Source organism: Solanum lycopersicum, chromosome 9 (genome assembly GCF_036512215.1).
Source record: "Solanum lycopersicum chromosome 9, SLM_r2.1".
Classification (NCBI taxonomy): domain Eukaryota; kingdom Viridiplantae; phylum Streptophyta; class Magnoliopsida; order Solanales; family Solanaceae; genus Solanum; species Solanum lycopersicum.
The window spans coordinates 18,505,284-18,577,372 of record NC_090808.1 but is presented as its reverse complement, the minus strand read 5'-3'; the positions used below and the strand labels follow the sequence as shown (position 1 = coordinate 18,577,372).

Below are 72,089 nucleotides of genomic sequence, written 5' to 3'. Positions count from 1 at the left end.
TTTCTCAAATTTTATCTCCTTTTTGAGAAACTAGAACAATGGATGTGAAATTTTGGAATAAATATCTGATAAATCTCCTATATAACGTAGTATGACCTAGAAAACTTCTAACCATTTCATAGAGGGTGGTCGAAACTTTTTAATCAACTTGAACTTTCCTCTATTGACCTCAATACTTTTTTGAGAAATTTGATGATCCAAAACTATACCCTCTTTCACCATGAAGTGACACTTCTCCCAGCTTAGCACAAGATTGTATTTTTCACAATATTTTAGAATATCATCCATGTCTTTCAACTTATCATCAAACGAGTCACCAACCAAAGAAAAATCATCCATGAAAACCTCAATAGTATCATCCACCATATAAGAGAATACAGACATCATGATCGTTGAAAAGTCTTCAGTGCATTACACAACCTTAATGTAATCCTTTTGAAATCAAATGCCTGATAAGGAGAAGTTAAGGTGGTGTTCTCTTAATCTTCTAGAGCTATAAAGATATGATTTTATTCTGAATACCCATATAGAAAATTGTACCGGCCCTTTCCAGCAAGAAAATCTAATATTTTGTCCATGACTGGCATTATGAAGTGATATTTCTACCCTCAAACCATTGATAGGCCTTATGGGAACAAATTCATTCTTTGCGTTGGGAACCACGATGATTCCTTCCTTATTTTTCCCACATTGAACCGAACACACCCAATTACTATCAGTGATCGGATATACTACCCCATTATCTGAACACTTGATAATCTCCTTCTTCAAAACTTCTTACGTTAGAGGATTTAATCTTTACTAGTAACTAATACTTTGTTTACAATTAGGCATGAGTTGGATCTTGTGATAACATATACTTGGTAGAATACCAATAATGTAAATAATAGTCCATCATCTCACCCTTTTGAACCACTTAAAAACCAATATCAAAGCCTCTACTTGCCCTTCATCCAAATCAACAACAATAATGACCAATAAAAATTTCTAATTTTACCCAAGAACACATACTGCAAATGAGATGGGAGAGCCTTTTACTACAACTGTGGAGGCTCATTAATAGACGGTTTCTTATAGTCAGAGTTTGTAGATTCTTCAAATCTATATCCAGCTTCTTTAGTAGGTGACAAGTGTAATCCACTCCATCAATTGCAACAACTAACTCATCGTACTAGTCAATGCAATCTCCATTTATGATTATGATAGCTAGTGCTTCCGCACCTAATCTCTTAATAGATATCTATAGTTTCTTCACAATATTATAATTCACAACAGATACCGATTTAAGATCACTTTTATACTTCATTAATTTGCATAATATTAAACATCACCTCTTTATTTTTCAATCAGAATTTCATCTTCCCTCTTTCCATATCAACTGAAGTATTGCCAGTATCAAGGAATGGTCTCCCTAGGAGGATAGGCACTTCAAAGTCAACCTCATAGTCTGATATCACAAAATCAACCTAAAATATGAAGGCCTCAACCTTAACAAGATATTTTGTAGTACCTCAATTGGTTGTTTCACAATCTCAACATCCATAATTAGTCAGATTGTAGTCAGTTTGGAAGATCCCAAGCCTACCTTCTTGAACACAGACAATGAAATCAGATTTATGTTAGCACCCAAGACACATAGGGCCTTAGAAAAATGTAACATGCCAATGGAACATGGAACAGTAAAAGATCCAGGATCTTTGTTCTTTAGCACTAACCGACTAGTGGCAATGGCACTACAAAACTGCAACTTATCATCACCTTCAAAACTTACAACCCTCATTTTCGTCAAAAGATAAACTTAGCATTGCTGGGAATTAGTTATAGTTCTTAAATCAAAGGTTCAGTTATCAGTAACTTCTTCAACATACATATAAACTTGCAATACTTTCCTTTTTTTATCTTCTTGACCAACTTTTATAGGAAGAGAGGTGAAGGTCTTGGCATTAAAATGGTCTTTAGAGTGATTATACCCTCTTTATAATTTTGATCCTTTGTTTGTTCCACTACTTCAAATCCATCCTCCTCTTGTTCTTTTACCATTTCCACACAAGCTAGCATAAGACGGTCAATAGTCCATTTTCCAGCCCTAGTAGAAATTGTCATACAATATCCATCAGACTTTGTATAATATTGGTGGCAAGTGTTCCTTGTAAGCATGGATTTTCACTTGAGATAATAGTGTCATGTGCTTCTGCATCTATATAATCGATGCTGGATGTCAATCTCCCTTTTGCCCAATGTTTGAAAATCACGGCGCATGTCTTTTATATCGTCATTAGTTGAGTCTAAGCTTTTCATCATCTTATACATCATATCATAATATGATTCAAACATGATCCTCCATCATGATTCCCTTGAGTAAAACCTCTATAATAGCTCGATAATTTGAATTAGCGTATAAAAGAGTGAGGTTCAAACCATAAAAGAATTCATGGTTTGTGAAAAGAAGCATGAACTGTCACCCTGCTCGTGGTGTTGCAACTAGAAACTATGGATAACCATAGACGCTAGATGGTCCATGTATCATCAGAGGAACTGTAAGGTGATCTGTAGAAGAGGAAAACACTCCCCCCCCCCCACACACACACACAAGCTACTATGACGGACCACTATCACCTTAGAGATTAGTAAGACTTCACACGAGCCTTGAATTCATCCTAGAAAGGGGAACATTAAGTATTGGAGTGTTGTCTCAACATAAAATAATCATATGTTTTAGCGAAAATGAACTACATGGTCCATGACCTATTAAATTAAATGTATTCGAGTCCAATTTCCAACTTTACCAAGTTTGCCTAATTTGGAGCCCGGAATAGAAAGTTATGCTAGTTTTAGTGAAGCATTGTCAAATACGAGAAACTTCATGACCGGCTATACGGCTCATGAAAAATTTACATATTATGAAGCCCCACTACTAATTGACCTCATCAGGATTAAAGTTAGGGTCAATTTAGTTTTTCTCTAAATTATTTGGAACACAAACTGCATTGTTTTAAACCCTTTCAAGTCCTATATAATCTAATTAAGTCCTAATTACCAGTTTCAATTTAATCTCAAATTCCCTAAACTTGACCAAATTCTTCCTCTACAAAAAAGTCTTCTCTATATATAAAAGAAGAAAAACATGATGGGGTTCTTCAAATTCAAGTCTCATTTATTATCATTGTGTAGGGCTTAAATTAAGATATGTACGGAGTTCTTCAATGAGTTCAATTCACCCATGGATCCCCCAAATGTTGTTCAATCCACCAATTCAATTTCTCATGATTTGATTAGATTTTCACTCAATTCCTTATGGGTTTCATTTTTATGGATTCAATTGTTTTATTTTGATATTATTATGATTAGTTAGACTTAATAACATGTTTTTCAACTAATTTCATGTGAGCTCATTCATTGATCTATGAATTTTGACTATAGATCCTAATTTCACGAATTCATGAAGAATCTTGAATCTATAAATATGTTTTATGAAATTATGTATGTTTTAATGAAAGTAATGTTTATGACTCATGTAATCTATGAATGAAGGTATTTATATGTTTTATCAAGTTTGACCACATGACATGAATGATATCACAACCCACAAGTATACCCTAGAAGAAATGGTATCCTCAAGTCGCCACATAACGAATTAGACTTTAAGAAGTCTCACAAGAGCCTCTCGTATCAATCGTCGCATAATATACTCTAGAAAATAAGCAAGAATTTAAAACTTTATTCACACACAAAGAAATACTTTCATTAATACGCAAGCAAAAGACTTTCTTTAACAACAATTATCTTTACAACGTCTATTTAAATCATCTAATACTTGGAATGTACAAAACATGGGACTAATACCATACAAGACTTGAAATAAAGACTGGAGACATAAAAGGAACATCTGGGTTGTATCCTCGAATCAATAAGTATTCACCAATACTTCATCTTCAACCCTTAGAAACCTAACAATTTCCATGGCATATCAAGACTTTTAATTCCCTACACTTTAGTCAAAAAATGAAAAGAAGGGGTTAGCACATAGAATGCACTAAGTATGGAAGCCATGCAAAAACAAGAAAAAAGGGACATTTAAATTAGAAACATGCTTTCATGATATTTTGATAAAAACCTTCATAAAAGATTTTAAGAGACATAAAAAAGTCAATAATAACATATAGAACACTTCCAAGTAACATCAATCACATAACTATTTCACATAGAGTCCCTATTTAAGGTTATCCTAAGATCCACTTAAGTAAGATATGAAGCGGTCGCCCATACAACCCCTTCCCAAACCCCTAGATGATCCTTATGACCACATAAAGTATGTTATTCCAATACATCATATATCACATAGTTCATATTTAATACAACAAGTCTTTACATCATATAAACTCCCTACCTAAGGTTACTCTAAGACTCACCACAGTAAAACATGAAGACCGCCCGTACACTCTCTTCAAGCCTACCTAAGCAATACCCGAATCTACCCTACATAAGAGCTTTTCTATAAAAAGTCATACTTCATTAAGAAACCATATTTCCATTTAAACCACTTTGAGATAAAACCATACATTTAGAGGAATTCACATATTGTATTGGAGAAGACTTAGGGATCCTACATCCTAACATCTTCAAAGCCTATTTGTGCCACGTCTCAATAGTGTCCCATCCACTACCTAAACGTTGTACAACTTCTACAACACTAGAATGTATCCCACATGATAAGAACAGGCATTAACCAACATATATCATACTAGCTAGGCATGGAATCCAGAGTCTACCTTACTCCGATAGAGGGTGTTCAACTTGCAGAGTCACATGGTTAAGGAATATTAAGTGCTTATTTGAACTATAGTCTCATTCTCAAGTAGAGCTATTACCACACGCTAGTCATTCACTCGGTGCTAGTCATGTTCTCATAGAGTAAGTTCATTCACATAAGGGTATATGAACAGGTACCATCTTGTAGTCATTACCTAATCATGATACACCTACCAAAGATGGGTCCCCTAGGTCTACCACTAAATGGTCAATAAGGATAGCTCAATGCCTCTTTTAGATATGGTTTCATGTCATTCCGTCCAACCCATCCCTAAGTCCATCATTAACGCATGGAGGATATTGTTACGACTTTCAACTTCAAGAATATCATAACCTTCATTCTCCTTGAAGGTTCCACGTATTATTCATGCTTAGAAGGGCACCATCATAGGTCTACCGATCCTAGACTTTCATTCAATATTCATCCATACACATACAAGACAAAGGTGCGTAAGCCTACTAAGTCAAGATGTCCATGTTCACATATCTTTCATGCATCAAGAAGAGGGACTTAGGTCTACCAAATCAAGACAAAGCATTCATCATATCACATATTCAATATCATTTAAGTACAAATTAGGGAAACTAAGTATACCAGAAAAGATACCACATTATCTTACAAGGCTCTTCCTAGTCCTTTATCACCACATACCATCACTTAAAGAAGAATCACAATCATTTACACTCATATAAGGTCATATAGTCATCACATGAATACTTCACTTCATACCTTCAAATTATACAAGATGACACATATATCATATAATAACACCTTATGCATGATCACATTATTTCACGTAATCATCTTCATATTACACTTTCGTATAAGACTTGACATGATATTACTACAATATACATAATAATGCCTACAAGGTCATGTTCATCACATAATTAACAATAAACATCGCCACCATAAGTGGACAATACCAATCAATCGAAATTATATACAATTCTACAATATAGAGAGGTCAAGAAAACTTACTACCTTTCCATCATTATCATCAACATTCCTTAGCCATTTCAATCAATTCGATTGATAAAGGCTCTTACCCATAGACATAATCACAGTTCTAAACCAACAATCCAACAATATACAATATGCATATAATCAATTTAAGTCAGCCTATATACAATTCTAACATGATATTTAATAAATTAATAGTCCAAAGAAATCTACACATGAATTCACTATTATCAAGTCATGATCAATTCACTCATAATATCGCAAAATATAGAGATTTTATTAGGTCAAGGGTTCATGGAGATTTCCATTGGAAACATCAATTATACATCTATAATATCATATATTAATGTTTGAAAACGTTTCATGAAAGAACCCATGACTTAGAGTAGAAATTGGACTTTCTTTTTTATCTTTTTTGAAATCTTTAAAATCACTTCGAAATTGACTCTAAGGTGATAGAAAGACTTTTATGTATAACTCTCATACCTTATTAGAAGAATCCAAAGAGAATTGAAGGAAAAACTCCATTTAAAATCCATCATCAATCTCCATCTTCATCTTGAATTCTCATGGAGGTTTTTGGACAAAGTTTCGGAGGGAAAGGGTTTTGACTTAGGTGTTAGGGTCTAAATGAGGGTCAAACCTTTTTAATACTTATAAAATACCCAAAAATACACCTAAAAAAACCGTCCATACAATTTATAAGACTTGGGATGAATTTCATAAAACACCCCAAGCTTGACAGAAAAATTGCACGAAGTGAAGGTGCCCATCGACGCCCACTAATCGAGGAACCGTCAACAGGTCTACGCCCCGTCGATTGGGGTCCATTTTTTGGGTATGAAACTCCCAAAATATCAGGACGGAAGGATCCACTGACGCCCCAGGTCGACGATCCGTCATCCAAACGACATGTCGTGGTTTGGGGTCATTAATTCCACTACCAAGAAATCTGCCCCTTCGAAATAGGGTTCTCCTCTAAGGACCTTGTAGGTCCTAGATGGAGTCTTTCCTGGATGTTAAACCCAATAACATGCACTTCTAGGCCTTAGGAACATCCCCTATCAATTTCATCATCAAACAAGTTATAAAACATGCTAAGGCACACAAACACACAAGCACGTCCAAAGGCTAACTTTTGAACGTCTTAGACGTTCTTGGACGTTTGACCTCCAAACTCTTCCAAACTTTATACACTGCCTCTAACCACAAAAATACATTATTTTAAAGACCTTATAAAATGAGGACACACACATAAGCACATGCAAGCACATAAGGACTAGTTGTTGAATGTCTTGGTCATCCCTTGATGTTTGACTTCAAACTCAACCAGAATGACTTCAAACTCACATGCACACTTATTAAGCTATTTAACTGACCTTATATCACTAGTGAAGATATATATAAAACTATTCCATTTTATGTTCATTACATTCTCCGCCACTTTAGAAAATTCGTCCTCGAATGACGCTTAAATACTTCAAGGGATAACAACCAAAGCAACAGCACTCATGCAGGCACACAATATCATAATCAAATTCATATCTAGGAGGAACATCATTCCTCAACAAAAGCTCATACAACCTCATGAAATTCAACCCAATAGAACTACATCTATCAACTCCTTATGCATCAACTGACACCATGCTTATTTCAAAACCACATAACACCTAATGCAAGTTCTCATCAAAGAAAATTCATACAACACTTTCAATAAGGAAAATTTAAGCAAATTTCTCATAAAGTATCAACATGCAACTTCCTCAGCAACACAATGGCATGCTCAATAATTCAAACTTCATATAACAATTTAGTCATGCTCATCATTCTACCTTACTAACAAAAATACACAATCTACACTAAATGCATATGAACATGAGGAAATACAATGTATGAAACTCATTTTTGACAAAAGACTCCAACATAAACCAAGTTACTAGAAACTCGTATTTTTAGACTAGAATAAGCACATAAGGAAAAAATAAAGATATCTCACTCCCAAAAACCATGTTATTCATCATACTCCCCCACTTAGGAGAAACCCAATCTAAGGTCAACATAAGAATACTACAAGGATCTCCCCCAAGGAAACATCACCCTTACTAATATCATTCTCATCTTTTCTCTTTTAAACATCATCACCTACCTCTCTAAGGTCGGACCTAAACAATTTAAAATTATCTCAACTATCACTGCACCACCTTTCTAACACTATATTTCACCATTTCTTCCAACTATACTACCCTTCAAAAGGTAACTCACCAACTTAAGGTCATCATCAAAACCTTCCATATCCCATCTCACAAATCATACACCATCTTTTTCTCTCCCTCAACCCAGGCATCTGAAAGGTCACAATCTAAGGACCATCACATAAAAAACAAGGGAAAGACACCATAAACAAAGCTCTTAGTCATGACTAGAAGAATGAAGAAGTGAAACTTTCTTAGCACCCAATAGCCTCCTATTCATAATGTGGAGCACTTCATATCATGAACAAGACTCTACTAGATGTGGTTCATAAGATAATCTAAGACACGTCAAAAACCTAGCTCTGATACAAACTTTGGCATGACCCAAAGGTATACCCTAGAAGAAATGGACCATTAAGTCGCCATACGGCGAATGAGACTTCAAGAAATCTCACACAAGCCTATCTTATCAATCATCGCATAATATACTCTCGAAGATAAGAAAGAATTAAAATTTTCCTTCACCCGCAAAGAAATACTTCTATTAATGTGCAAGCGGAAGACTTTCTTTAAAAGCATGCATCTTTACAACGTCTCTTTAAACCATCTAATACTTGGAATGTATAACTTGGTCCTAAGCCCATACAAGACTTAAAATAAATACAATAGACATAAAAGGGAAATGTGGGTCTTGTCCTCAAATCAATGAGGACTCATCATTATTTCATCTTCAACGGTTAGAAATCTATCCATCTTCCATGGCATACCCAGACTTAAAAATCCCTACACTTTATTCAAAAGGGGAAAAGAAGTAGTTGGCACATTGAATGCATTAAGTGTGGAATCCATGCAAAAACAATGAAAAAAACATTAATAATAGAAACATGCTTTCATGATATTTTTATTTAAAAAAAACATTCATAAAAGAGTTTAAGAGAATTAACACAAGTCAATTATCACATATAGAACACTTCCAAGTAATATCAATCACGTAATTATATTCACATAGACCCCCTACTAGAGGTTATCCAATGACCCACCAAAGTAAGATATGAAGCGACCCACACAACCCCTTCACACACACCTAGATGATCCTCAAGACTACATATACTAATTTATTCCAATAGATCATATATCACATATTTCATATTCAATAAAACAAGTGTTTACATCATATAAACTCCATACCTAAGGCTACTCTATGACTCACCTAAGTAAAACATGAAGAGACTTCCCACACACCCTTTTCAAGCCTACCTAAGCAATCTTCAAAGCTACCCTAGATAAGAGCTTTTATATAAAGCATACTTCGTTAATAAACCATATTTCAATTCAAACCATTTTGAGATAAAACCATACATTTAGAGGACTTCACATATTGGTCTTGGATAAGACATAAGGAACTTATATCCTAACATCTTCAAAGCCTACTCCTGTCATGTCTAGATAGAGTCTCATTCCACTACCTAAATGTTGTAAAATCTCTCCAACACCAGAATGTATCCCACATGATTAGAATAAGCATTAACCGACATAGACTATACTAGATAGGCATGGAATCTGGAGTCTAGCCTACTCCGATAGAGGGTGTTCTACTTGCAAAGTGTAGAACTAGGACATATCCCATGTAGCCACATGGTTAAGCAATATCAAGGGATTGTTTTCACTTTAGTCTCAATATAAAGTTGAGCTACTACCACAAGCATATTCACTCGGTGCTACGAATGTTTTCATACGGTAAAATCATTCATATAATGCCATATGAAAAGGTACCATCTCTTAGTCATTACCTAATCATGATACACCTACCAAAGATGGGACTCTAGGGATGGCACTCAGTGGTCAATAAGGATAACTCAATGACTTTCTAAGTGGTTTCATGCCGTTTTGGCCAAACTATCCCTAAGTCAACCATTCACATAGGAAGGATGCTATTACGTATTTTAACTTCAAGGATATTATAACCTTCCTTCTCGTTGAAGGTTCCACGTATTAGTCATGCTTACAAGGGCGCCATCTTAGGTCTATCGATCCTAGAATTTCATTAATCATTAATCCATACATATACAAGACAGAGGTGTTTAAACCTACTATGTTAGGATGTCAGTATAACATATCTTTCAAGCATTAAGAAAAGGGACTTAGGTCTACCAAATCAAGACACAACATATCACATATTCAATATCATTCAAGTACCAAATAGGGACATTAAGCCTACCACACAAGACACCACATTATCATACAAGGCTCTTCCTAGTCCTTTATCACCACATACCGTCACTTAAAGAAGAATCACAATCATTTACACTGATATAAGGTCATATAGTCACATGAATACCTCACTTTATACCTTCACATTATACAAGATTACACATATATCATATAATAACATCACCTAACATATTCATACAAGCCATAACACCTTATACACGATCACATTATTTCACATATTCATCTTCATTTTACCTTCATATAAGACCTGACATGATATTACTACAATATACATAATAATGCCAACAAGGTCATTTTCATCACATAATCAACACATAGACACTTCCACATAAGTGGACCATACAAATCAATAGAAATTCTATACAATTCTACACAATATAATGAGATAAATCCCACTTAATACCTTTCCATCATTATCAACAACATTCCTTAGCCATTTCCAACAATTTGACTCACAAAGGCTCTTACACATAGCCATAATCATTGTAAGACCCCAAAAATGACTTAGGTAAATTAGATCCTAACATGTTTTTATTGATGTTATAAGGGCATAAATAGGTCTAATATATGATATTGAGGTATTATCTAGGATTTTAGGTGCATTAGAAGTCAAACGTCAAGGGACGACTAAGACGTTCGACGACTAAGTCACTTATGTTCCTCATACGTAGTTATATGTGTTTATGTGTTGATATTGAGGTTGTAAGGTCTTTAAATAAGTTATTATAACATATATAGGCAGTATGTCATTTTTCGTGGAGTTTAGAGGTCAAACGTCAAAAAACGTCCATGACGTTCGAAAGATGTTACTTGAAATGACCTTGCGTGTCTAAGCATTTTTTGTAAAGTTTTACGAGTTTTTTGGATGAAATTCATGTAATAACAACCAAGGGTCATGATTAAGGACCCAAACTAGAAGTCAAGACTGTCCTAGGCAACCCCAAACGATGGAGGCATCAATGGCTCGTGGGCCTATCGACGCCCCATCGATGTGTGTCGTCGGTAGGGACTTAGACTAGGAAGGGAGGAGAACCATTGTCAAATATCTTATCCAACTAAAGGTAGGACGGGACAGTCTATTTTTGGATAAACGGTCTGTCGACTGCCAACCGTAGTTGGACTTCCTCCTTGTATGCAGTTCACTGCCATTTTAGGGGTGAACTTCTAATTTCAGCCCACTTCCAAATAAGAGTATTGGTGGTTTATTAGGGGTATATTGGGTATTTTAAATGTTTATATAAGTTTTTAAAACTTAGAATGTTTCATTCTTCTAAATCGAAACCCCAAATCCCTTAGAATTCTCTTTAAAAATCCATTAGAGTCAAAATTCAAGGAAGATCTTGGTGTGGAGAACTGAATGAAGATTATTCATAAAAGTGAAGAATTATCTTCATTGAGGCATGAATTTTTATCCTTGAAACTCTTTTCATCAAGGATCCCCAATTCTCAAGATGTTTTCTAAGGTTTTCAAGTGAATTGTCCAATTTGATGATTCTATCATGGGTTCGTGCATTAATGAGTTCTAAACATTTAATAATGATTTAATTGATATTTGTATTGATTATTTTAACCTAAATTACCTATGAACCCATGAATTTGATGAATCCTAGATTTTGACTAAGTTGTGGGTTACTTGATATTGACCTAATGTTGATGAATTATGGTGTAGATTTCTATGGGCTTTCTAATGATGCAAGAATTTTGCTCAATTGATATCTAGGTTGTATAAGATTGATGATTCTTTATTGAATTTACCTAGTTCAAATTTATTTTCATAGTTTCTATATTGAATTATTGTTCATGGCAATTGGTAAGAGCCTTATGCTGTTGAATTGGATTATTTAGCACCAGATTGAGGTGTTGAGGATGATGTGGTGGTAATATTCCCTAGTTCCTTTATTTAGATGTTGTTTATACTTCAATTATGTTGTGATTGGTGTGGTCCACTTATGGTGGTGGTGTTATGTGCTTTACTTGCAATTGATGTGGCATTGTCGGCGTTAGTTTATGCAATATGATGATCATGGCCTTGTCAGCAAACTACTTGAATTTATATGGATATTTGTGTATTTGATTATGTTAAATATGATGACATATATATACATGTTAAGAAATGTGAAAGTATATGTGTTCTATTGATGTTATGTAGGTGATCATGTTAGACTATGACTTCCACTCTGTGTATAGTCTTAGCTTTAAGTCTTGGTTATTCCTACTAGACTATATGAGTCTATAATGATTATATTGATGCTTTTGTAGAAATGTATAGGGTTACATAAAGATGATAAGGGGTCATCATAAGTGCTTTAAAGAATTATATGCTTTATGTGATAAGGTGAAAGAATGTAGTGTCTTGTTTGGTAGACTTGTGTCCCTTACTTGATATATGAATGGATGTTATGAGATTATGGTATGTATTGACTATGTAGGCTTACTGAACCCTTGCCATGTATGGATTAAAGATATGTCAGACCTTAGAGGATGTTAAGAAGGTCGTGTATGTGGTCAAGGTTATGTTGTGAATGTTGAAGTCGAGAGCCATAATAGTATCCTTCATGTAAAGGAATTGTGGACTTGAGGTTATTTGGATGGAACGGCATCATATAATCCTTAGCAAAGTCATAATGATCTATCTTAGTCACCATTGAGCCCTAGTGGACATCTTTGGTAGGGTGAATGTAATTAAGTTATGAACTAGATAAGGAACCTCTTCATGTGATCCTTTAATGTCAATTACTCTTTGATAACTAAGGCTAGCACCAAGTGATTATGTTATGGCAAGTATCTCTACTTGAGAATGAGACTAGAGAACAATGTACCTCTACTTGAGAATGATACTAGAGTGCATAAAAGCCCTTCATATTCCTTAACCATATGCCTACATGGGATGTGTGCTAGTTCTACCCTAGGCAAGTAGAACACCCTCATCGGAGTAGGTTAGAACTCCGGATTACATGTCTAGCTATCATGGTCTATGTCGGTTATTGCCTATTCCCATAATATGGGATACCTACTATCATTAGAGAAGTTCTATGAGGTTTAGGTGGTGGCATGGGACGCTATCTAGACATTGCACAATAGGCTCTGAAGGTGTTAGTTAGAGTCCCTAGGTCTTGTCGAAGACCATTACTTGAGTGTCCTTTATGTGATGTAAGAGTCTTAATGAACTAATGACTTATGTTATGAAGTATGTAAATAGAATAAGTACTAATCTAGAGTATTTAAGGGTTGTCTAGTTAAGGTGTGAAAGGGGCAGGTCACTTTGTATCTTACCTAGATGAGTCTTGAGAATGAATCTAGTTAGGGAAGATGTTGATGGGCATGATCAAAACTTAGGAAGTCTTAAAGATTATTTAGGTTGTATTGAAGAGGTAAATCATGGACGTTATCTTCTTGATCTACTGAAGTAAGTCTTTTGATAGCCTTTTGATGAGGAAATGTCATATTATATATATGTTGGTATGTTTGATGTCTTGAAGTATGCATGTGACTTATTATAAGTATTCTTGAGGGTCATTTAGGTATGCTTAGGTAGGTTGTGTGGGCGATCTCTCTTGGTGTTGCTTAAGTGGGTCTTAGGATATCTTTTAGTGATGAGACTACATGCTAAGAGGTATTGAAATGACTTCACTGTACAATGAGATGACTTCACTGTAATAGTGGTTTGAGTTATTGGAAAGTGACTCATAAAAATGTGATATTTGGTTTAAATTTTTCCTTATGTGTTCTAAGTTGTTAAATGTTGTTATTATGATTATATTATGATTTTTAAATGAAAAGATGCATATTTCCAATAAATGTCCGTTTTCATGATTTTTATGCAGTATGCCATACTTAGAACATGTGTTTGTACTAACTCCATGCTTTTACTATCTTTATAGTTGTTGGTAGGTGAGGAGCTTATGGGAAGGAAGACTTGGACCGTAGCATCGTTCAAGAGAAGTTGAAGTATGCCCTCATTTTACTCGAGGGTATATATGTTTTTTATGTTTTCCATTTAAGTATTGTAATAGACTAAGTACTTCTATATTTATATTTTGTATGGGTCGTGACCCAAGTATTCTTGTGTCATAAGATGATGAGATTGAGATTTTGTATTTTCTATGAATTTATCTGGAAAATATTTTAAAGACTATGCTATATTTTGTGAAAAGTTTTAATTTCGCACTACTTTTCACTATGTTTATGCGATAAATGATATGTAAGGTCTTGTATAAGACCTCCGAGAGGTCAAGTATGCTGGTCGCAATCCGAGATTGCCCCTAACTTCTAGGGTGTGATTTCGGGATGTGACAGTCACAATTCTAAACCAACAATATCCCAAAGCAATCTACAATTGAATTCACTTGAATATGAATCTAATCAATTTAATGCAGCCTATATACAATTCTAACATGATCTTTGCATAAATTAATAGCCCAAAGCAATCTACACTTGAATTCACTATTATCAAGTCATGATCAATTCACCCATAATATATCCAAATATAGAGATTTGATAAGTTAAAGGGTTCATGGGTATTTTCATTGTAAAAATTAAATTATAAATAAATAAAATCATATCTTAATGTTTGAAAACGTTTCATACAAGAACCCATGACTTAGAGTAGAAATTTGACTTTTTCCTCTTTTTTGAAATCACTCTGTAATTGAATCTAAGGTTATATAAATCCTTAGATTAAATATCCCCTAACTTATTAGAAGAAAATAGAGAGAAATTAAGGATAAACTCCTTCTAAAATCCATCATTAAGATATATCTTCATCTTGATCTCTCATGGAGGTTTTTGGAGAGTGTTTAGGAGAAAAAGGGTTTTTACTTAAATTTTAGTACCTAAATGAGGGTCAGTCCTATTTAATACTCTTAAAATATCCAAATACGCCTAAATAAACCGTCCATACAATTTAAAAGACTTGGGGTGAATTTCCCAAAACACCCCAAGCTTGGCAAAAAAATTTTAGGCAGTGCAGGTGCCCGTGGACGGACCGTCAACAGGTTTACGCCCCGTCAATTGGGGTCCATTGTTTGGGTATGAAACTCACCAATGCTCAGTAATGCAGTATCCATATATTACCAAAGTCTATGAGCCGTCGTCCAAATGACAGACCGTCATTTGGGGTCATTGATTGCCACTGTCAGGCAATGTGCATCTTTGAGTTGGAGTCCTCCTCTAGGGCCCCTTGTGGGTCATAGGTGGAGTAATTCTTGGAAATTAAACCCAATAAAATTCACATTTAGGTATTAGGAATATCCCCTGTCAACTTCATCATCAAAAAAGTTAAGAAACATACTAAGGCACACACCAACTTGTCGAAAGACTAACTTTCGAACGTCCCGGACGTTCTTTGACGTTTCACTTTCACAATCTCACAAACATTATACACTGCTTCTGAAAACCATAATACGTCATTTTAAGACCTTATAAACTCAGTACACACACATAATCACATACAAGCACATAAGAATGTTTTGGTCGTCCCTGACGTTCGACTTCAAACATAAGCGAAATGACATCAAAACTCACCTACACACTTGTTATGATACTTAACATCCCTTAGATCACTAGTGAAGCTCTAGAAAATCCTAGTCCATCTTCGGGTCATTAAAAATGACATATAGATTTTCCCTCAATGATTTTCAGACTATTTTCCTAAATTAGGTCTTGATACATCAATTATTATAGATCACGATTTCAAAAGTATTTTCATTAGTAGAAGGGTATATCTAGCATGAAGTGAATGTCTATGGGCTACAAAATCTATTATGAAAAGATTCTAGATGGTGAAAGATTTTGTCACGCGTGGTTTAAGAGGCTATCCTATGATAAGACAAGAGGTGAATACATATATACTATAATTATAGGACGAGAGGTGAATACTCATGTCCCATAACGATAAGAAGAGTTAATATTAGTGACTATTCCATGGGATTTATGCTTAGCACCGAGAGGATATTAAGATGGAAGCTAACCCTCAGCTTGAGACCTGTTTTCTTGTAACAATCTCCTTATATCATGCCTACGTACCCCCATAAGATGATTGTCTTTGATAGACATTATCTAGTCAATCCACGTAATCTAGAAGTTCATGGTCCTTACCTTGAAAAGTAGTACACCCCTTTTCAGTTTAAGAAGGACACTAGATTCCATGTTATAGCTCACACGGTCTACATGTCGGTTAATGGTAAACTCCTCCTAAAAAAACAAAGTTAATTTCTAATGTTTTATGAATTTGTATTTATGATTTAAAAATGTATTGATCATGTTCATGATTTATTAATATTCTTTATTAATTTAACTATGTTTTAGATTGGTCATGCGTTCTTCGATTATGCCCCTTTTATGATCATGTCTTACATTTTATTTCGTTCCCTTCATACTTAGTATATTCCATGTACTAAAGCATAGTTGTTTCTATATTATTTCACTAATCTAGGGCTTCGCGATTCTTATCCTTTTGTTCATTGCTAGTTGATTGCATTAGAGATTTGAGGACTTGGTGAGTTTTCATACTTCAAGGAAGATGTCACTTTTATACCTTTATGTCATTTCAGTTTCATACTTTTGGTATGTAATGTTGGGTTATGTATTAATCACCTTTCGTATGATGTATTAGATGGTTTATTGAGGCAAATTGTAGACTTCCAGTCTTGTCAAATTCATTGTGATAAGAAAATATCCTTTGAATTCTTTTACATTTTATTTTCTTGTATGTTGTATGCTAAGTGGCTTGTGTAGGCCTTTCGAGATTTTAGATGCCATGTCACGTCTAGGGTATAGTTTGGGTCATGACAACCACTCATCATACACATTTAGATATACGATATTTACTAAATTTGCTCTACTTTCTATGAGATTCTGACACAAAATGTCAAGTTGAGCTATCAATTTAGCAATGTTTTGTCACGCTCCTGATTTTTTTCCTCTTTCTCTTTAACCATTATTAAGTGTGGGAGTTAACATGTCCTCATTTGTGTACCAATCTTGATTGATTTTTGTCATTTCATCAAGAAACTTTTAAGCCACCACATATGATTTTCTAACAATGTGCCATGAATAAGATGGTTGGCCAAACCTTAATTTACCCATCAAGACTCGAGTAGAAGTACTGCAATAATAGCATGTCCAAAAAAACATGGTGTGGACATTGTAGCAACACCTTTTAAATATGCATCCATACTTCATGTATGGTTATCCATTCACTATTTTGAAATTTTTAATAGCATTCCTCAATTTCATCACTTTAAAATGGGAAAAGAATCTCTCAAGGAATTCTTTAGTCAATCCTTCCCATGAGGAGATAAAATTTGGCAGAAACTCAATAAACCACCTAAATGCCTCCACATCAAATAAAAAGGGAACAACCTCAACAACATCTACTTGTATGAAATAGCTCAATTGTAAAAGGTCCACACATATTCACACACTTCTAGAGGTGACTGTCAGAATCTTCATGTTCAAAACATCTAAATAATCATTTTATTTGGTTCATCAACATTAGTTCGATTACTCTAAAGGTAATATTCTTTTGAATACATGGTAATCAAATTGCTCCGACCTACTTGGTGATCCTTCTAACGTCATTACCTTGCCCATATAACTAGAATTATTACTAAGATTAGTATTCATTATACAACATACCAATCGTACACCACATTAAAACAAAGTATCAATTTGTTCAACTATAAGAAAATCTATACATAATGAGTCCTCGGAAAGATTGAGACTTATTTTATTGAAAATAGTGTCCTCAAATTTCACATCCGGGGAGCACCCCCTAGAATTTACATAGTGTACTTGACCTCTCGGTGGTCTTATACAAGCCAATAGTTATCATTCATTACATTGTGATACTAAATTAAGCGGAAAATTTAAAACTTTTATCACATCATATGCAAGAAACTTTACCTCATATATATATAATATCATAAGTACATATTTAGACCTTAAGTCTCTTTGTCATTCTAGACACAACATCATAAGAGTACAATAGGAACACGACCTTTATAACATAATCATAAATATAGAATTACAATACGTCAAACATAACTTGACATAGGACATCCTTGAATCTTAAGGATTCATTTTCCCTTGAGCTTGGCAACACATATCAAGCTCCTCAATCCTTTAGACATCCTTTAAGCATCCACAACCTATAGTTTGTGTAATAAGTATAGAATAATGGAGTTAGTACAAGAATGCACTAAGTATGACAAACATGAAAAAACATGCATTTAAATGGGACATTTTCTTGAAATCATACTTCATGCCCTTTTGTGAAAACTTCATAAAACCTTTATACCATAGCATTTATATCAATTTCATACTTCATATAGAAATATTCAAAGGACAAACATCATATAAGATCACATATAGAATTTAAGGCATTTTTTGGTCACATTACAGTAAACACTTTCACATTACAGTGAGCTTATTTTCTCTTTACAGTGAATTTTTTCCTTCTTAATTCCTTAACATTCCAAGGAACCCTTTACTAATACTTGGTGCAGTGCATCACCTTAAGGCCACATAAAAAATACATACAACAACACAAGTCATCATATATCATCAGAGAAGGATATACATGATACACACATTTAAATCAAAACCATAAGGCATTACGATGAACTTTACATATTATTCACATATACCAATTTCACTTCACATAGTACATCCTAAGACCTTACTCACAATCCGAATCTAAGTCCACTAGTGCAATGTACATGTGAATCCCTATAACCTCACACATACTTAGTAAACCTATCATGAGACCACAAGCCTTAACCATCTATTTCACACATCATCAAGTAAGTGAAGACAACTTCATTCATGTAAAAGACCTTCATCATATAGTCATTAAGACCAACATAGTGCATATTATCTCATCATATTAACAATAACACAATGTCATGCAAGAGAACCATAATCATAGACACATGCATTAGAACACCTTCCTAGAACTTCCCTAAAGAGTCACTTGTGCAATGCATAGGTAAAGTCCCATACCCCATCTACACTAAGTAACTACCCATAGGTTATCCTAGTTAGATCAGAGTCCTTACTTTACTTCTATTGTCCATTTTACTTTAGGGAAACTATAGTCTTAACCGACACTAAGATCACGGGTACTAAACATGGAATTTGGTGTTGTAGAATCTTACACCATTAGAAGGTGTTCAGACCTAGGCAACGTAGAACATTAACATACGTACTAGCATACTAAGTGAATTCACTTGCTAGATCCTATGTGGCAAGCATAAATTATGGAACTAAGAGATGTACATGACCTTTTACATTCTCATTGGCATTGAAGCCTCATCTCATGAGAAAACTTGGGTGTACCTTCCTCAAGGGAAGCCACCACCTCATGTGGAACCATAGGTGAATATTCCTCTAAGGGAAGTCAAACATTATGGAAAGCCAATGTTGAATCTTCCTCTAAGGGAAGACAACATTCTATGAGAAACCAATAGTGAACCTTCCTCATGGGAAGCCAACACCTCTCATTGTCAAGTTCACTCGGTGCTAAGTTAAGTTCCCTTTTTATTAAAAGCCTTTATTACTTTACTTCATAAAACATAGGCTTAGCATATTGATTCCTTATATTCTTATAGCATACTCAAGCACCTATCTAGTTTTAGGGTACACATGAGCACACCTTTCAAGTCCCGTCTATTGACTAGATCTCCATTCATGTATGTGTCTGTACTTGTAAGTGATCAAACCTTTCACACAACACATAATTGTCACACATGTTCATATATCAATGCATAAGTCTATAGGTCTTACTATATGAGCAATCCTTTCATATAAACACATTAAGACAATATGCATATTCATATTTCATCATATCATATTCTTAACATCATAGCATATAAGACATATTCATGGCATGCCCTTATATTCATTTTCATGTTCATAGAAACCAAACCTAGGAACTATCCTATCATGGCACACATGTGCAATACATAGACAAGGTCTCATACCCTTGCTCATACTAGTACACCTATCATGTCATCCTAGTTAGTGGAATACATAGCATACTTCACATACATTTACATTACATGCATAGTAGTAGACATTTAGTGAATATGAGATCAACCTTTCGTTAGACAATATGAACCTTTACTATATTGTGAGCATGAATAATGTGTGAGTGTGTGTTTACATTGGTCAACATGATTACATAATGGCTTTAAACAACACCTTGAGGCAGCCACCCTCTTAAGACCACATTACACTTCAAGCATAGACCACACAACACAATTTAGCATAGGAGGCAAGCTAACTTCATATTACACTTTAAAGACTCCGAACATTAGCTATTCACACCTTCACATAGGGGTACATGGGTAGGGGTCATCAATCCATAACAGTTCATTCATGGAAGAACCTACACATGATCTTAACATAGATATATATATATATATATATATATATATATATATATATATATATATATATATATATATATATATCTACACATGATCTTAACCTAGATCACAACTAGAATAGGAAAATAGGCATAAGTTTCACATAGTGTGATCATCATAACCACACACTCATATATTCATGAATTCGCCTACAAGGACATGGTCAACACATATATAATGACAATATAAATTAAACACCACAACCATAAGTGGGCCATACCACACAATACCATACAAGGCTTCATGAACAATACTATAAAGAAGTAGAGAAACAGAAGAGTAGAGTAATTCTTACCAATACTTTAGCCTCTGGTCATCATTGACCATTACTACTCTTTAATCTATAATTCAAGTATAGGACAGTATCTAAAGTACCATAATCATGAAAGAAATCATGTAAAAGTCGCTACAAGATCATACTACAATCTCATACCATACACCGTATATATACTATAAAGTAGAGAGTTATAGCTCATCAACCAATTTTCATAGTTTTGTTCATCAATCATATTTTATCAATAATGTACATTTAGGGTGGTATCTAAAGAGATAGAACATCATAGATAAATCATGCTTCATTCGCTCGAGAATATAGTGCACAACATATACATTACTCTATCAATGTTTATAGGCTAGAAGGACTTAAATCAATCTTTACCAATTCAATTGTTATACATTCATATTAGATCAATTATAATTAATTATCATTATATTACACATATAGTCAGTAGCTAAGACAATTCACCATAATCGAGTCACATGACAACCAACCTAATGTCAAGATCACAAGTTACTACTTGATAGACTAGAAGAACCTAGATCAATTCAAAACCAAGCCTTCTTTAATTTGATCATACAAGATTTATATCCACAATTAAACCATAGTATTAATCCAAGGCAGCAGCTACAAGCATCTTAACATAATCAAATTCCACTTTCATACATTTAAAGATCAATGTTACAGTGATTGCATAGAGGCATAGGCTAGTCATGTTAATTCTTCATATATTGATCCAATTGGATCATCCATAAATAATTCACCATCAATATACTTGAATAACAGTAAATATGAGCAATTCAACATAATAGAATCACAATTCAATCAATAACAAGCCATGATCACAATGCCCATGCAAGGGCTTAATCGAGTTTGGGAGGGGACATGGGTTCACAATCAATTGGATTGTTTTTCACGTTATAACTATCACATTATCATCAATGTATCATGATTAAGCCATAAAAAATGTTTTGAGAAAGAAACTATGGCTAGATTGAAAGTTTGATCATGAAATCTCTTTGAATACATTGAGATTAACTCTCCAAGTGAAAGGTACTTATATATGAAGGATAACCACACCTTTATCTAGACGAAAACCTCTAAAACTTGATAAAGAAACCATAGGAATCCAACTCCAAGTTGTTCTTGAGCTTCACCTTCAATAGAGGTTTCCAGGGACAAGATTTTTGGAGGGAAAGTCTACTTTGAGTGAATTGGTTTGGGAATGGGTTGATAAGGTTTTTAATCCTAATAACTAAAAAAACCAGTAGGCTTATATTCAAACGTGGGGTGAACTTAAATAAAACAGCCGCAGGCATGTAGTTGCAGGCCACTATCGATGGGCCGTCTGTGGCTTCAGTCGATGGGATCTTGGATTGTTCTTTGGCTGACCGTAAAGTAGTCTAAGTTTCTATCGAATACACCACCATTGACATTCCGTTTGTCAACAAATGGGCCATCATTTCGTTCAGCTTGGCAGTGTCTCGACAGCCCTTGGGTCCTTCTTGTGGTCCCTTTTGTAGAGCCCTTGGGAAGTCGTACCCGGACGTTTTAAACATATATACAAAACTTAACAAGTCAAGGACCTTTCACATCAGTTTCACCCAAAACAATTACACGGAACACGTCCAAAAGTGCAAGACCCCATCAAGACACACATGAACGTTTCAAGGGCTAACTTTCGAACATCTTAGACGTTCTTGGACGTTTGACCTCTAAACTTAATGAAACTCCATAAACTTCTCATAAACATCATTATAAATCATTTTAAGACTTCATAAGCTCATGAATCATTCAAAATCACATAAAAGCATCGATGGCCCTTTTGGCAACTAGTCGTTGAACGTCTTGGTCGTCCGTTAACGTTTGACTTCCAAATCACCTCAAACTTTACACACTGACTCAATACCATATTATAAACCATTTTAGGACCTTATTAAGAACATGTTAGGCTCTAGACACACTAACTCATTTTGGGGGTCTTACAATATCCCCCACTTGGGAACATTCGTCCTTGAATGACACTTAGAACAATTTAATCACAACAAGGACTTTCAACGAGTTATAAATAAGTTCATATAATTCATAAAATCATAATAAAGAATTTAATGCACCATAATTACAAGGAACACAACTTCAAACCTTTTAGCACTCAATGCATACAAGCAAGCAAAACTTTCTTCTCTCACTCTTTAATGCATCCAACACATAGGCTCTTATCATGTTCATAGGAGAAAAATCCTTCTCCTAATCATGACATGGTCATTACACTTCATTTTATATTAGAGCTCATCATATAAGGTCACACATACGGAGATTTCAACAATACTAAAAAGCCATTTAAGCACTCATACTTTAATGCACATAGACTTGAGTTAATTAGATTTACAATAGGTTCTTATTAGTTATACCTAGTGCTATGAGGATCATACTCAACCATACCATGCTTAGTTTTGTCCATGGAGGAATGTGCTTCTCCTCAACACACTTACATGTTTCATGAGTTCATACCCAAGCAAATGGACAAAGGTCATCTTTACTGTAACATAAGATTTACTCAACTTTTAAACAAAGGCATGCTCATGTTTTCTTCCTAGTGAAGTCTAATAGTAGGTCACACCAAGCACATCACCACAAATAGGAAACCTTTCCATAAAATGTTGATTTCTAACATAGAAATAGTCTTCACAGTAAGCATCATTTAGGGAAAGTCTCACAATTCATAGGCACACACAAGGACAATAGCTAGACATGCCTTCACTTTTCAAAAGTAGACCTACAATCATGCTTTCCATACCATACAATTCACATAGTTTTCAAAAGACTCAACATATTTCATATTAAAGAGGCTTAATTTCTCATTATAAGGCTAAACCTTACATATCAAAAGTGACTTCAAACATGCTTCTTACCTTAACTCGTGAAGTTAAATGCACAACTAGCATATCAAGATGCATATTCAACATGACAAAACCATGAAGTTAATCAAAAAATTTCATTCACTTTAGAATCTTAAAAATACTATTAAGATAGTGTCAATCAAGACATACCAAACATGTTAACAACATGCAATTCATATTTGAGACAAGACTTCTATCATGAACAAGCTTACTAAAAATTATTTGATTCAAGTTCAAGTAAGAGTAGAAGGACAAGGTAGAAATATCTACAACCTTACTACTCACATCACTATACCCCACATAGGGTAGACCCAATTAAGATCATCTTAACCCAACCTTAAGAGGATCTTAACTTAACAACCTTCAAGTTTATCACTTAAAAGAGATTACCACTTTAGAAGGGATTACAGTAATTCAACCAAGGCATTCTAAACCTCATATTCTAGGCAATTTATCCCCCAATTATCAAGTTAAGTTATATTCTTCAACCACATAAGGTTTTTTATACAATACAATAGACACCAAAGTCATAAAACATTAGGGGAAAACAACAAGGAGACTTAACCCACATCATCACCCTACAAGGACAATATGCTACCATTTCCTCTAATACCAAGCCTATACAAAGACTTAAATACATACAAAACAATCATGAAAGGTCACACATATAAAAAAGGGCAACATTTGAAACATCATTAAAATATTCTTAGGGAAATATGCTTCTTTACAATTTAACATATTCTTAGCATGCTTTAACCATATCATAAAATATAATTCCCAACATAACATTCTATTTCACATAAGTCTCACATATTGCCACAAGGGAAATCATATCAACATATTATTGCTAAATTCACCTTCACACGTAGTCATGAAACAATAAAACCAAGATAAGCATCAAATCTCACCTTTTCTCCCTCAAGCATAGATATACAATCTCATCCAAGCAATCACATCTAAAAGACCACTGGACAAGAAAACATAAGAGAGAGATCTTATAGAGTTAAGTTCTATGGCACGACATGAGAATGATCAAGAAGGGAAACTCTATTGTTGGATATCCTCTCGTACCATTTGATGTGTCGCGACTCACCACCAATGATATAAGACTCTACTAGAAGTAGCAATATCTGAATCTTAGAACCTAAAACCACTTTGTTAAACCTCATGCTCTGACACCACGTTTGTCACATCCGGGGAGCACCCCTTAAAAGTAACACGACATACTTGACCTCTCGGAGGTCTTATACAAGACCATAGTTATCATTCATCGTATGTCATAGTAAATTTAGCAAAAAATTTCATAGCACATCATATGCTAGAAACTCTACCTCATATATATATAAAATATCATAAGTACATAATTAGATCTTAAGTCTCTTTTCCATCCTAGACACAATATCATAAGACTACAATAGGGACACGATCCTTATAACATAATCATAAATATAGAATTACAATACTTTAAACATAACTTGACATAGGACATCCTTGAATCTTAAGGATTCCTTGTTCCTTGAGCTTGGGAAACACATATCAAGTTCCTCAATCATTTAGACATCCTTTAAGCATCCACAACCTAAACGTTGTGTAAAAAGTAGAGAATAATGGAGTTAGTACAAGAATGCACTAAGTACGACAAACATGCAAAAACATGCATATAAATGGGACATTTTCTTGAAATCATACTTCATGCCTTTTTGTGAAAACTTCATAAAACCTTTATGCCATAGCATTTGTATCATTTTCATACTTCATATAGACATATTCAAAGGCCAAATATCATATAACATCACATATAGAATTTAAGGCTTTTTTGAGTCATATTACAGTAAGCACTTTCACATTACATTGAGCTTATTTTCTCTTTACAATGAATTCTTTATTTTTTTATTTCCTTGACCTTTCAAGTAACCCTATAGTGATAGTTGGTGCAATGCATCACCTTAAGGATAGATGAAACCCATAAATACAACAACACAAGTCATCACAAATCATCATAGAAGGATAGTACATGATAGACACATTTAAGTCAAGACCATAAGGCATTACAGTGAACTTTACATATTATTCACATATACCAATTTCACTTCACATAGTACATCCTCAGACCTTACTCACAATCCCAATCTAAGTCTACTAGTGCGATGTACATGTCAAGCCCCATAACCTCTTACATACTTAGTAAACCTATCATGAGACCACGAGCCTTTAACCTTCTATTTCACACATTATCAAGTGAAGACAACTTCATTCATGTCAACAACCTTCATCATATAGTCACTAATACCAACATAGTGCATATAATCTCATCATGTAGACACTAACACAACGTCATGCAAGAGAACCATAATCATAGACACATGCATTAGAACACCTTCCTAGGACTTCCCTCAAGAGTCACTTGTGCAATGCATAGGTGAAGTCACATACTCCCACTTACACTAAGTAACTACCCTTAGGTTATCCTAGTCAGAGTCCTTAGTTTACTTTCATTAACCATTTGACTTTAGGAAAACTATAGCCTAAACCAACACTAAGACCACAGGTGATAAACATGGAATTTGGTGTTGTAGAACCTTACACCAATAGAAGGTTTTCTCACCTAGCCAACGTAGAACATTAGCATACATACTAGCATACTAAGTGAATTCACTTGCTAAATCCTATGTGGCAAGCATAGTTTATGGAACTAAGATATATACATGACCCTCTACATGCTCATTGGATTTGGAGCCTCATTTCATGAGAAAGCATAGGTGAACCTTCCTCAAGGGAAGCCACCACCTCATGTGGAACCATAGGTGAATATTCCTATAAGGGAAGTCAAACCTTATGGGAAGCCAATGGTGATTATTCTTCCAAGGGAAACTAACACTCTATGAGAAACCAATGGTTAATCTTGCTCATGGGAAGCTAACACCTCTCATTATCAAGTTCACTCGGTGCTAAGTTTAGTTCCCTTTTTATTAAAAGGCTTTGTTACTTCACTTCATAAAACATAGGCCTAGGATATTGATTACTTATATGCCTATAGCATACTCAAGAACCTATCTAGTTTTAGGGTACACATATATGTTTATACCATACTCAAGAACCTATCTAGTCTTAGGGTACACATGAGCACACCTTTTAAGGACCCTCTATTGGCTAGATCTCCATACATGTGTTTGTGTACTTGTATGTGAGCAAACCTTTCACATAACATATAAATGTCACACATGTTCATATTTTAATGCATAAGTCTATAGGTGTACTTATATGAGCAATCAAATCAAATCAATACTTTAAGACAATATGCATGTTCATATTTCATTATATATAATTACCATCATAGCATGTAAGACATATGCATGGCATGTCCTTGTATTCATTTTCATATTCATAGAAACCAAACCTAGGAACTATCCTATCACGGCACACATGTGCAATGCATAGACAAGGTCCCATACCCTTGCCCATACTAGTACACCTATCAAGTCATCCCAGTTTGTGGAATACATAACATACTTCACATTCATTTACATTACATGCATGTTAGTAGGCATTTAGTGACTATAAGATCAACCTTTCATTAGACATTATGAACCTTTACTATATTGTAAGCATGCATAATGTGTGAGTGTGTTTGTTCATTGGGTATACCAAGTTTGAGATACCTCCTTGAGTTGATAGGAGGCTATCCTTCCCATTAGAACTCACACCCATAGCATAGAGGATCTAGTATAACTCATCAAGAAAGTCTTGGGATATTGTTCCACCTTCGAACCAAAGAACATAGGAGGGTTCATCCCTGTAAAGTCCCTCATGTGAGAAGCCATGGTACTAGCATTTTGTTGATCACGGGGTCCAACCTCCGGGGTCCAACCTCCGATTTGCTTGAGCCATCATGGCTTGAGTTTGAGTAGCTACCTCTTAAGCATGGGTAGCCATAGCTTGAGCCAAGCTTAGAAAATCCAGCTTTATCTCTCTATCCGTCATAGGTGGAGGAATGAACGAAGATTGGTATCGCGAAGGAACGTGATTGCATTGTGGAAGAGCTTTGTTGTCTTGGGGAGGAACTCTTGCATTAGCCAGACCTTTTTTCACTCTCCTTGTGGTTTCCCTTCTCATAGTCATCTCCTATATCCACAAGAAAAGGGTTAGAAGTAAAAGGGATACATAGAGTTACTACTCTTAAGGCACGACTTTCAAGATTACCAATAAGTGAGAATTCCTAAGCATCATATAGCCTAAGTGTGGTGCGCTTTACACCCATGAACAAGACTCTACGTATATGTGGTTTAGTGAGAAATCATTCCAAAGATTATTTAAACCTCATGCTCTTATACCAAGTTTGTCACAACCGGGGAGCACCCCTAGACGTAACCAACATCGTCGTCCTTGTATAGGGCTTAAACAAGCCCCTTAGCATTCGTCATAATATATCATAGGTTAAAAATGAGGAAAATTAAAACTTTTTACATATTGAAGTATACATAGACCTCTCACATACTAAATATGAATTTTACTTAGACTCCTCGCATATGAAGGTTACATAGGCTTCTCGTTTAGTAAACATAACCAACATCTAAAGATTTAGTATAGGAACACTGTCTCACATAAAACCATATAAAACAAAGTAGAACATTCGGGCATATCCCTCATACACATTCATATTTGTCACATAGGGCTTGCAACAAATTTCTTCAAGAATAGGTTAGAAATAAATGTCTTTAAGACAATATCAATACTACTAAGGCAGAACATGTGGCATCATCCTCGAACTAGAGGACCTATCAAAACTTGAGGAAAAGACCAAGTCTTCTTGCAAAGCGACCTTCATACTTCAACGGCCTGAACCTAAATATTTGTAGAATCATAAAGAATATGGGTTAGTACAACCACTTATACTAAGTATGGATATATGTACATAAACCATTTGAAATCATACTTTAAAGGATATTTAGTTCCAACCATGCTAAGTCACTTTCCAAAAACCTTTATGCACAATCAAGAATATATACAAGCCATTAGACATAAAACTACTCAAGACAAGACCATAATCAACACAAGACCAATATTATGATAAAGTCAAGTCAAAATAGATATTATCAACATAAGGTCATATCAATATGAATAACATCACATCAAGATCATATAAGCCTATCAACTCCAACATAATGTCATAGCAACAATTCATGTACAAGTATCCATAGCATCACATCATAAAAGACCCTTACTCACAACTCCTTCCCAAAGCCTACAAGTGCAATACTTATGTGAAGTCACATAACCCCACATAATCAAGTAAACCAAGTAAAGCATCATAAGCAATGTCTACCTTACATATATATTCATATCATGCATATTCATAATCATGTCCATCAACATAGACCAATAGCATGTTCATCAACGAAACTAACATCAAATAGGATCATCAACATGTAAAGTAATCATATACAATTTATTCATATCATAAGTAAGTAATAACAACCTCCTAGGATTTCCCTCAAGTCCAACTCGTGCAATGTATAAGTAGATTCACATACCCTTACCTACACTAAGTATAACCCCTTAAATCAGTGTTCACTTTATTACTTTCCTTTTACTTTCGGGAACAATCGCCTAAACCAACAATAGACCATGTGAGCTAAACATGGGATTCGGTGTCATGAAATCCTACACCGAAAGAAGGTGGCCTACTTGTCAAGGTAGGACCAAAACATGAACATAGCATTCTAGGTGGATCCACTAGCTAGTATTCCTATTGAGGAAACATAGTTAAGGAACTAGAAGATATTTCTTGAACCCTCTACATTCCCATTATAAATTGGAGTCCTCATTTCATGAGAACATTTGGTGAATCTCCCTTCTATGGGGAGTCAACACCTCTCATTGTCAAGTTCACTCGGTGCTAATCTAAAGTCACTTTTTGAAATGTCTTTTAAGTCATTCTTAATCATAATAGATTAATATAGATCATAGGATACTAACCCCTTGTATATCATATCATTATCTCATTATGTATTGCATGACAATGTCCTTTCATAACAACCCTTCATTTGTGAGATCAACACATCATAATCATATCATAGTAAGGCACACAAGTTATTCACATTCAACCTTGTACCATCATAACCTTAACATGATCTCAAAATTCACATAGTCAAGACATTTCATCATATATATCATATCTTTCATCATATTTAATCATCAATTTCAAGTTTAGAAGAAAACCCATTTGTAGAGAAAAACCCTTGGAATTGGGTGATTTAGAAATCAACTTTGAATGGACCTCTTAGAAAAGTAATACCAAGAGTGAAAGAATCCATACCTTATGAAGACTTTAGTCACAATTTGAGTAGAAAAACTTGGGGGATTAGGTCTTTTCTTCAAGCTTCTTGGTTCCTTCAATGGAGGTTGATTGAGAGAGAAAGTAGAGAGAGGTAAGAGCTTTTGGGTTTTGATTTGGGGATTTTATTTGAGTGAGTGAATGTGAGGTATACTGATTTAAAATAAATATATATATATCCCTCCCCTAAAATATCAAAAATACCCCTTACTTAAGTTGACCTTTTAGTGAAGTCAAACTTGAATTCTAAATTTCAGATTTTTGTCGGGAAACAACTCCGCGTCGCGGAGTTGTTTTCGAAGATTTTCAAAACTAATTTTTGAGACAGTAGAGTCTACTACGTGTCTGCGGAGTGGAACAAGACTTTTGGTCCATGGTGAACCATGTCAACGCGGGCTGGTTTTTCCATAGTGCAAATAGCTGCTGCCTTTGGCAGGTTGCTTGGCAAAGGGTGGGGTCCCTTCAAGGACCCCTAGAGTAGTCTTTAGAGGGGTCCGACCTAGACGTTTTGACCCTATATACATATTTTTACCTATGTAAAGTATTTTTACAAGTTTTAGACTCCATAAAACACCTTTAAACCTTCACAAGACCTAAGGACGTTTACTAGTTCAATTACACTAATTTCAGGACGTCATGGTCGTCCCTTGACGTTTTGGCTCTAATACTTCCTGCATGGTTTCAATACATTATCTAAGGATTATAAAAATTGTTTAGTTCATCATGTGAGGCTCTATACCAAGTCATGGACTTTTGGAGTGTTACGAAAAAGGTATTTCTAAAGCTTGTAATAGGGCTGAGTGCAAAAGTATGGTTATTTAGGCTGAGTGACTTTTTCTCATGAGATGTGGTATCTCAAGACATTTCATTCTCTTCCTATTATCAATTCTTTTTCAAGTGTTTCAAATTAATCTGATTTTCACCTCCATGGATTGCGTGGAAACCCAATTTCTTTCGTGCTTTATTCCACAACTTTTTCATTTTCATTCTTTTCATTTCATTTTATTTCATTTCTTGCGTTTTTACATATTGAGGGTTTCCATTTTTCTGCACCACCATGGATTAAGGAAGAATTTTCTTGCACTTCTTTACTTCTCCTTCTCCTTTTCACCACATCCCAACTTAGGCTTTTGGCCTAAGTTGGCTAGTCACTTTAAACCAAAAATCAAGAGGATTACAGGTTTGTGGACCATAAGGTTTAGAGTTCATCAAGGTTCTTCCAAAGACAGGTAAGACTCAAAGGGTATTCAAAAGAGTTTCACACACTGACGGGTAGACCACAAAAGAGGTATATGCCAAAGTTGGCTTACACTCTATAAAATTGACTTAGATCATCTCAAAAGGACAAATTTCTAAATAAATAAAACTAATCGACAAAATTATAGGTTTATTAATGCAAGGTTCAAATTTAGCTTATCACACAAGGCATTGACACTTAAGCCAAACAAGACTACACATTTTTTCTAGGGTGCAATGATTATTACAAAAGAATCAATTTGATAAATGGATAACCACAACGAGATGCAAAGAGTTCATACATTGTCTTTGTAACTTCATTTATCCTTGTTGTAGACGTATATACATGTTCTTTTGATTAAGAACACTATTTAAGTCGTCGGTATTGATTGAAATAGAGATTTGATTTTTTAAAAGAAAAGTCACTTTCAACACAAGAGGTGGCAAAAAATTTTGAAAATAAAAATTTTTCAGAAGGTTCAAAAGTATTTTGCAATTAAACCAAATGAGAGTCATAAGCTCCAACAACCGCAAACAAAATTCCTTAAAAACACAATTAAAACAGATGACCCATATATATATATATATATATATATATTGTGAGCAGCACGCTGTGCTTGGGCACCAGTGCCTGGGGTATCCTCAATAAGAGCAGGTATGCTAGGTCTTATGGGTGCAGCTGTGGGTCGAGGTATCAATATTGTGAGCAGCACGCTATGCTTGGGCACCAGTGCCCGGGGTATCCTCAATAAGAGAAGGTATGCTAGGTCGTATGGGTGCAGCTGTGGGAGTCTCAACAGGCGATATCTGGGTTGTCGACTGTACAATGGCCCCCACTAGGTTTGGCAAATTACAAAATATGTGTTCTTCCCCTGCCCTTTCCTGTGTTTTTACTAACTCCTGATTAGTTTCTGCATCTGCATATGTGGCTACTACATCTCCTATCTGTACATTCCAAGTAATAGCTGGAGGAATCTCTGAGTTCGCAGGGGCATCTCCTCAAGGTCAAGGTATCGACAGAGGCATGGAGTAGGGCAGTGCAGCATTTATGTCGCTCTTTATCATCCATGAGACTGATCTCTCCAGCCTAGTCACCTGTGCCTTGGCCTATTAGGACAAACATCTCATCTTTAGGATCATACTCTAGGTGAACCTAATCGGCTAACAAAATGAAAAAAAACACATGGATCCTGTGAAGAGGAGGAAAAAGCTAATGTACCTGTGGGCTTAAAGTTCGGCGTGGGAGTTGATGCATCTGCAGGTAGCATTACAATATCGATCTCTGGAGTAGTATAATTGGGAGATAATCCCCTCATGTAAGCCTCCCCTTGGTTTCACTCGGCTTCAAATCACTAAATATGAGTGGAAGTTGAGGGAATGACCTCAAGGTCTCTTTCTGGGTCCAAGGCACTCCAGCACGTTTGCATAGCTCAGTAACCAAAACAGGAAATGGCAGAGAAGTCTGCTTTCGTTTGGATATCATGGCCATCTCCTATGAGTTCAGCATGCCTAGATCAATGCTCTGTTGATGCATGATACTACCCAGGTAGGCTTCTTTAGGAAGTTGCAGATTAGACTCATTCTAGGATGGCATGATAGTGCTGCTGATGAAACTGAACCAAAATCTGGAATCCATGGTTACATCTCTTTTATCAATTTGAGATCAAGTCCCGATACATCTATTGTTGTTCTCCCAAAATCATGGGTCGTAACTATAACTTAAGGTCATCTAGTGATGCAGTAGGGGGAAAGCCCTCATAAGGATGTATCACATGTAATGGCTTTCCCATAACAACATTTATGTGCTCAGTATAGCAATCCACCTCCTTGACTCTGACTGTAACTAAACTCACTGGTCTACACTCACATGTCTGCTTTTTGTTCTAAGGCACTGATGCTCCATAGGCTTCATAGAATTCCCTGACCTAAGTAGGGATGTATGGGCCTCGTGAACTCGAGGAAGTGAAGGGAGCCAAAATATTAGGATATCTGTCAAATCCTTTAGTCGATAGAAGTTTCTCCTTTATAATGGTCCGGACCCCACCATACTTCAATCTTCTCAGTAGTCGTGGCTAGGGGGCAATAGGAGGTGTAGAAACCTCTAGATTCCGTTGTGCTTGCTCTGGGGTTGGATTAGGAGTAACTGTAGATGGTCTGTTTCTAGTAGAAGTGGCAACATCCGTTGAGTTCCAATTAGTTGTGGGTTGGGGCATGTTCCTCAACCTGTGTTGTCTGTGGATCGGTGGCGAATCATCTTATGGCTCATCCCACTCAATATTTACCTTAGTGGCTAGTCTTTTCTTTGGCACTCTTTTTAACTTTCTGCCTCTGCTTGGTTAGAATTCTTCTCTTCCCCTTTTCGGAGAATTTTAATCCCCTTCATCGATACGAATACCTAGAGTTGCCTTCCTTTGGGGTATCATATTAAGGTTGGAGTATACCATATCTGTAGATGGATGTGATTAGTTAAAATAACAACAAAATGCAAACAGAGGAATTTGTTGCAGACAGGTTCGTTGTTTCATCGGGTGATTCACCAAATATCTTTGGTGATCTAGGTCGAGCTCGTCGAGTGGATTTGCATGAAATCTAGGAAAATGGTGGTGGAAAATTCTATTTTGTGAAACTCCAACTTCATTTGGATATTACAAGGTTGTCTGCTGAAGAACACAGTGTAAAAGGGAAAAAGGGTTATACAAAGGGTGATCTAAAATCCTATCGCTGAATCACCAACAACTTTTGGCGATCACAAGTGTGTTTGCCGAAAGTTAAAGAACTTATAGCATAAAGGATAAGAGTTAAGGCCGGTCTATCTTCAGTAGGGGAATCACTGAATCATCCGGTGAAGTCGACTTAACTCGTCGAATATCAAAATGTGCCCATTTCTAAATCCAACTCTCGAAACCGTCCTTACGATCTTTAAAACCAAAATTAAAGTATGCAAACATGAAATTCATACAAGAACCAGACTTCCCTTCACCTCGGATTACTTAGACTTCTTCCCACTTAGACAAATTTGACCATTTAACTACGAATATCCTTAAGAACGTTCTCACCCATTCCCTCATTAGATAATTTTTATTATTTAGCACAAACGATGGGTTATTTTGCCTTCACCAAAATAACATGACAATAATTAAGGAACACTCATTGGGATGTCAATCAATACAAAGCATAAAGACATTAGAATATTTAAGCATTTCACACAAATTTTTTGAATACAAATAGCATATCGACAACATATTTCTATTAGAGAGGCCCAACACACATCATCCTGATACTATAATTGCAAATGTGTTCAAATTATTGAAAATACATTTGGAGTTTTAGAGACTAACCTTCGCTGCTGATTAGATAACTTCTTATAATTCTAGGCAACAAATAAATCCAACCCCACACACTAATTACTGTCTAAATACTAATTCAAAGATGAAAATCTAGAAAATAATAACTTTGGTGTGATCTTGGAGGGTTTTAAATGAGGGAAACTGAAAGATTCAAAAATTTGACTTTTGGCCATTATATAACCATGGAGCTCTGGTTCATTCGGTGAAATCAGTCATACTTGTCGAACCATTGGCGATCCGGCGAGTTGTCTTTTATCTCACCCTTTTCTTCAAAGTCTGTAATTTCCTGGGTGTCAAATCGGCAGTCTGCTTTGAGATCCCCAAGTAGGTTGGCGATGCGCCAAGTTTCATTCGAGTTCTCTGAGTTTTGTAGGTTCTATACTACTCGTGTGTTGAGCCAAATGGAAGAATTCAGCTAGAATCACCATCCTGTTTGGCTTCTTGTGAATGAATCTTCTGTTTCCAATCCTGAGACATTCCACACTTTCCTCATTTTATTCTGCAACATTAACACACCATTATTCATAAAAGAAAAACTCTACAGTTATGACCGTGGGTTGCCTCCTAAGAAGCACCTTATTTAACATTATGTCTCAACGTAGGTCATGCCTCACTCTCTAATATTAGAGTTAGACGTAGTGTCACTAGGTAACTCCAATATATCGTTAGGGTGGAGCTAAGTCATGGCAACCATCAAGAGTGATATAATGTGCTTGATTGATCTAGAGTGAGATCCAATAAATTGGTGCAACACTTCACAATTCTCTCTAATTTCGTCCAACACTCGATCTTAATCGGTTATCTTTTGTAGAATGATTTGAAGCGTGCTCTAAACACAACTTTTCTCATCTTCTCTAGGCTTTTTCTGCCCATTAGGAGGCAGGCATATACCTCCCTTGGCGTTTGCATTGGTTTTCCACCTTAGATATTCTGGTGGTCAAGTTGTTTAGTTGAGATACAAACGCAGTTAGCTTGAAGTCACCCTCGACTTCTCGATTTGCCTCAACTAAATTACCATCCTCTTTTTTAGCCATTCTTAAAGGATCTTTTTACACAAACAACTAAAAGGAAAAATAAAACGGGAGAAAGAAAAGCAAAACTAAAAGTAAAATTAGTAAAATACACTTAACAGGACAAAAAATCTAGTGAACTACATCTTCATGTGACACCACTCCCCGACAGTGGCGCCATTTTGATGCTTCTTGTGATATTTTGATCAACGGCACTAGCCTACACTTTGAGTGTCTACGAATCAAAGCGAGTATAGTAACCTAACCAAGGGTTGGGATCATGTCCCAAGGGAGCGGTAGTGAATTTAGTAGCTAAACTAGAATTTCGATTCTAGTTAGTAATAGCTTGAGAGATTATCGAATAAAAACAAAGTACATTTAATTTGTGAGACCGAAGTGTAAAATATCAAAAGGGTTTGTCACAAGTATCAAAAACAACAAAAATGACAAAGGGGAATCAAGTATGGGAAAAAATTCTCGGGGTGCGACCGCAATATATTTTGAAGTAAACCGTTGGGTACATGCTTTGTATAGGAAATTTGCAAAATAATGATGACTAGACTAAGTTTTAGGTGAAAGTACATTCCCTCTCGGACAACTTACCCTATACAAAAATGGGTTTATCTCGAACATCCACTCGTCTAATGAAGATCATCTTAGGCCTTACCCACACCCGCTCTTTCAATGATGAGTTCTAGGATATCGGACTAGATTTATCCAATCATGTGTACTTGGTTATTTGTTACCGAATTCAATCAATTAATATGTTGTGTTACAAACCTATTTTTTACGTAAATAATCTAACCAAAAGTACAATCAATAGTAAATTACCCTAAGTCTAGACTTCATTCCTCGTGGGATTGACCCTAACTTCTGTTAGGTTCTTTATTTTACAACGACCGCTTGTACTTTATTAGGAAGGTATAATTTAGATGTATCAATTAATCACAAAAAAATTGATCCTGAACTCAAGCATTAACGTTTAAATTTTAAAATACAAAATATATATATTTAAAATTATGTAAAATATATTATACATCATAGAAATTGAAAATTCAAAATACTTGTGAGGCATATGAAAAAAAGGTTGTCTTTTGAAATCCAAAAGATATCACTGACAATAGAAATATGTATCTCTTTTTTATTCACTCGATGTCTGATTTGTTCATTCTTCATGGGGTTGAACTATAATTGTTTCTTCACCAGATTTTCACATGCAATCCCCAATTTTAAATCCTCTTTCACAAAGTTTAAAAATCAATTTATTATTTTTTTTGTTTCTAAACTTCTTTTGTTTTTGATTGTGTGATTGATTTATATTTCAAAAAAATGTGATTTAAAATTGGTCAAAGCTATAATAGGAAGATCACTGGATCTTTGAAAGTAATTAAAAAATATAACCAGTTAATCCTCCAAAAAGGTGTGGCTTTTGACTTTTTAAAAAAACAATAACATGTTTTAAAATTTTTAAAATGCTTGTAAAATATGAGAAAATAGACAAATGACCGTTCTAATATAAATATTGTCACATCATCAGACCTATGTTCCTTCTTTGCATATATATAGACCCGACTAGGTTTCATCCCCTGGAAAAAGATCCGACACTCGATCTGAGACTCGGTCCTGACCTTGACACCTGACTCACAACCCAAACTCGACCAACACCCGAGCTCAATCCAAGACCCAAAACCCAATCAAAAATTGAACCTGACCTGACTTGAGAAAAATTCACGAACTTGACCTTATACCTAACCTCGACCCTGAAAAATGAAACGAGACTTGACAACGTTCCTGAGGCATCACCTTGGGACTTGAACACGACCTTGAACTTAGATCCAACCCTAGACCCAACTTTGATCATGACACATGGTTTGAGACCTGACCAGTATAACCTCAAAAAATGGAAATTGAGTAAGGGAAAGGAGTTGCAGATTCTGGGTTGACTAATGCAAGGTATAGGGGTCCTCTCTATGGTTCGTAGAAGGTTCTACGGGCCGTAAAAGAAAGTCGTAGGAAGGGTTTTCATAATATGGAAAATTTCAAAGTCTCTGATGATGGTCTACGGATAAAAAGGATGAGTTGTAAGTTTTTTACTAGCCATAGTAAGTACCCATAAAGTTGTTACAGACTTGAATCTTTTGGATCCTTAGACAGGACGGTTAGACCTCGAGTCATACAGTCTGTTACGGACCATATACAGGGTGAGCACTCGTCACAATGATTCATCGCAATTGCCCAGGATTTTGAGTCCAAATAAATGATTATATGACTGAATCAGACGGTCCGTAGAAGTTCCTATGGACCGTAGAACGATTTCGTAGGGTCTTCTAACCGTATTTAATTAAAGGTACTTTTTTCCGACAAGTAACCTATAAACTACGTAATTTTGTCCCTACAACTTTTTCTACCCTTAAAACAAAGCCTAATACTCTCATTCACTCAAATTTCCCCAAATACCTCAAATCTTCTTCTCCAAAATTCTCTCAAGAGCTCTGTGGTGAAGAACTAGGGTTTTAAGCTTCTAGTTTTATTCCTCCTTGCATACTTAGGGTTGTGATTGTCAAGGTGTGTGGGAATTCACCAACAGATCCCTTTCATCCATTGGCTCCCAAAAGAATTTCAATCTCTTAAATTAATTTAAGTCAATTCCATTAGGGTTTCATATCATTCTCCATGGGTCATGTTTATTATGATTCAATTTTATATTCAATTTTATTGTGCATAATTTGATTTAATTCTACCTAAAATTCATTTTATTTCATCAGGCCATGCTTATGTCTATTTCATGAACTTGAATTATTAACAATGCTTATGAATTTGTGAACTATAATCAAGAATATGATTAAAGATTTATGTGTGTCTTATTCATAGAATGATTTACAACTAAAGGATGATTTTAAGATAAAGTATCAATAATTTGTGAAAGGTTTTCTCATAATTGAATGGAATCTTGATTTAGATGCTTAGAAAGGTAAGTGTCTACTATGAAAGTTTTACGAAATCAGATTGAAAGGAGCTACTAATTTGGACTCATGATTGGATTGATATGACTAGATGCCTACTATTCCAAGTATTTCAATATGAATGTGATTATGTATTTTATGTTGGATTTTACTTAGCAGCGGGAGGACTTTGAAATTGAGGTCCTACTACTAGTAGAATTTCGGTCTTTAGCAGAAATTTATATTGTCTCAAACTATGTGCCTCAATAGGATTGTCTTAAATGACCTAACAAGTGGATAAACTTTAGCAAATAATGAATGTGATAGAGTTATACACTGGCAAGTAGATTCTCCTTTTCGGTGTGAGGGTCATGCCAAATTCCATGTTATATCTCACATTGTCTTACTGTTGGTTAATGGTATATATCCCATAAATGAATTACGTTCTTTAAGTATGCATTGACCTTGTTTATGTTTTTTTATTTGTTTCTAAAAGCTTTATTATATTTTACTTGGTCTTGCATATTATGTTTAGAATTATCGTCTATCATGCCTACATCTTATGCATTTTCTCATACTTAGTACACTTATCTTACTAATGCATACTTGTGTCTATATTGTCTCATAATATAGGGTATGATGCTCCTCCTTCCGCTCGTAAATAGCTTGGATTGTTTCATTAGCACATTGTATTTACGATTCCTCCGGCTCTGAGGACAAGATTGTGGATGTTTTAGTTATTTTATTGTCTTTTCGTTTCAGAATTGTACGTGGTGTATGGGTTACGTCTGGATCACTTTTATGTTGAAAGAAAGGCTATGTCAGACACGATTCAGTTCTCGGCACTTATGTTTAGATTTCTTATATGATATGAGACTTATGTTACCTATTCTCTCTTGTAGTACTTCTTTTATGTCATGTTTAGGTCAAGTGGTTTGTTTAGGATCTTTTGGGAATATATTCATCATGTCACGTAGGGTGTACTTTAAGTCGTGACACGACCCCAACCCCAAGACCCAACACCCGACTTGAGACCCGAGATCCAACGCAAACCTGAGAACCCAACATCGGCCCTGACCAAAGACATGAGACTCGACCCAAGACCTAATTCAAGACCCGATACCGAGACCTGATCTTAGACCAGACCCCAACCCTGACACCAGACTTTAGCACCCAAACTCATACCCAACTTGAGACTCGACCTCAACCCGAGACCTAACCCTGACTAGAGACCCGACCTAGACCCGGGAGTAGACGCCAACCCTAACTCAAAATTTGACCTTTATTTCTAACTTGAGATTCAACAATGACTCAATCTAAAACTCGAGGGTTGGGTCTCAAATCGAGATCATGTGTCTGGTCTCGAATTGAGAATCAGGAGTCAGATTTAGGATTGGTATTAGAAATCAAGATTTGAAACTTAAGTTAGGATGGAAAGTTAAGGTATGAGGTTCATAATGATTTTGGATAATTTTTTCCTTATTTTTAAAGGGAAGTCATTTTCCTTAAATTTGTGAAAAATAAGTTTATTTGGAAAACATTTTTTTGAAATATTTAAGACAACCAAACGTGAGAAAATAAAACATAAAAGAATATATAATATTTGTTGGAAGAAGAATAGAAATGAAAAGGATGAAGGAGTAATTTACTTAGTCATCCACAACCTTATTTCTAGAACGATAGAAATGCTGAATAATGCAACAAGAGTAACAGCAAAACCAACATTCCAAGCAGTCCCTGCACCTCCTAAATGGATTCCATAGAAAATATTTGCTGCTGCCAAAATTATCAAAACCCTTCCCAATATCTGATGGTACCAATTCCAATATTTTCTTACTTTTGATTCCTTTCCTGGTCGAGCCAAAAATGCAATGACCTAACCATATATATATATATATATATATATATATATATAGAGAGAGAGAGAGAGAGAGAGAGAATCAACATTATTTTATAATAATATATATAATTCATAAGATAAGATAGTAAAAACAGGTAGATGAAGAAACCTGCAAGCAAGCAAGAACAAGAATGAAGATGCCAATGGCTTTGTGTTTATCAACATGAGCGCTAAGACGATCTTCAAGAACAAAACCACATACAATACCAGAAAATCCAAGGAGAGAGGCAATTGATTGAATAGTTGTGTGAGTATAAAACCATATTGGATCATATTGCCTAAAGTATCTAGCAACCATGACCCCAATTGGTATCAAAATACCCCAGCTCAACATATTCAACACTCCATGACTACTCCTAAGATTTGCATAAGGGATCTTTGATTTACTTTCACCTGTTAATCAACCATTTAAAAGCAATTCATTTCTTCTCCCACTTCAATTAAAATTAAAACTAAACAGGAGCACAATAATTCACTAATGTGAGTTGTAGTGTGACTTTGCATGTGTTCCATCTCACCAACATAGATACATGTATTGACCACATGAACTAGTCCTTGTACCTCCATTGCCAACATAAGCATATAAGGTAGGGGTGTCAAAATAATATGAAAAATTGATCGAATCGAAATGATTGATATCATTTTTTTAGTTAAATCATGGATAATAATTAAAGTGTATAATCGTTCAAACAATAGTGATGGTCTTTCAAATTATCAAAAAAAACTCAAAAAATTTTTGAATCAAACCGAATAACTTTACATGTATATAAATATATTTTATATATTAACAAAATGTTAAATTTAATATGATATATTTTATAACATTTTTTAAATATAGGTATAATGTAAGTCCTAGGCATATGGTGACTGAACAACTTTGGGTTTTGCTCTAGGCTTTAATTAATTAAGTTTTAAATTAAAAGATACTATAATAGACACTCCATCTAACAATACAGAAGATCTATTTATTTATTTGGAGTATCTATTATAGTATTTTTAATTTATTTGTAGTTTCAATATATGATCCTTCTCTTTTTCTCATTCATATTTTTTTCTATGTATTTATCATATTTTTATAGTAAAGAATGCGAAAAAATAAAATAAGAATAAGAAACTTAAATAATAATAATCAAAAAAGTAAAAGAAAAAATGTGAGAAGGATCATATATATCCCTATAGAAATTTTTTAAATAATATAAAAATCAAACAATAAATTTAAAACAATTCACTTTTATTACATAAAAGGAGTATACTGAATCACTTTGCAATGATATGGGTATATACAAGTCATTTTTATAACGATGATATATCAACTCTAAAAAAAAAATGTTAAGAGTATATTATGCCATTTTTTTCCTTTATCCTAACATAAAATCATGTTAGAAGTTTTGTTTTCTAAATGAATTTCTTTAATTGTATTTTAAATTTTTCTACAAGTGTTAATGCACTTTTTATAATTTTTATGTTATTATATTTTTTTATAAATTAAAAATTAGAAATGCATAAAGTACGCATGCCTCTAGCATAGTAAAGACTGTCCCACTTTTTAAAGGAAAAATTGTATATAACGATAAACTAATAATTCAAATTAAATGTTATAAAAATACTTTGATTTAATTGTGCCTTGTAAACAAACTGTTTGTTTGTCGCCTTTCTCCCTCAAACTCTTACTCACCACTCTCCCTCTCGCGCTCGCTCGCTCCCTCTCATTTTTATACAAACACAAATGTATAAAATGTGTTGGGTTTTATATAAAGCAAGAAAAATTTTATATATATATATTCGTTTCCCTCTCCCATATCTCGTTCGCCACTCTCCCAGACCTCGTTTTCTACCCTCGCCTCTCTCGCTTATACAAATAGAAACGAAATGTATAAATTGCGTTTTTTTATAAAACGAGAGAAAATTGTATATACACGTGCAAATATATGTATTTTCGGTCTATACACTTATAATTATATAATACAAATATTCTCCTGCTCAATTTTCTTTTGTCTCTCTTTCTCGTTTTATATATACACAAATTATACAACTGATCTTTTGTATACAACTATTTTCTTTTGTATATATATAACAATTTATTCAACTGGTTTCTTTATATTTGTATAACAAATTATACATTTATTTTTTTGTTTGTATATGTATAGCGAAATATACATATTTATGTTTGTTATGAAGCAAATTATAAAGTATAATTATAGCATACAAATATAATTTTTGTGTTTTGTTACAGGTGAGTTACAAAAAAACATTGATTTGAAATTTTTTTAAATTTTTTACCTCGTGTCCGAACCAGACAGAGCCCACACTGATTCGGAGTTACATTCCAAGTCTTCATTAACTAATGAAAATATTATGCTTACCAACATATATTGGTGGCATTATTACTTTCTTCCTTCATTTTTTCTTTTTACAATTTAATTGGACATATTCATTAAAAAAATTACTTATTAACATAGATATTTTAAGTACATTATCCTTATTAATTGCGTTTAGTATTAAGTTTTGAAAAATAATTTAAAAACTAGTATTTAGTATTATGGATAAAGTGTAAAAAAATAATTATGTTTTTTATATTAATAAAATGAAAATATATTTCAAAAATAGGGTGTAATTAAGGGTATCAAATGGGTAGGTTGAGTTAAATTGGAAACATTATAATGGGTTGAATAAAAATTGGATTGGGTCTTGAACCGTGCAAGTTTACTTTGAGCTCAAATGGGTTGGGCTCAAATGGGTTAAGACAACTGGTTGGGTCTTAACCCATCCAATTTAATTTAATTAATCTCAATAATTTGATATTGATATTTAACTTTTATAATCACAATTTGAATTTTCATTCAATATTTTTTTGTTACAAAAGTAACAAATTGATAGATAAATCTTAAAAGATGTTAAATAGATAATAATTCACACTTTCAATATGGAAACACATCTTAATAAAAAGTTTTTAAACGGGTTGAAATTGGAGATTAAATTGGGCTCAATTGAAAAAAAATTTCAAATGGGTTAAGCTTAAGTGAGTTGATATTGAAACAAATTTAAATTACTTTGAATCCAACTCTTACCATTCTGAATGGATTACACGAATTACCTATGTTTGAATTTATTTTTTACATAGGTGTAGTTAGTAGGAGTGGTTGATGAAGTAGCTGGTTAGGTGGAGATAAACTACTACTACTTAAACTGCTTTCCCTCGAAAATGACATTACAGAGCACAAAACGCGTTCATCACTTGCCGTGGGCCCCGCACTGATTTCATGTAATGAATTAATACATTGACTGACCAATTACACTCCGTGGAGTCAAGAATTTAATGAGCATTCCAGAAAAAAGAAAAAAAAGATATTACTAGTAATATTTGAACACATATATTTTCGGGAGGCATTTAAAATAACTGGACTGCAACATTTTATTTTATTAAAGAGTGTCTAAATTTATTATTTAATTACTTTATATATTATTTAACTTATAAATATAATATTATTTTCAATGAAAAGTGTCCAATCAGACACTCTCTTTATAGGATAGCTACGGCCCTGAATACTCTAATGGTTTTCTCTAATTGGTACTTTTCACAAAACTAAACTTAATCATAAAACCTGTATATGTAATTGAATGAATATGCTAATCAGTCTAACAGTTTGGTCTAAAAAAATTTCTATTATTAATAATTTAATTCTTAAAATATTGATACTGCTAATAATTAGATCTAAAAATATCCACATTATTATTTACAAAATGCCTTAAAAGAAGTTGGAATTATGGAATCAAAGATAAACAAAAGAAGAGTTTTTGAATTTATCTACCCGTCCTTTTATGCTAATTAATTTAGGAGTATATTACTACTGATCATTAGGGATGTTAAAATTATAGGTAATCTGTCTGATTCATTCAGAATTTTTATTTTTTGAATTTGGCTCAAGATTATATAAATAGGGTTCAATCACAATAAATACATACATACCTGAGTTATAATCAAAGAAGGTGGAGATATGTGCGCGATGTTGTGACAACTGATAATTGATGGGTGATGGTAGGCGTCCGTTAGGCCCGAGGGAGTAAATAAGTCGATTTGTGGGTGTTACTGCGGTGCTCAATTGAAAAGCCATATAAATCCTTGAATTTTCAGCTATAATAGAAGATGTCATATTCACCAATTGAAGATTCCCTTCATCTGGTACAACTTGTGCCGATGATTGTCCACCTAGATAATACCTTTTCATGGTGGAAGACCCATCGTTGCTTATCCATCCAACAATTGCACTTGAACCTACCATTTTACCATCTTTTGAAAAACCCATCCCTATGAATGAATTGCTATTTGGTGCTGATAAGAGGAAACTCCATACTTTTGTATCCGTCTGCAAATACTGCAATCATATTAAAATAAATGAAATTAGTATATATATATATATATATAGGAGTAAATGTATCAAACATTCTACCTCTACTTACTCTCAGGATATAACCTTGTTCATCCCATACAGAAACACAATGAAATGAAGAAGTATCAAACAGAGGTTTGTTTTTTAGGTTAAGATTTGAAGTACATGAATCTTCACTATTAACTTCCAACAATAACAACAACAACAACAACAACCACAACAAAAAAAAAAGCTTCATCTCTCTTCGCTTTACTAATAATGATGAGAATCCAAATTTATCATATCATACTAGTTGACCTTCCACTATAATATTCTGCTAACAGTTGGCTACCAACTTTATTATTTATCTATATCCAAAACTAACATGGCTTACCACTTTGTAGGTAAAGAAAGATTCAGAGGTTACAAGGATCAAACTTGCAAAGTCCAGGGACCAAACGTGCAATTATCCCTATGCCAGCACCAATAGTAATGAATACTTTGTTGCGTTATTGCGTTGCCCTACCAATAACAATATTCACTCCATTCCTAATTATTTGTCCACTTTAAATTAACACATCTATTGAAAAAATAATTATTGATATAGTAAATTTATCATTTTACTTCAATTAATTATAAAGTAGATGAATCAAAAAACTTAGAATTTGCAAAATTTAACCTTTTTCAAAGTAATTAATTGAGAATATAATAAGTAAAAGAAAATTTATCACATCTTGATTTGTCAAAATGTACTAGTAATTATGGAGGAGTATTTCTTTTCTTTTCCATATGGCTTTTGATATGTTTAACTTTGAACCAAGGTCTAATTAAATACTCCTTCCATAAAGAATGACATATTTCTTTTTGACATGTTTAAGATCACAAGATTAAAGGACAATTTCATAACTTTAATTTAAAACCACATGATCAAAAATTTTCTTTAACTTCGTACCAAGTTAAACTAAATCATTCTTGGTGAAACAGAGAAAAATATAATTTTTCTATCTTCACAAGGTAAAGTAACACTACCCTTCCAAAATCCTCTGAAGGAATTAGAGAAGAAGTGAAATTTAAACTCAACATAAACAACTTCATGTGATTATGATAAAAGATTGTATAAAATCACGTCCAAGTAAACTTATAATATGATAGTCAAAAAGGAAAAAAAACAATTTCAGCAATATCAATTAAAAGGATAATTTCACTCACATTTTAACTTATTACACCAGGATCAAAAATAATTTCTGTGTAAAGAAAAGCTCGTCCAATTTATCATGAAATTACTGAACTACTTCATGTGACAAATGAATTTTGCTTATATGTCATTGAAAACGACTCATTTATTCTTATAATGTTTAGTCAAAGTTGAGTACTCGATTAATTGTTTTGATGGAATAAAAGATAAGAATAACCCACAACTAAACAAAAGGGAAATAAAAGAACAATTTTTACAACTGGTTTCAGCTTTTCCTTAATTTTTTTGCCCCACTTTGTTACTTTAATGTTTCTTCCTCCTTCCCTCTTAGGATTGGTATTCTTGGCTGATCATCACCCGCACACATATTTTACTTTGCAAAACGGCTGACACCCTAAACTTCATTCCTTCCTAGTAAGTATTTTTCACTAAATTAATACATTGATTTGTACAAGAGAGCTGATTACATGGTGCGAGAGACTACTTCCGCGATGAGATGCTTTGTTGACCTGCTGAAGACACTGTTCCATTACTTACAGAATGGTCATGATCTGTTTTTACCCTCCGATAGAAAAGCACATAAGCAGCAGCAGACTTCACATCTTCTTCATTAATCGGTGATATGTGGCTGTCATCAAAGTTGTACCATCTATTTTCATCAAGAAGCTGCATGACGGAAAGACTAGCATATTAAAATGTACAATATATTTGCAAAATTTTCATTTTCAAGAGATAATATTGATCTAATAGATTTTGTAACACACACAAATCACATTGAGGTGTAGTACCAGAAGGCTTGTTACTGCACCTGGAGGAATCTGTGACAAAAGAATAATGAAAGAGTTGTTTTTTTTTCTAACAAATTGAAAGATAACCTCCAACAAGGAAATCTTAACCAACCTTCAATGAGATTGTATCCATGAATCATGAGGACCTCACCACTTGCAAGATTTAATTACTGATTGCTCCATATCATTCTAATTTTAGACTAAAATCTATGTTATGCAATAAGTGAAAACTACCAGAGACTTCAATGAACTAAAGATAGGATTAGAGATAACCACTTGCATAACAAAATTACGCACCTTGATATGTGCAGTGTAGTGCCCACTTCCCATCCCACCATAGTGATTTGTTAGTGCATACAGTTCATAGAGCTGACGTCGAGAGTTGTTCTTGTTGGCCACATATTTTGTCAAGTCAAAATCATGAATAGGAAAATTTACAAAAGTTTCCAGCTTATGCTTCATGGACCGGCTGTATGAAAACCTCTTCAGGTGGATAACAAGCACTTCAGGAAGCCTCCAAAGATCTAACTTCTTACTTGCTTGTCTTCGCTCTTTGCATGTAGGACAATACCTATAACATTTAAGCAAAAAAAATTGATATAATCAACCACTTGAAAAGGAAAAACATTGTATGCAAAAACATCAGGCATATAATGAGCAAATAGATGTCTCCTTTTTGGGAACATTCTGGCAACATGAGCAATGAGAACAGGAAGAAACTAACCACATATCTTCAGGAACCAATGGCTCTTCACGTAAGAAAGCTTCCAAGCAACTGTACAGTGAAAGAGGTTCAGTTCGAGCTTTTTTTGTAGCTGGTCCATACTTTGTGACTTCCGGCAAATTCTCTATGTAACGAGTATCATAATTTTCCAAAAGCTTCTGAGACCAATCAGCAAATACAAGTATTGAAACTGACGATGAAGACAATTTGACAGATTTATCTTCCCCTACAGTTAGGTCAATGCATGCATTATTCTCATCAACCAATTGCAGAGGTAGTTTCTCCAAGTTCACCAATTTTGAGCTAGGCACATCCTTCTGTCTTGGATCATCATTTGCTAGACTAGAGTCTACACAGGCTTCACTAGAAGCGGCAAGACGGGATGCGTTGGCTGCTGCTGCTGCTGCTGTCTTAGAGCGAGAAACACAATTAAATCCTGGATTTTCTGCTCTTAGCATAGGCGAGAGCATTCTGTGAACTATCAACTGTATATCGCCCCTTGTGGTGACATCATCACAACAGATTGGTGAAACAAGAGGTGTTCCATAAGGCTTCCACCCAACATTACTTTGAGAGATACCAATTTCACTACAAAGAAAAGAGGCAGCATTAATTAGAAGAGACAAGATTGCATATATGTTCTTACTAAAATAGCATTTTAAATACCAAACATCAACGCCTTGGAGAATTGGAAAGAGACTGAAGAAAATAGGAAGTGCATAGTGGTGCAAACAAGTTACAAACTATGCATACCGTTCTTCCCGGCGGTGGATTAGTTGAAGAAACTTTGAGTTCTTTATTGATTTTGGCATCTTGTAGGCAGCAAGATGATCATCATCTTTTATAGAAGACAGAGATATTAGAGAATCTTCCAGAAAACGATGAATCAAATGACCGCGTATCTACAAGCAGCACAAGAAACAAGTGAATCCAAATTAGAAATCAAGTATATCACGCTTAAATGCTAACTTGAGTGATCAGAGGACTAACCTCAGCAAGCATAAGTTTCTCATTTTGCTTCAAGGAACAAGAATTACCAAGTGCCTGAATCAAGTCCCTGCAACGTCCCTGCTTTGGTACAGTAACTGTACAGGCAGCTGGCAGTGCACTTCCGTCACAAGTGAAAATTGTTACTGTCATAGTACGGGATGTGGCAGATTGAAGCGGCAAGGAGAGATACATGAGTGGGTCAAATGTTACTGAGACTTTATTACACACAGGACACACTAGAGTTGACTTGTATTGGCCCTGTAAAACAGAGGACATGTAAATTCCATAACCATAGAAGGGCAAGGAAAATAACATTCTTATTGTTTTATTTTCTTTCTTCCCTTTCTACTTTACATAAGTAAATACTAGTACTACTGAAGCTATTAACAGTTTTCACATGTCAGTAGAGAGACTAGGAGGGGAGAGGGGGGGGGGGGGGGGGGGGGGGGGCTAGATTTTGCTCTTGAAGGGCTAAACAAAATTGAAACTGCTTGCTTGAGGAATGAAAATAGCCCTTGATATTTTTGAAGAAAGAAAACCTGGACTATAACAGAAGTACAGTACAGTAAAGAAGCTTAGGTCCACATTTTATCATTTCAAAGCAAAGTGAACTTCACAGAAGCAGAAATATATAGCAAATCAAAGATCAAGTAATTCATTTAGTTGTTCACAACTAAGTTGCTCGGACTTAAGTGCCGGTGTCGATACAGATGTGGATCTAGAGGCCGGATCCTTCATGATCCAAAAGTTACAAGATTCGGGGGTATGGATCCAGGTAAGGATGCGGGTAAGGGGATTCGGCCAAACATAATTCAAATTTCAAATATCTCAAAATATAGTTATATGGCTAAATTATGAGACATTATCTGAGAAACTTACACCGTATTCCGAGGAGAAAATATTGATCAAGCAGAGAATCCTAGAAGATAAAAAAGAGAAAAAGACTGACATGCAAATTTCTATATACAAGCTAATTTTGTTTCCTTCAATTTCCCCTAAGCTTTTGTTTGGATTACAGAAATCACAGATATTTGTATCGAATTTCTCCTTCGATTTTGGTCAAAGTATCCAAAATCAATTGATCAAATCATGTACGAATTCCACACCCACGTTCTGTTGATACGGGTGCGGCATAAAAAATGAAGAGTCTCAGCAGTTCAGAGTTAGATCAACCAATCTTCTAAATAATAAAATTTCTTTCACCAAACTAGTCAATTGAAATGGCAGACCCAGAAGCAAAGTGCATCACCCATCATTAGTCAGGTATTAACATTTTCTCGCAATATGTTACTCACTTGGCATACATCCACAATTATGGAATCATTTCGGGCAATGTGATTTGCCCAATATTCATCAGCAACTTCTTCATCTGGTCGGCCATCTGCATCTTTTGATTTTATGTAAGGCTTGTGTTTAACACGATTTAAGTCTTCGTGAAGTCCATCCAACAAAAACGCAAGGAGTTCCTGAAGAGAAGAATTGAGTGTAAAGGAAGCCCGATTCATAGAAGGTTAAAGTGGCGATAATTTCTGATAATTTACTCCACCTGAGAGTCATGCTGGTTGTATCCACTAAATTGTGGGGCAAAGCGAGCAAGCTTTGCCTTAAAAGGACGAGGGGCAACTGGAGTGCGCCCAGGTGCCCACAATTTTCGTAGCAAATCACCAAATGCTAAAGCCAGTTCACCCTACAAATTTAGATTAAAAGTCAAAAGTCAATATATTTTCCGACTAAATTATTAATCAGATAGGTTCCCAGCCCACCTACGTCCCTACCAGATTTAGTTTGACAGATTTTTCAGTATCCCAGCCACCTCCAGGTATGTATACACTTGCTAAAACATTTTACCATATAGCAATTTTTATGACTAAGCAAATAGTACGGTTCTTAGTAAACTTTTCACCTGTCCAAGATCAAATTTGAGAAACTTTTCAAATAGGATATTCTTGAAACTTACAACCATCCCCAGAGGATTCTGCCGATTTATCTCCTGATAATAATCTTCTCGAAAGTACCGAGCAAATTCTGGAGTGTGAACAAGACATTGTATGGCACTATTCATGAAGCAAGTATTCCCAAGGTTCAACAAGCCTGTAAGACCACAAGCAGATCCCCTTGTACTAACACCACTGCTCCCGTAGGTCTTGTCTGTTCCTGAAGAAGCAAGTTGTTGTGACTGAGACAACTCTGCTGTGCCATTTCTAGTTGAACCTTTACTCAGAGACAACCCTTCGGCATTTGAGAAGTTAGGCTGAGATGGTTTCACAAGAGCCGCAGTTCCATTATCTGCCGTTCCATTTTCATGAAAAGAATTCACACCACCGGCTGAATTATCATTAGCAACCTCAACCAAGATCTGCTTCAATGTAATCACATTGCAAAACAGGGGGGAGAAGTCTTAGAATGCTGGGAAAAGTTTGGAAACAGTAAAGTGAAAGAACATCTTCAAAAGAAACAGAAGCAATCATCACATAGGTGGCTATTTGAAGCAATCACATAGGCAGCTATTTGAAGAAATCATCAAGTAATTCAGCCCAGTTTGAAACTGGGCTGATATGCAACCCAGAATGACCCATGAGGAACTTTTGTTTAAATATTTAAAATAAACATTTTTTAACGACATGTTATATATACAAGGGAAAAAGTTTTATTAGGTACTCAAACAAAGTAAGAATTGGGTTGGGTTATGACCCGATTTTTAGCCTATTTCAGCCCAACCCATTACCTCAAGTTAACTTTTGGGCGGGTCATCAACTAAGACCATTTTAACAAGTCCAAATTCAGCCCAACCCGTCCATTTTACACCCTAATATCATCATTCATGTTTATGCAAGACTGACCCATTTAGTGACAGCATGAACGCATAGAAGAAAAAGAAAAAGAAAATACATGTAATTAGAATTCTGTGTACAAGAAATGGCACTAAACTACTCATTACACTCTTAACCTTCACCTTTTTCAAAAAAATAAATAAAAAATTATTACACTCTTCAGGGCTTTCTGCTATGAACTGTAACAATTAGATTCAGAAAAGTTTATCCAGTCATACAGGAAATGCATGGCAGAACTTAATTTAAAAAAATAATGAATAGCGCAGTGTAGTCAGAGCACACTTAAGCCCTGAAGTGAGGCTCAAAACGTATTGAGCGCTTCGACTCACTTTATGTGTGCTTCAGTGTCATCCTCAAGGTTCTACGGCAGACTTTCCTTGCCAATGAGACTCTTCTGAAGAAGTGACACTAAACAATTGATAATTCACTTCATCATAATTTTTTTCAATTTCTTTGGTCATATATTTGTAAATAATTTTGGGCTAAACATATATATTTGTATTTTTTTCTCCCTTTGCACCTTTTTTCATTAAAGCACACTTTATTTGCGCTTAATGTCCCAAAGGACCTTAGAGTTGTGCTTTTCGCCTTTGATAAAACTGTGAATAGGCACATATTGTCTTATTCTTTGTTGATGAAGTAGAGAATCGGCACATATTTTCTGGGGTCCATTACTTTTTTCTCGGGGGGGGCAGGGTAAACCTCGATCATTCCACCGTGTACATCTACCTCCCACCAGCACAAGTGCCGAGTAACTCTCCCCACCAAGGCTTAGGTAGATGGGAAGAAATCACCTCGTGTTTTTTCTCTTCTGGAATTTGAACCTTGGTGTCCAAGTTTTGCACCACTTAATTCCAGGGTCCATTACTTTAGAGGCCAGAAACTAGGAAACCAAAAGAAAGTGAGACAATAACTCTGGTTCAAAATAGACCCAACTGCAGACCAATCCTCGACTATCTTCCAACTTGTCTCACAAAGTAGTCTAATGGAGAGGACATGCATCTACTCATTCATTAGCTCTGTTCTTTTTTCCCTTTTATTAATTTGAAATGAAACACAAGAAATATGAACCTTTTATGACTGCCATGAAATATCTTTGAATTAATCACAAAATAGAACTACCATGCATGGATTCAAGCACTACATCCATATATGTTAGGTTTGTGGAGAGCTCCATGCCATCTCCAAGAAGTAACATTAAGGATACCAAAGAGCACTTTTTTCTATCTTTTTTTCAGATGTAGCCAAATGCTAGAAAAATATTAGACATTCAAGCAAAACTGAACAAATAAATTTAAATATAGTTTTACTGATAGATAAAACTAGGGGTGGCAAAATTATCCCAAACCCACGCTCGCCAAGTTTTAATGGGTTTGGGCATGATTTTGATGATGGGTTAATTTGGGATAGCCCAAGTTGATCATCATAAATCAATAGCCCAAATAGACCTATCATGATGCCCAATCTTGACCCATGGAAATTGCTTACTTTTAGCTTCTAAGGTTCAATTCTAGATTTAGATTTTGCATATGAAAAAATGTTTAATTTTTTTTCATTATCATACAAATATGGGTTACTATAATTATTATTATTAGTGAAATATAATTTTTACTTACTTTTTGTAGAGGAAAAAATACAGCAAAAAAAATTGGGGGACAAATTTAAAGGAACAGTAAGGAACAAAGTTGTGTTGATGCAAGTCAAAACATAAAATAATCCCGGTAATGGCAAGATACGCTATTATCAGAGGCAGTGGGGAATAAATGCAACTTATATGGAACTCATGTCTCTTAAGGGTGCAGAGCTTGCGTTCCACCAGAAACTACTCCCGCTGGAAATTGAAACGGACTCCACAGAGGAAATAACACTCTTATCAGACAACACAAACTCAATTTATAACACTCCTATCTCATCTGCAGGTTTTGGCTGAAGGATCTGGCGACTCCGACATAACTTCTGGGAAGGCAATAAAGTGGCACACTTTTTGGCAAAGTATGCAAGGATAAATATTACCCTCTGGACTCCACCGCTTTGGGCAGTACAGAGCCTATCAGAAGACAAGTGTGCATACATTACTACTAAACAAGTGTCCTCTTCAACTTGTAATAATCTAGTAAATCAAGTTGAAGAAATCTAGTAAATCTTAGTAACACTAGTACCCCTGATGTAATAGCTAATTAAGACTACCAAAAAAAAAACATCAAATCATCTAAAGATAGCACAATATCTCATTCTTTACAAATAGGTATTTTTCATGTTCTTTTTAGTTTAGGATAAGCGATTGGGTCTTGGTTTTGAAACACTGAGATGGAAAACATCATGGTAGGGAGATTGAGTTTTAAATGCAAATTCGAAAGTTAAGGTCTTAATGCAGGTACTGAACATTAGGTGGGAAATAAAAAAGGCGAGAATATTAAATTCTAGATTTGGAATCTTGCTAGCAACAACGATTATTTCTACACAAGGAATTATAAAATATGAATGGCCAGTTCATTATTCAATAGGTTTTTTTATATCAGATGAAATCATGAAATGTAAGTTAAAAAATTATATAAATGGTGAGTCAAGTTGGGCGGGTTGGGCTTTGACCCATTGTTTAGCCCATCTTAACCCAACGCTTCAATCTTCATAGTCCATCTCAACTTTGGGCAGGGTTGGGCAATGACTCATTTATTGTTTCAGCCCATCTTGACCCAGCCAAAATAAACCCAAATGGCTCATTTCCCACCCGTAGATAAAACCAAAGAGCACTGAAGTTACACCAGATTTCTAGATCTTTAACTAAATTGTCTGTGGCAGTAATAGTCTTAAAATAATTAATTGCAGCATACAGAAACGTACATCCTGATCCATTTGTATATTCGCATCATCAAGCATCTTATCCATGTCATTCATCAAAGCATGCTTTTGATGGTTAAAGTAATCCCAAATGCATACCTGAAGAGAACAGAAAGGGTTCAAATTACAGAAGTGAAGAATGATTGATATCTTTCAAGAACCCAATGAAGACTCAAAAATGTATACAAACAGATTCTCTTACTAGTTCTGGAATGAGAGAGAACATCTCACAAGCTTTCTTATGAAGTTGTCTAATTGTTTCCTGCTCAAACAAAACAACAAAGGAATGACCTCTTAAACAACATTATAAGGTTAGAGGCTTCATGATCAAAATAAGGAGAACTTTTTTTTTGAAACATGTATCAAATAACGAAAACTTTCCTGTAAGGTTATTTCTCTGTAATTGTTTTTTCACTGTCTCATTGAAAGAGGGTACGGAAAAAACGGACTTCTTCTTCCCCTCCTTCAATGAGACAGTTAAAAAACAATTAAAGAGAAATAAGTGTACTGCAGTTGTGTGTTTATGATTTATCAAAAATTGGGTTGTGTTTAAGTAAGGGGTTAAATGATCTTACCTTTTTACTTATTCTTATGGTAGAACGCTCATCTTTTGGCATCAGATGTAACTGAAGGCGCAGAGGATAAACTTCTACAGCCAACTCAGTCTGGGAGAGGCCAGAGTTGATCACCTTCCGTGGCAATATAGGACCTCCTCTGTACCTAAACCAAGAAATGGTTATTCTATTTCCTCTTCAGTGGCTTCAACCGAAAATGGCAATTAAATTTCCTAAATACTTCCTCTACCTGGCTCCTGGGAACCTTTAGTGCTTATATAAATTTACCCAAACAAATTCTCCTCTAAACCAAAACAGTGAAAAGAGGATTAAAGACAATCAAATGCGGGGAAGATACAGGTGTTCGGCAAAATGAAAATAAATTGTGACTTACAGAGGACGCACACCTTTGGAATCAACAATTTGGAAGGGGATAGCAGTCAACAGCACTTATGGAAGCGAATAAGAGATGGTCAAATCAAGTTCAATTTTTTTTTAGATCCTTTTTCTAATTTTTATTTTAAAATAGTGTGCTGTTCTAATTATAGCTGTTGATAGTGAGAACATTAGTATAGGAGCTTATAATTCAAGGGACCAAATTTTTTTAAAATACTGTATTCTTGGAACTTGTCATCTCCTGAAACAATGTACCATCCATTTTATTATACCCTTGTTAGAAATCTAAAAAATGAATGAAGAAGAAAAAGGCAGTGAGAAATGGTATAGTCCAGCAACACATATAATGGACAAATGGTGAGTTCTCAGGACACCCTCAGTTGGGAGTGAGTTTACCATCTCCTCAAACTTTTTGGTGCATGTCACATGTTCAACTCTGTAGCAGACAAAAGCTTAGTAATGATATGAAAAATGTTGAAGGGGTAGGCCAATTATCCGTCGCGCTTCGAACCATGCATGGCTCTTAGGATTATTCTCAGTTAAAAGAAAAACTATATAGAAGAAAGTCAAGCTAAGTTTTTTCTTGCATCAACTCTATTAGTTTTCACAAGGACACAAACTACATCTATGTGTGAAATGGAAAAGAATATTAGTCACCCATTGTACCATTGCTGGCAAAGTATGTTGCTCGGAGTCTCCAAAAATGTCAGCAGGTACATGTCGGGTTCTCCATGAAGTGAAGAGTCTGCATAACTTCACACAATTCATCATAGTAGAGCAGGCAGAGGTCCAGGATTCGAGTCTTGCCGCCACTTATTAACAGTGGAGGTAGGAGAAAGCTAGCCTAAGCTGAGAACTTTTTTTAAGATGTCTTCGGGACTCGATGGGTGATGCTGCATACAGCAAAGGAGCTCTTTAGCTGTTGGTGGGGCTATAGACGTGCAAAGAAAATTAAAGACAGGGAGAACTATCCTAGCCTGTATAGTGCTGATCCTTTTGAATAAAGGAGAAAAATATGTGAAGACAAGACAACAACAATACATCTTTTGAAGAAAAAATGCTTACGACTTTTGACTTTTGGTATGAACTTGAAAATCTTATGAGTAGGAGTAGAATAAAACGGAAGATTTTTTTTTATATAGGTAAGTTTGTATTCTTCAGCATTAAAGATATGCTGGCCACCACCAATAAAACGAAAGACTTCTATTTGCAGATCTGATTTTGTAAAAGATCCTCCTTTTTTTTTGTATCCTCCGGCACTAGTGTATGGCTTGGCTATTTCGATTGTAAATAATACTTGCTATACTTATATTAAAGAAAAGGACACTGCACTTTTACATGTCATTTATTTTATAAGCTTATTTTTAATAACTGAGAAATCCCGGAGGTCGCAACTAACACAAGTTTAGAAACTCAGTGGATAATGCTGGCCACCACCAATAAAACGAAAGACTTCTATTTGCAGATCTGATTTTGTAAAAGATCCTCCATTTTTTTTGTGTAGTGCTTGGCTATTTCGATTGTAAATAATACTTGCTATACTTATATTAAAGAAAAGGACACTGCACTTTTACATGTCATTTATTTTATAAGCTTATTTTTAATAACTGAGAAATCCCGGAGGTCGCGACTAACACAAGTTTAGAAACTCAGTGGATAATAGATAGCCCCTCTAACCATCTCCACTTAAATACTAAGATTTTGTCTGCAATAAGTCAAACCCAGAACGTATGCTTAAACCACACATCATGATCTTGAACTTTTACCAATAGACCAAAGCCTTGGGGACGATTTAAATTATGAGTTGCTGCATTAAATAATTTACATGTGTATGATTAGGATACTGCAATCCCAGCTTACACTTAAAGCTCAGAATGTTGTAGGTGACCAATTTTCTGGTAAATGAGGAAACACTTGAACCAAGACATTTGACATCATATACAATTACACCCATCAGAAGAAAAAATAACTACCCAACCCAGCTAAAAGTGAAGGAAGTATTGTCAAAGGTGAAATCTAAAAAGCACTCCAGGTTTATAAGGGCTTTAAGCCCATAATGCAACTTAAATAAGGGCTTGAGCAGTGTTTTGGGAAGCGAGAAGCGGAAAAAAGCGACGAGGGCTTGCTTAACAGAAGCGAGAAGCGTGAAGCAAAGCGCACGCTTTTTTTAAAAAAAGCGACATTTAGTATAAAAATAAAAAAATATTAAATAACTAAATAAAGGTAACATAGTCTTAGATTAAAAGAAAATAGATAGTCAATAATACTCATAAGTTATAACATATAAAGCAAAAAATCAAAAACATAATTAAATCACAAAGACTCAAATTCCTATTCTTCAACAAGATCCTCAAACTCTTCAAGTGCCATAACCAAGGGTTCTACTTGGTCATCATCTTCTTCATTATCAGAAGGCTCATCAACAAGGCTTCGACTTGAACTAGAACCTCCAACTCCTCTTTCCTTGCCCCTTAAAGTACTCCCCCTAAAACTATAAATATTCTCCTCAACACCACTTGCCACAGAAACATCACCATAAGTGAGACTTTCTCCTTCGTACACTTCTTTAAGAGAAAAGAAACTCACAGAGATGAAGCAAAGGCGAAGATTGTATATTTCAGGAGAAAAGAAACTCATAGAGATGAACTAATAAACATCGGCTAAAACTTACATGCAGTCGCGGTCGAGGTGTGAAAAGAGACGCAGTCTCAGTCGCGGTCATGAAGAGAGAAGAAGCGAAAGAAGAGTCGTGAAAGAAAAATTAAGTTATATTGTATATTTCAGATTTTTTTAAAAAAAAACAATTAATTTTTTTTAAAAAACCCTAATTGTCGCTTTTTTATTAAAAGCGCGCTTTATTGCGCTTTTGCCTTAGTGTCGCTTCTCGCTTCTTTATCTGAAGTGAGCGCCTTTTTCAGATTGCATCGCCTCAGGAGAAAGAAGCGCACTGGTGTCGCCTCGCTTTTAAGCGTGCTTTTCACAACACTGGGCTTGAGTAAAAAATGTGCAATGATTGAAAAAAATAAAATATGTATGTAATTCCAAAGAAAAAGTAACAAATGCAATCATAATATGTTTCTTAACAACTAGTACACTTAATTTGCAGATTACATTTGTTGTTTATTACCACTGAATTCAAGATAAAACTCATGGGCAATGGGGCGCACATCTTAATGCCCTTCCATACCCCCAACCACAACTTAAGCAACACAAAGTGCCCTCGTTGAACATTTCTGAACTTCCATCGGCTACTACAAAATACTTTTGCCCTCCAAGTTTCCTCCAACAACCACCATAATGTAATACTCCCTTTGTTCCCAATTCATGTGGCAGTGTTTAATTTGGCACATTGTTTAAGAAAAAAATTATACATTTGAAATTTGTGAACTAAAACAAAGCTTAGACATTTGTGAGGCTATAAATCATTGCATTCAGGGTAAAAGGCGAATTTTAAAGTTAAGTTGTTTCTAATAATATAGAAGGTGACATTCTTTTTGGAACAAACTAAAAAGGAAAGTGTGTGCATAAATTGGGATGGAGGAGGTAGTTTTTCTTCCAGATGTAATTGCAGCAGTAGAAGATCTACCTTTACATAAATCCAAAGTCCTATCAGTAGCTTATATCGTGATTTCTTTAAACTATTTATCAACAGTTCTATATCTTCCGTTTTCTCTAGACTTCTGAGTTCTATAATCTAATAAGTTAGCTGTTTTTTATGAATGTACATACTACCTAGCTGACACACATAAAAGTATGCTAAAATGTATAAGCAAGAACATTTTCTAAAAAAAAACCTCACCATTCATATAGTTGATTCCACACTTCCTGAGGAAGTAATATATAATCGGTGCCTTCAATGAGGGTATCATGCAGGTCAATCCCCGCGCTAGAATCCCCTGAGGCTGCTTCATATATCAAGTCGGAATTATCAATACTGGAAGGCCTCTTCAAAGCACTAGAACCACCAGTGCAATGCTCAGAAGCAGATCCATCATTTACAGTATTAGCCTGGTTTTGGTTCACATATTCCAACCATTCTTGCCACCATCTGTACCCATTAAAAAATTTATAATCATTTACCCAACAGTCTTGCAGAAAAGAATTTACATAATATTTATCACGCATGTCCTCTAAGAATTTCAAGTGATAATCTGAAATTTACAAGATTATATTCAAATAATAGATGCATTGAGGTCTGAAACTCATGGATATTGTATTCCTGAAGGATCGAAACCTCTCAAGGATTTGTCAATGGCCACAATGCTAGAAGAAAGACTCAGAGGTATGTGTCCTCTGGGATTGGTGTGATTAAGAACAAATATGGAGTTGAGGACCAATGGTACACCAAAGAAGTAAAAACTGCATCTGGAGCCTCAGTTTGGAGAGAGAAATATTAGAGCTCACATGCTTTGTTTCAAATCTAGAATAGGTTTCCAGGTGGGTTGGAACAAAAATATCCTTCTGGAAGGATAACTGTATTTGGACATGAGCCATTGATTTTAAACTGACAGAAAAAGCTTCAGCTTTTCTGGCACAAAATAGAGAAAATGGGGATAGGAATATCAACTTCAGAAGGAGGAGAGCCAATGACAGGGAGGCTTACAGGACTACTGAATTTTTCAGTCACTTATGCACATTCCAACAGCTTACTGAATCAGAAGATGGCATCATTTTTTTCCAATTAAGTAACAAGATTTTATTACACATATGAGCAGAAACATCTCTATTCAAGGAGAATACATAAGGAGAAAACCGACAAAAAGATACTTCCGCTGGTTCGATTTAAAGAAAGGAAACTTGTGATCTAAAACCCCTCTCAAGTTAAGCTTGTTTTACCTTTGATAGAGAGCAAACAGTGTGTCCATGAGAATTTCACAATTATTCCATAGGGTAGTTGCTACCTCCCACATGCACAGATACCGGATATCTCTGCCCACCAAGGCTTAAGGAGATGAGAAGAATTACCTATTATTTTGGCCTCGGTTGGAACTAGAACCTAAGACCTCATAGTTCTCCTCTCACTTCATATGCAGTGGGCCAATGCCTAATTCATCAACTGATTAGGTGTTTCTGGAACAAAATGGGACTACACACAGGAAAGCTTTGGTTGAATATGGTAACTGCATTTATTAGGTGGACTACTTGGACTGAGAAGAAAAAATGATACTTTGAAGACTGCTAGTTCTATCATTAGAATAAAGTCCAGATGTAATATTTTGTTTTGCTCGTGATGTAGAATGGAAAAGGTAAATGCTAAGTCAGTATTATAATGTTAGGAGTTCGAAAGGATTAGAAAATTAGATTAGAAGGGGCAGATTTTTGCTTCAGTAATTACTCTATGGATGTTACAGCACATCTTTTTTGCTTGCTTAGTTGTTTCCCTTCTCAAAAGAAAGAAAACAAAACTGCCTGTTTATCTATAACATAACCTTACCTTTTACTAACAAAATGTCAAGAAGAACATAACAACTCAATAATGGCTTTCAGTGAAGCAAATAACTCCTGAAAGTTTGCACTCTTCTTTCAATAGATCTTATTTCAGTAAACCAAAAGTATAATTCCTAATTTTGTCCTTATTGTTAAAAAAGAAGTTAAATGCGAAAGCTGCATAACTTCTATCCAATGTTCCTTAAGGAACAGAAAAATTAGGGTATAAAATAGCAACATACTTCACAAGGGTCAGTTTTTGTTTAATGTGGTGTTTGTCTGGCACAAAGTTTAAGAAAGAAAGGAATATTTTTAGAACTTGTAATCTTACATATGATATTCGTATGGCTATAAAATCAGGTCATTAAGGGTAAAATGAATATTTTGAAGCTAAACTATCTCCGAATATAGAAAGAAGAAATGTAAGAGAGGGATTAGTACATAGTTTTTACAGACAAATAGCAACCTACGCCTTATCTTTGCACACCACATTAGCAAATCTCTACTATTCCAGCCATACATGCTGACTCTGCCCATCAAGGTTTAGGTTAATAGGAAGAATTTATGCTTTCTGTGCTGGATTTGAACCCAAATCACCATGGTTTTCACCCACTACATCAAATACTTGACCTTTGGGTGCAGAAGAGATTTATATGTTGAAATAAAAAGGGGGGAGGACTTGTTAATTTATGTGTTAGCATAAAAGAAGTTTCTGTTAAACCTAAATATATTAGGGCAGATAAAGGAGATTCTTAATTAGAAAAAAGAAAAATAAACCCTAGAAATAAGAGGCCATTAGATTAAATTTACCGTTGAGTGATCAAATAAAAGGTGTCGCCTTGTTTGGTTTGGGCTTCGGCAGCAATAGATATATCTCTGATAGTGAGCTTCTCTTCCTCCGGCGTCATTTCCCTTCTCTTCCGCTAAACTCAAAACTCAACAAACCAACATTTCTCTTTCTCTTTCTCTACTACACAGAGGGGGACAACCTAACTTGCCTCTGCCTCAAATATTTCTTTTTTAACATATTCATGTGAATGTTCTAGATGGATTTTTTAAAACACAGCCCAGCGTTTCTTATTTTAATTAAAATTTATTTACACAAATAAAATATTATTATAAATGCCTCAATGATGAGAAAAATATTTATTTTTAAAAGAAAAAAATAAGACTTTTTAGATTATTTCTTTTTACACAATAATATTATGTGTATATATATATTGCTATTAATAAGTTACTTAATGAGCATTACACCTCCTAACCTTTTAATAATATATATAATACCTAATCTTTAATTTAATAATATAACTCTTAACCTTTCATATTCATAACCTTCAAAATATTTAATATAAAAATTATAACTCCTAAATATTACACCTATAAAAATCCACTTAGAGACATTGCAGGATGGTCATTTTACTTTTATTTTCTTTATTCTTCATTTTTTATTTCATTGATTTGTTAATTTTTTTTTTGTCTTCTTTGATCTGATTTTTGCAGGAAAGGAATGTATAATGAAAAAATGTTATATATTTTGCATATTTTGATTTTGTGAGGTAAAATGATTTGACATGTCTAATTATCATTATCACTTTTGTTCTATTGTAATTACATATATATTTGATATTATTAGGTTGAATTGTTGATGATACAAATCATGATTGTTTTATAGAAAAAATAATTTGTTCATTTTCCCTTTTGCTTCTCTTTGTAGTTTTTGAGATTTTTTTTTATTCTAGTAGTTTCTATCGACACTGATTGTCTTTATTCAATTTGTAAATTTGAAGAATCGAATTATGTTATGTTGAGAACATGATCCTTCTTTCCTCTTCAAATTTATATACTAAATATTTTAAATATTTTTGCTTGATTAGTTAACTATAATTTTATGTCTTTTTGTTGTTATTATTGTAAGGATTGTAATTATGTTATGTTGAGAACGTGATCCTTCTTTTCCCTTGAAATCATATATAACTAAATATTTTAAATATTTTTGCTTGATTAGTTAATTAATTTAATGTATGTTTGTTGGTATTATTGTAAGGATTGTTTATAGTTCTCCGGTTAAACCTCTGATGCAATAAGAGTTGATTGGTTCCTTATCAGATTAATTAGTTAATTGAAAAAATGCCAATATATCTTATTTCTAATTTCGTCTAACAATATCTTCCTCCTCACTAGCTATAAAAATGTCATACATATATAAAAAAAATATAAGTAATAAAAAAAGTAATATATCACATCTCAATATAAAATAAATAAAATACTAAATATTAAATAGAAATATTATATAGCTAAGAATCAAATAAATTGATTCCTCTTATAATTTCGTATCTCACAATCACATAACAATGATATGATAAAAATACATAATTTTAACGTTACATTATTTATTATATTATCTATATATAAAAATTATTTATAGGCCAAATGTTTCACAATTTTGAGAATTTAATCAACAAAAAATTAAATATTTTTTAATTTTATTTTAAAACATCGTATACTCTTTTTTTTTTGATAATTTTAAAATTTTTTGTATTCCTTTTGATCAACTTTTTAATTCTATATCCCCTTTTAAATTTATTTTTAATTAATTTTATCTTAATAGATATCTCTCTTAAAATATAAAATAAGAGAAAAAGTATATATTGTTCAAAATAATAGTAATTACTAAAAATAATGTTTATTATTAGAAGCATATTTGGAGACTTTTAATAATTTGAAGTGAGAAAGATATTGTTAGACGAAATTAGAAATAAGATATATTGGCGTTTTTTCAATTAACTAATTAATCTGATACGGAACCAATCAACTCTTATTGCATCAGAGGTTTAATCGGAGAACTATAAACAATCCTTACAATAATACCAACAAATATACATTAAATTAATTAACTAATCAAGCAAAAATATTTAAAATATTTAGTTATATATGATTTCAAGGGGAAAGAAGGATCACGTTCTCAACATAACATAATTACATTCCTTACAATAATAACAACAAAAAGACATAAAATTATAGTTAACTAATCAAGCAAAAATATTTAAAATATTTAGTTATATATGATTTGAAGAGGAAAGAAGGACCATGTTCTCAACATAACATATATTCGATTCTTCAAATTTACAAATTGAATAAAGACAATCAGTGTCGGTAGAAACCACAAGAATGAAAAAAAATCTCAAAAACTACAAAGAGAAACAAAAGAGAAAATGAACAAATTATTTTTTCTATAAAACAATCATGATTTGTATCATCAACAATCCAACCTAATAATATCAAATATATATGTAATTCAATAGAACAAAAGTGATAATGATAATTAGACATGTCAAATCACTTTACCTCACAAAATCAAAATATGTAAAATATATAACATTTTTCATTATACATCCCTCTCCTGCAAAGAAGACAAAAAAAAAATTAACAAATCAAAGAAATAAAACTGAAGAATAAGGAAAATAAAAATAAAATGACCATCATGCAATGTCTCTAAGTGAATTTTTATAGGTGTAATATTTAGGAGTTATAATTTTTATATTAAATATTTTGAAGGTTATGAATATAAAAGGTTAGGAGTTATATTATTAAATTAAAGGTTAGGTGTTATATATATTATTAAAAGGTTAGGAGGTGTAATGCTAATTAAGTAACTTATTAACAGCAATATATATATATATATATATATACACACACACATAATATTATTGTGTAAAAAGAAATAATCTAAAGAGCCCTATTTTTTTTTAAATAAAATAAAATTATATATATATATATATATATATATATATTTCTCATTATTGAGGCATGGTACATAGGCGGATTGAAGATCCATATTGATAAATATATATATATATATATATATATATTGATATTGATATGTAACATTTTTTTTACCTTTTTCCTCTTATTTTTATATATTTATTTTTAATTTAATTTTTATCATAAACTCTCTCACACACACACACATATAAAGCCGAATCTCAATTTGCTGATGTAGCATGCCTCAATGGCCAGTATTACTATTTATCTATTTTTTCATCTTTTTTCTATTGAAAATTTGTTTAAAAGAAATATTCTTCCCTCATTATGAACATTTAAAACATTTAACCCTTCCTTCCAAATTAAGTTGTGTAATAGTTATAAAGGAATGTATCTACCCTTCCATTTTTTCAATCAACTGTTACTTAATTTTAATTTGTACATATAATGACTTTTAATATGTATTATTTTTGAGTTATTATATGTTAATTAATTTTATGTCTTCCAATAGTCTATGTTTTTGTGCTATATATATATATATTGGGATTTCTTTTTTCTTTTTATGTTGTAACTTGTTTACTCTATTTTGCTTTTAATTAAATTGTTAATCTAGCATATATTTTTTTACGGTATTAATATGATACAGATGGTTTGATGATAAGGATTTTTTTTCCTTGTTATGTTGTAGCTTGTTTACTCAGTTTGCTCCTAATTAGATTGTTAATCTAAAATATTCTTCTTCTTTTTCAGTGTTGATCATTACTGATATAGATGATTTGATGATACGAAATAAAATTTGAAGAAAGTGAAATGTAATATATTTCAAGAAATGTTGCGAATTGATTAATCTGGGTATAATTCTTATTGACTAAAAAATATCTTATATAGGTTGAGATTTCTTTTTTCTTTTTATGTTGTAGCTTGCTTACTCTATTTTGTTTTTAATTAGATTGTTCATCTAGCATATTTTTTTTTACGGTATTGATCTGATATAGATGGTTTGATGATGATGAATTCTTTTTCCTTTTTATGTTGTAGTTTGCTTATTCATTTGCTCCTAATTAGATTGTTATTCTGTCATATTCTTCTTCTTTTTCAGTGTTGATCATTACTGATATGGATGAATTGATGATGAGGAATACAATTCGAAGAACGTGAAATGCAATATATTTCAAGAAAAGTTGCGAATTGATTAATCTGGGTATAATTCTTATTGACTAAAAAATATCTTATTACATATTTTTATAATACTAAATATGTAGACATGTTGAAATCTATATATATAAAATAAAGTGAAACATAGACAGATTGATGTCATACTTTCTTGTAAGATTGCCATTATAATTTATCTTTATTTTTACTTTTCATTTTTTTCAATTTTAAATATATAATCAATCTATTAAATAAAAGGACTTATAATGGCTATGGATGTGTATATTAATATATGAGTAAATACATTTTAAATTAGTTTTTTGTCTTTTCGTAGTCTATTATTTTGTGCTACACATAGATCAGATGCGTATCCTTTCCTAATGTAGCTTTCTTAATCTATATACCTTGCTTTCAGTTGGATTGTTAGCAAGCCATATTTTTTTCAGAGTTGGATTATACATAAAGACAATTTGATGGTAAATGGTTAGGATTTACAAAATGTGGAATGTTATTACTTTCAAGAACATGACGATCCAATCAATTTGAATAATTTTTTTTGTTGACAAAAAGGAATCTTGTTCCATGAATATTAGTCTTTTCTACACATTCTTTTTAAAACCTTTTAAATTCTCAAATTACTTATAATTATAATTCGATGAATCATATGGTCAAAAGAAAATAAGTTAGCAGGTTCAAATCAAGTTGATTGAAGGTTCTTTATTGATTATTGACAACTACCACATGTAAAAGGATTCAAAACTTTTCTTGAGAGGTAAAAAATTAAAGATGACAAAGTTTGATTTTACAGCACATGCAAAGAAGAAAAAGACTCTACTGGAAATCATTCAAATTTTAGTTAATTATCTGTCATATATTATTAATTACGATATTTTTTTACCGATTTCTCTTCGGATGCTACTAATTTAGTGTTACCAAATAATTACTTTCTTAGTGAAGTATAAATTAATTTCAGGTATTATCATTTTTCTCCTTTTAGGCTTCAAATATTTGTCATATAATATTTTTTTTTAAAAATAAATAATTATATAAAGGATAAGGTACAACAATACTCATGGACAAAATAGTAGATGAACAGACACCCACAAAATAGCTATATGATAAAATTATTAATTTGTAATGTTGTAATCAATAAAATATATTATTTTGTGGAAATACTTATTTATTTTGAAAAGGAGCAGAGAAGTAACGGTAAAAAGAAGGATGCGAAAAATGAAGGTAAAGAAAAGACAAGGATTAATGCGTTGTTTAGTGTGAAAATTGTGAATCTTATGAAGAATAATTATTTCAAAGTTATTAATCGTTTAAAAATTTTTTGTGAGCACAAATAAAAGTTGTTTTTTGAATTATTATAAATAATTTAAAGTAAAAAGGTGAAACATATTTTTATTGATTTTTAAAATTTTAAAATTCAACTTCAAAGTGAATTTACTAAACGATAAATTTTTTTACTTCCAACATCATTTTCTTTTAGAATTTAACTCTCAAGAAAATAATATTTTATGAACAAAATGGTAAAAGGGCGATGGATAAAAAAAGTCAACAAAAAAAGAGAGAAAAACAATTTTAAAATATAGAAAAAAAGGAAGATAAAAATTATATAGCAAAACCCATTAAAGAGATGTTGTGAAAAAAATCAAGTATTATTGTTTACTTTCACATGCTCAAGTAGAATAAATATATTTTTATCTCATTTGATGACATAAGGTAATACAATGGATCAATCTTTCTTCAAATTATATCACACTTTCAAATGATACAATTTAGTGGAAAGCAAATATTAACAATCGATTAGATTAAAATTTGAATTTTGATAAGTGATAACTATATAAAAAATTATCACCGCGCAAAGCGCGGTTAAATTCACTAGTATAATAATAAGAAGTATAAGATAGAGGAGAAAAATTTTCTTATTCAAGTGTGTCTTTCAAATGGTGAGTGATTCTCTATTAATAGTGTTGATATATCACTCCGAAAGTCATCTAATTAATAGATACATAGTTATCTTGGAAGTTCTTATAAACTTGGAAGCACCTATACATGAATTCATTTAATAGTGGATAAATCTAATGGATAATCCACATATATTATACAATGGATTTACAACACCCCCCTTGGATATCCATAGATTATGTGCCTCGTCAAAATCTTACTAGGAAAAACCCAGTGGGAAAATGTCTAGTGAAAGAAAAAGAGTACACATATCTCATAATACGCTTTGAATGTTGCCTCGTTAGAAACCTTACCAGGAAAACCCAACTTGGGACAAAATCATAGTTAAGGAAAAGAATACAACGTGTATTTCACTCTCCCTGATGAAAACTTTACTTGATATCTCGGAGACTGCAATTTCCAATCTTGTATCTCAACTTCTCAAAGTTTGATGTTGGCAATGTCTTAGTGAATAAATCAGCAAGATTATCTCTTGAACGAATTTGTTGAACTTCTACTCACCATTTTATTGAAGATCATGGGTGAAAAAGAACTTTGGTGAAATATGTTTTGTCCGATCTCCTTTGATGTATTATCCTTTCAATTGAGCTATACATGCAACATTATCTTCGTACATTGTGGTTGGTATATTCTTTTCAAAGAAAAACCGCACATTTCCTGAATATGATGGGTCATTTATCTCAACCAGACGCACTTTCGACTTGCTTCATGAATGACTATTATTTCTGCATGATTTGAAGAAGTGGCTACCAACGTTTGCTTCATTGATCACCAAGATATTGTCGTGTCTCCACATGTAAATAAATAGCCTATTTGTGATCGAGCTGTATGCGGATCAGATAAATATCCTGCACCTGCGTAACCAATCAGTTCTGACTTGGATTTTAGAATAGAATAAACCCATATTCATGGTCCACCAAAGGTATCGAAGTACGTGTTTTTTGACACCATTCAAATTTCTTCTTATTGGGGAGGAGCTGAATCTTGCCAATAGACTTACTGCAAAACAGATATCTGGTTGAGTATTGTTAACAAGGTACATTAGTTCCCGACTGCACTAAAGTAAAGCGTTTCATCACGAAGAAGCTCTTCATCCTTCTCTTGAGGTCGAAATGGATCTATATTGATGTCAAGCGATCTTACCACCGTTAGAGTACTCAATGGATGTAAATTATCCATGTAAAAATGATTTAATATCTTTTTTGTGTACTTTGATTGATGAACAAGTATTCCATTTGACAAAATCTCAATCTGTAGGCCAAGACAAAATGTTATCTTGCCGAGATCTTTCATTTCAAATTATCTTTTCAGACACTCAAAAGATTCTAAAAGCTCTTTACGAGTGCCAATTATGTTTAAATCATCAACATACACATCTATTATAACAAATTCAGATTCCGAGAGTCTAATAAAAATGCAAGGACAAATCGGGTCATTTTTGTATCCTTTCGTTAACAAATATTCACTCAGACGATTGTACCACATCCTCCCTAACTGTTTAAATCTATACAATGATTTTTGAAGCTTTATTGAACAAGTTTCTCTTGAATCTTCGTATGCTTCAGGTATTTTAAATGCTTCAGGAATTTTTATGAGAATATCGTGGTCCAATGAGCCATATAGATAGGCTGTGACAACGTCCATTAGACGCATTTCATGTTTCTCATGAACTGCCAGATTTATGAGATATCTGAAGGTGATTGCATCTACCACAAGAGAATATGTCTCCATATAATCAATGTCAGGTCTTTGAGAAAAACCCTGAGCAACAAGTCGGGCTTCATATCTCACGAATCCACCTTTCTCATTTTTTTCGTACCAAAATCCATTTGTACCCCACTGGCTTGATACCTTCAGGTGTTCGGATTATTGGTTTGAAAACTTCACGTTTTTTTAGTGAAGTCAATTTTGCTTGAATTGCATCCTTTCATTTTGGCCAATCGTTTCTCTATCTACATTCGTGAACAAATTTTGTGTTGCATTATGTCAATAGCAACATTATAGGCAAATATGTTGTCAATCACAATATTATTTCGATTCCACAACTTTCTCGTCGAGACATAATTCATTGAAATTTCATTGTTTTCAGAAGTTTGAACCTCCTCGGATATTTCATCATGTGTTATGACTTGGGTCTCATCTTGAGAAATTTCAACCATGATTATCTTGATCATTTATTTCTTTTCTCTTTTGAGGATTTTTATCCTTGGAACCAATTGGTCTACCACGTTTCAAATGTGGTCTACACTCATTTGCCTTAACTATTTGTTCCATCGAGACATCAACTCGAACTGGAGTGTTAGTAGCTGAATATGCGATTTAGTAATCCTTGGAAGATTAATAAAAGCATATGACAACTGATTCACAATATTCTGTAAATCAATTATTCTTTGAACTTCTTGCTCACATTGATTTGTTCGAGGATCTAGATGAGATAGCGATGATAAATTCCAATCTATCTCTTTTCCCAACTGTTTATGTTCTTCCCCTAATGTTGGATATACTGATTCATCAAAATGACAATCAACAAATCTTGCCTTAAACAAATCTCCAGTCATAGGCTTCAAATATTTTATGATTGAAGGAGATTCATACCCAACATATATCCCCAACCTTCTTTGGGGCCCCATCTTTGTGCGTGTGGTGGAGCAATTGGGACATACACCGCACATCCAAAAATTCTAAGATGGAAAATGTTTGGATTTTGAACAAAAGCCAATTGTAATGGGGAGAATTCATGATAATTGGTCGGCCTTATGCGCACAAGTGCTGCTGAATGCAAAATAGCATGCCCCCACATAAACACAGATAACTTTGTTCTCATAAGTAATGGTCTAGCTATCAATTGCAGACGTTTAATCAATGATTCTTCTAGACCGTTTTGAGGTTGAACATGCACAACTAGATATTCAACTGTTATACCAGTAGACAAACAATAATCATTAAATGCCTGAGATGTAAACTCACCAGCATTATCTAGACGGATTGTCTTTATTGTATAATCTGAAATTGTACTTTCAATCTTATTATTTGAGCCACCAATCTCGCAAAAGCCATGTTGCGAGTAGATAAAAACACACATGTGACCATCTTGTAGATCATCTATCAAGACCATATAATATTTAAAGGGTCCACATGCAGGTTGAATTAGTCCACATATATCACCATGTACACGTTCCAGAAACGCAGGGGATTCAATTCCAACCTTAACTATTGATGGTTTAATGATCAACTTTCCTTGAGAACAAGCACCACAAGAGAATTCCTTTGATTGAAGGATATTTGGTCTCTTTAAGGTGTGCCCATGTAATTCTCAATGATATTGCGCATCATATTAAATCTGGAATGGCCCAACCGGTCATGCCAAATGATAAAATCATTTAAATTAGTAAACCTTTTGTTTACAATGACATGTAATTCAACTGTACTTATACTTGTCTAGTACAACCCAGAAGAAAATGCAGTAATGTTTCATGCACAATTTTCTTCTCTACATTAACTGTAGTAATGTAAAGGTATTCAACCTTTCCTTCATTAGTCGTCTCAACGTGATAGCTATTTTGGCGAATAACTTTGAAACTTAATAAGTTTCTTTGAGACTTACTACAATATAATGCATTATCAATGTCCAATATTGTCCCTCCAGGTAGTAATAAGGTCGCTCTTCCAGCCCTCAATTAATTTTGTACTACCTGATATTTTGTTGACATATGCCATTTTCATAACCAAATTAGAAAAGTATTTCTTTTCTTTTAATATTGTATTTGTTGTAGCACTATCAAGAAGGCATACATCTCCATTACTCATCTTGAATCCAACAAAATTAACAACGAAAATTTAAACACTTCAACATGAAGAACATGATAACCTAAAAGTAAATAAGTAAAATATTAACAGACTTCATTCCCCAGCTAAAGATCAAACATTAGTTTCGATCTCCAAAGAAGTCATCAACTTCCATATGAGTAATGTCACCAAGGCCATCAAAAACATAATCCTTTAAAGCCAAATTTGCTTCAATATCCTTATCATATTTCTGAGATGTTCCCGGCTTATCATCATCTTTAAGAGTCATATGTGACTCAGCTCGAGCATTGGAAGAGGAAGCACCACTTTTATTTCCTTTCCTTTTAAAGGAATTTTGGTACATCTTGACAAATGCTAATGTGTGCAACATTCATTCTTCCAATGGTCTTTCAGGCCACAACGATGACAATTACTTTTTGAGGGGTTATCTTGAGAACCCATGTTGTTCTCCCTTTTATTATGACCACCACCTCGACGATTGGTGTATCACCTCTTATCTTTGCTACGTCCCCATGCATTATTATAGCCCCGATGATCATCTCTTTTACTTCAATTGATCATGTGCTTCCACCACATTTGCCTCCGGTAATGGAGCAGCTCCAATAGGATGAGCTTCATGATTTTTCATTAAAAGAGCATTATGTTGCTCAGACACCAAAAGACATGATATTAATTCAGAATATTTCTGAAAACTCTTTTCACGATATTACTGCT

At 34.0% G+C, this 72,089-nt stretch overlaps 2 protein-coding genes across 3 annotated transcripts; both read right to left on the bottom strand.

Moving 5' to 3' along the window:
* Positions 1-40,243: 40,243 nt before the first annotated feature.
* Positions 40,244-45,399, bottom strand: LOC101247358 (cytochrome b561 and DOMON domain-containing protein At3g07570). The gene is made up of 4 exons (XM_069289093.1): positions 45,335-45,399; positions 44,541-44,946; positions 40,683-40,966; positions 40,244-40,549 (listed from the first exon to the last, which is right to left on the bottom strand). Exons 2-4 carry the CDS (start codon positions 44,875-44,877, stop codon positions 40,319-40,321), a joined length of 852 nt encoding a protein of 283 aa, XP_069145194.1. The 5' UTR covers positions 44,878-44,946; positions 45,335-45,399; the 3' UTR covers positions 40,244-40,318.
* Positions 45,400-46,238: 839 nt separating this feature from the next.
* Positions 46,239-61,752, bottom strand: LOC101246751 (ubiquitin carboxyl-terminal hydrolase 5). Of its 2 annotated transcripts, none has more exons than XM_004246196.5 (13): positions 61,494-61,752; positions 59,056-59,304; positions 54,882-55,026; positions 54,509-54,568; positions 54,310-54,405; positions 50,595-50,993; positions 50,184-50,324; positions 49,933-50,103; positions 48,638-48,895; positions 48,401-48,549; positions 47,648-48,235; positions 47,221-47,494; positions 46,239-46,801 (listed from the first exon to the last, which is right to left on the bottom strand). In XM_004246196.5, the coding sequence occupies exons 1-13, from the start codon at positions 61,589-61,591 to the stop codon at positions 46,616-46,618; spliced, it is 2,814 nt and encodes a 937-aa protein (XP_004246244.1). In that variant the 5' UTR covers positions 61,592-61,752; the 3' UTR covers positions 46,239-46,615. The 2 variants fall into 2 exon arrangements, 1 of the variants encoding a protein (XP_004246244.1); XR_011211728.1 differs by lacking the exon at positions 46,239-46,801 and adding an exon at positions 46,929-46,953 and having other exon boundaries at positions 47,036-47,494; positions 61,494-61,737.
* Positions 61,753-72,089: the final 10,337 nt, after the last annotated feature.

Bases quoted from the DNA above. Each gene is read 5' to 3' on its own strand.
- LOC101246751 (XM_004246196.5), bottom strand. From the start codon at position 61,591: ATGACGCCGGAGGAAGAGAAGCTCACTATCAGAGATATATCTATTGCT. The intron at 59,305-61,493 runs GTAAATTTAATC...TAATGGGTACAG, and splicing joins TTTTATTTGATCACTCAACG to ATGGTGGCAAGAATGGTTGG. The intron at 47,495-47,647 runs GTTAGTTTCTTC...TAAATGTTATAG, and splicing joins TTGGTTCCTGAAGATATGTG to GTATTGTCCTACATGCAAAG.
- LOC101247358 (XM_069289093.1), bottom strand. From the start codon at position 44,877: ATGGGTTTTTCAAAAGATGGTAAAATGGTAGGTTCAAGTGCAATTGTT. The intron at 40,967-44,540 runs GTATGTATGTAT...GTTGATTAACAG, and splicing joins CTTCTTTGATTATAACTCAG to GTGAAAGTAAATCAAAGATC. The intron at 40,550-40,682 runs GTTTCTTCATCT...ATATATGGTTAG, and splicing joins TTGTTCTTGCTTGCTTGCAG to GTCATTGCATTTTTGGCTCG.